The sequence below is a fragment of the Nicotiana tabacum genome, chromosome 4 (genome assembly GCF_000715075.1).
Source record: "Nicotiana tabacum cultivar K326 chromosome 4, ASM71507v2, whole genome shotgun sequence".
In the NCBI taxonomy this organism is placed as follows: Eukaryota; Viridiplantae; Streptophyta; class Magnoliopsida; order Solanales; family Solanaceae; genus Nicotiana; species Nicotiana tabacum.
Window position 1 is genome coordinate 125404767 of NC_134083.1, and position 72089 is coordinate 125476855.

General features: G+C 38.0%; 3 protein-coding genes across 5 annotated transcripts; 2 read left to right on the forward strand and 1 right to left on the reverse strand.

Moving 5' to 3' along the window:
* The first annotated feature begins 24925 nt into the window (after positions 1–24925).
* On the forward strand, positions 24926–38727 carry LOC107784435 (serine/threonine-protein kinase BSK1). The gene is made up of 9 exons (XM_016605568.2): positions 24926–25505; positions 25590–25725; positions 26159–26292; positions 26426–26531; positions 27256–27341; positions 27679–27867; positions 29467–29631; positions 29728–29841; positions 38102–38727. The coding sequence occupies exons 1-9, from the start codon at positions 25164–25166 to the stop codon at positions 38354–38356; spliced, it is 1527 nt and encodes a 508-aa protein (XP_016461054.2). The 5' UTR covers positions 24926–25163; the 3' UTR covers positions 38357–38727.
* A 1915-nt stretch (positions 38728–40642) lies between these two features.
* Positions 40643–42432, forward strand: LOC107784434 (endochitinase 3). Its single transcript, NM_001425833.1, has 3 exons — positions 40643–41144; positions 41261–41414; positions 41585–42432. Exons 1-3 carry the CDS (start codon positions 40688–40690, stop codon positions 41976–41978), a joined length of 1005 nt encoding a protein of 334 aa, NP_001412762.1. The 5' UTR covers positions 40643–40687; the 3' UTR covers positions 41979–42432.
* A 1883-nt stretch (positions 42433–44315) lies between these two features.
* On the reverse strand, positions 44316–46899 carry LOC107821371 (expansin-like A1). Of its 3 annotated transcripts, none has more exons than XM_075252398.1 (5): positions 46723–46899; positions 46389–46498; positions 46068–46246; positions 45170–45302; positions 44316–44568 (listed from the first exon to the last, which is right to left on the reverse strand). In XM_075252398.1, exons 1-5 carry the CDS (start codon positions 46838–46840, stop codon positions 44419–44421), a joined length of 690 nt encoding a protein of 229 aa, XP_075108499.1. In that variant the 5' UTR covers positions 46841–46899; the 3' UTR covers positions 44316–44418. The 3 variants fall into 3 exon arrangements, with proteins under 3 accessions (XP_075108499.1, XP_075108500.1, XP_075108501.1); XM_075252399.1 differs by having other exon boundaries at positions 44543–44649; XM_075252400.1 differs by lacking the exon at positions 44316–44568 and adding an exon at positions 44689–44891.
* Between the last annotated feature and the right edge of the window lie 25190 nt (positions 46900–72089).

Sequence of the window (72089 nt, forward strand, 5' to 3'; positions counted from 1 at the left end):
TAGATTTCAGCTCAGTCCAATTGGACAAAGATTTGACTTACGAGGAGGAGCCGGTGGCTATTCTAGCCCGGCATGTCCGACAGTTGAGGTCAAAGAGTTATCCTTCAGTTCGGGTGCAATGGAGAGGTCAGCCGGTAGAGGCATCTACCTGGGAGTCCGAGTCGGACATGCGGAGTAAATATCCACACCTTTTCTCCAACTCAGGTACTTTTTCTAACTCCGTTCGAGGACGAACGTTTGTTTTAGAGGTGGAGAATGTGATGACCCAAAATGTCATCTTTAAATTTAATAAGTAATTCTGTGTTCTAAGACCTCGAAAAGCACTATTTATCATTCTTCGACTTGCGTGCGCAGTCCGTAAAATTTTCCGAAAAGTTTTCATGTGAAAAAATGGATTAAAATGGGAAATAGAGCTTTAAAACTCAACTAAGTTGACTTTGGTCAACATTTTGAGCAAACGAATTCGGATCAGTGTTTTGAAAATTTTGGTAGCTCCGTATCGTGATTTGGGACTTGGGCGTATGCCAGAAATTTAATTTGGAGGTCCCTAGCTCAAGTTATGACCATATAACGGAACTAGCAATTTAAAGGCTAAATATTCCAAGTTTGACCACGGGGTTGACTTTTTGTTATCGGAGCCGGAATTCGATTATGGAAATTTAAACAGCTCCGTTATGTCATTTATGACTTGTGTTCCAAATTTGAAGTCATTCCGGATTCAATTGATATGTTTTGGCACGAGATTTGTAAATTGAAAGTTAAAAACTCAAAGTTCGAATCGGGGTGTGAATTGTAATTTCAGTGTGCTTGATGTGATTTTAGACCCCGAGTCAGTCCGTATTATATTACGGGACTTGTTGGTATATTCGAGCGGGGTCCCGAATACCCCGAAAGTGAAACAGATCGAAATCGGAACAAGAATTGGACTTAAGCAAAAATCTGAAATTTGGGTTCTGGTATAATCGCACTTGCGGAATTTTGACCGCAGGTGCGAGCTCGCAGAAGCGAGACTTCCATCACAAATGCGGCCTTCGCAGGTGCGGCCCTTTTGCGCAGAAGCGGATGTCGCAGGTGCGACATTTTGTCCGCAGATGCGGAACCTCGCCTGGCAGCCCCTTTTCGCAAATGCGAGATTTTTCTCGCAGATGCGAGCTCGCATGTGCGAGCCCAGGCATCGCAGATGCGAAAATGCTGGGCAGAATACATAAAATCGGGTCTTAGCCATTTTTACTCATTTTTTGAGTTTTGAGTCTCGGATTTGGGCGATTTCAAGGGAGATTTTCACGACTTTGAACTGGGTAAGTGTTCTTTTATCATATAGTGATTGTATTTCACAAATCCATGTCTATATTCATCATTTATTTCGGATTTAGATGGAAGAAATTGGAATTTTTGTAAAACTTTCCAAAAAAGAAAAATTTAGATTTGAAGGTCCATTTGATATCGAAATTGGACAAATTTGGTATGGTTGAACTCGTATCAGAATGGGTGTTCGGATTTCGCGTGTTTTTCCGGGATTTGAGACGTGGGTCCCACTGCCGAATATTTTAATGAATTTTGGATTTTTATCCGGAAAAATTATAAATTCATATAGAATTAATTCCTATGATTAGTATTGAATATATTGAATTGTTTGTGAATAGATTTGAAGCTTTTGGAGGCAAATTTAAAAGGAAAAGTTATGGTTGAATAATTGATTGGAATTTGCAAAGCGAGGTAAGTGTCGGGGTTAACCTTGACTTGAGAAAATAGAACCCTTAAATTATTTGTTATGTGAATTGCATGTGAATGACGTATAGGCGAGGTGACGAGTGTCTATACGTCGTCAAATTAATTGTTTGCCTGCTTACTTTAAAAATCATAAATTATTTTTAATCATAAATTAAATATTATAATAATTATTTCTCTCTTATTCGTTGTCAAATGTTAATTCTTGAATTCATACATTAATTGTTACATGTTATTTGAATTATGTGCCTTAATTGTTATTTGATATTTAGCATATTAAATATTAAACTGCCTATTTGCTCCCTGATTTTCATAATAAATTGCTATTTGTCATTATTTGCTTCATAATTAAATCATAATTATGGTATGCTTGTTGTCTTATGATTTTATGTTAATTGTTGCGCTTATTGGAGAATTTCTTCTATAAGAATTGATTGGTAAATAAATATGTTGCAGGAGCGGGTTGCACGCTGCAACAGGAGTGATTATAATGTATATATTGGAGGATCGGGTTGCACGCCGCAACAGACTTATTAAAAGTCAATATTGGAGGATCGGGCTGCACGCCGCAACAGACTTATTAAAAGTCAATATTGGAGGATCGGGTTGCACGCCGCAACAGACTAGATTAAAATAAATATGTTGGAGGAGCGGGTTGCACGCCGCAACAGAACTGATTGTGGATATATTGTGAGAGCGGGTTGCACGCTGCAACAGAAATAATGGAAATGATAATTGGTTATGACTGCTGAGTTGCCTTCAATTATTATAAATGAATTACTTGATTTATTCCTATTATTGTTGTTGTTACTAATATTGCGTACAGGTTAATATAAGTGAACCGCCTTAGCCTCGTCACTACTTCGTCGAGGTTAGGCTCAGCACTTACTAGTACATGGGGTCGGTTGTACTTATACTACACTCTGCACTTCTTGTGCAGATTTTGGAGTTGGTCCCAGCGGCGTACCATAGACTTGCTCGGATTTCAGCTATCAGAGGAGACTTGAGGTATAACTGCATGGCGTCCGTAGTTCTGAAGTCCCCGTCTATTGTACTTTAGCTGTGTGTTTATTTCCAGACAGCTTTATATTATTCAGACCTTTATTTGTATTTATTCTAGAAGCTTGTGCACTTGTGACACCAATTCTGGGATGGTATTTAGACACCGTTGTTTGATGGATTATTTCACTATATTTCAAACTTTGCTTTCGCATTTGTTTCCTTGTTATTAATAAATTTAAAATTATTTTAAAAATGGATAATATTATTCTAACGTTGGCTTACCTAGCAAGTAAAATATTAGGCGCCATCACGGTCCGAAGATGAGAATTTTTAGTCGTGACAGTTATTATGTTCCTAAATTTGTTTCGAACATAATTTCAGCTTCTATGTTGGACAAGCGTGGGTTTCGCATTAACATAGGCAATGGTATTTTCTCTATTTATTATGGTGATGATTTATTGTGAATGGCTATCTCCAACATGATGTTTATGTCTTACCTAATGTGAATACTAATTTGATTATGCATGTTTCTCATCTTAAAAGGAAAAGAGATGATCAAGTAAATCATACATACCTTTGGCATTGTAGGCTTGGTCATATTGGAGAGAAAATAATTAACAAGTTGTACAAGGAAGGGTACCTTGATAAGTATGACTTTGAATCATTTTCAACTTGTGAATCTTGTCTCAAAGGAAAAATTACCAAATCTCCATTTACTGGAAGTGGAGAAAGAGCATCTGAATTATTAGGACTAATTCATACAGATGTTTGTGGGCCCATGAAAATTCAAGATAGAATTGGATATTCTTACTTCATCACTTTCACTGATGATATGTCTATATATGGATTTGTGTATCTTATGAAACACAAATATGAATCTTTTGAAATGTTCAAAAGGTTCTGTAGTGAAGTTGAGAAACAGACTGGTAAAAGTATCTAAGTACTACGGTCTGATAGAGGTGGAGAATTTCTTAGTGAAGATTTTACTAGGTATCTCAAAGATAATGGGATTATCTCACAGTGGACACATCCAGGAACACCACAACACAATGGTGTGTCTAAAAGGAGAAATCGAACCTTATTAGATATGGTGAGATCTATGATGGGGTTCACTGATCTTCCAATAAATTTATGGGGATATGCTTTGGAAGCAATAACATACTTACTTAATAAAGTTCCCACTAAGTCAGTCTCTATAACGCCATATGAGATATGGAAAGGACGTAAGCCTAACCTTAAACACATTAAAGTTTGGGGTTGTCCAGCTTATGTTAAGAGACTGCAGTCTGTTAAACTTGACTCAAGATCTGATAAGTGTAGGTACATTGGGTATCCCAAAGAAACAATGTGATATTATTTCTATCACCCTTCTGACCATAAAGTGTTTGTGGCTAGAGGAGCAACCTTTTTGGAAAGGGAATTTCTTTTGGAAGGAAATTATAGTGGAGAAATAGAACTTGATGAAGTTCAAGAAACTAATGAATCAACACAAAATCAAGATCATGAGACACAAGTTGAAGAACCTTTATTGGATGTTTTGAATTTGACAAGGAAGTTGCCATCTTCAACGATTGAAGTTCAAAAACTAAATGTAGTTCAAGAACATGTTAAAGAACCAGTTCCAAACCAAATTGAACAACAACCAAATCCAGCACAAGGTGAACAAATTGTACAAGTGCCTCTTAGAAGGTCTACACGAGAACGTCATGTACCAACTAGATTAAATCTAATGGTACAAGATGATGTATCAAATGAGGTTGATCATAATGATGATGATCCTAAGACCTATGAAGAGTCTATACAAAGTTCTGATTATAAAAAATGGCAAAAGGCCATGGAATCCGAAATGGAATCCATGAAGGAAAATAAAGTATGGACTTTAGTTGAACCTTCAAAGGATATAAAACATATAGGTTGTAAATGGGTTTTTAAGAAAAAGATTGGAGCAGACGGAAAGGTAGAGACCTACAAAGCCCGTCTTGTTGCCAAGGGATATCGTCAGAAAAAAGGAGTCAACTACGACGAGACTTTCTCTTCCGTGACAATGCTCAAATCAATTCGGATTTTGCTTGCTATATCAACATACTATGATTATGAAATATGGCAAAAGGATGTGAAAACAGCTTTCCTTAACGGGGAGCTAGAAGAGGATATGTACATGACATAACCTGAAGGTTTCACATCTTCGTCTGATCATAATAAAATATGCAAGCTACAAAGATCCATTTATGGACTAAAGCAAGCTTCTCGAAGTTGAAATATTCGCGTTAACAAGACAATTGAAAAGTTCAATTTTGTTAGATGCAAAGAAGAACCTTGTGTGTACAAAAAGGTTAGTGGGAGCATGATTATATTCTTAGTACTGTATGTTGATGATATATTGCTCATAGGGAATGACATACCAGCATTGCAAAGTACCAAGATTTGGCTATCTGAACAGTTCTCCATGAAAGACTTGGGAGAAGCAGCTTATATATTAGGAATAAAGATCTATAGAGATATATCGAGGAAGTCGCTTAGACTTTCCCAATCTTTGTACATTGATACCATCTTAAAGAGGTATAACATGGATAATTCCAAAAGAGGCTATCTACTGATAGGCACTGGAATTACTCTCAGTAAAGAGGATTTTCCTAAAATACCTGAAGAGAGAGAACGCATGAGTAGGATCCCATACGCTAGTGCAGTGGGAGCTATCACGTATACCATGACATGTACACGTCCTGATGTGGCTTATGCACTAGGAGTGACTAGCCGATATTAGGCAAATCCTGGTGAGGAACATTGGAAGGTGGTGAACACCATTCTTAAGTACTTAAGAAGGACTAAAGACCAATTCCTCATTTATGGAGATTTTGAGTTGAAACTTGAAGGTTATACTGATGCAAGTTTCTCTTCAGATAAGGATGATAGCAAATCTATTTCTGGTTATGTATTCACTTTAAATGGTGGTGCAGTGAGTTGGAAAAGTTTCAAACAAGCTACAGTAGCTGATTCAGTGACTGAAGCAGAACATATAGCAGCTAGTGAAGCTGCTAAGGAAGTTGTATGGATGAAAAAGTTCTTAACTGAACTTGGTGTGGTTCCTTCAATAGAAGTTGCAGTTCCATTATTGTGTGACAACACTGGATCCATTGCTCAAGCAAAAGAACCAAGATCACACTAAAAATCCAAACACGTTCTGCAAAGGTATCATTTGATAAGAGAAATCATTAAACGTGGAGACATCTAGATTCAAAAGGTTGATGGAAAGGAAAATGCTCCAGACCCATTTACTAAAGTTCTTGGTGCAAAGGAGTTTGACAAGCACAGGTGGAAATTGGGAATGAAGTACAAGAGCGATTGCCTCTAGTGCAAGTGGGAGATTGTTAGGGATATAGTAGATATGCCCTAGATCTAGTCTCATATTTGATGATTTGAACATATTTTTGTGAACGTTATTTGATATAAAATATATATGGCATTTGATATTCTTTTATGATTGTTATTAATTGCTTGATTAATTTGATAAGGTCCTTGATTAAATTTTGAGACTTGACATTGTGGTGGAGATCATGATAATGAGAGTGAAGTTTCTTATAATTTAATCTAAATTTGTTCTTGATCGTAGGATTATTAATTTGGACATTAGTAATCCGGTTAGATCAATATTTATGTGATCGTCTTTATGGGATAAAGATTAGTTGATCTCATTAACTAAATCACATAGATAGATGATGCATATAGAGATATGATCATTGAACCGACTCATTGGATAATTCCTAATGGTTAGAATTACCATAAACTGTCAATAGGATATTCTCTTGAAGAATGTGATGTAAGAATTTTCTTTGACCTGAGATAGTCATAGTAATTGACAAGTTATTTATTGTGCTTTGATACTAGAAATCTATGGCCCTAGGGCTATAGTTGAAAGGATATTGGGTATATTAAATACTTGTAAAATTAGTGTTTGATCAAGATGGAATCTGTCAACTCTTGGTAATGAGTTTAAGCTCCATGTTGTCATGAATTATAAACGACCAAACTAAGACCTTAGCCATGGCAATTGAATGAAAAGAAGAAAAGGGTTTCTTAGGTCATTCAATGGTCGATTATATTTGACGTGCACACATAGTTGGTCGCCGATTAGGATTTGACAGTTGAACCATATCCTAGGGTGACTTAGAGCTATAAGGACAGAAGGAAATATTACTTTATTCTTCTACTGGTTCGTGAGAGTAAATTGTATACTTCATTCTATCCGACCGTTAAGGAGTGTTGTTAGACGCCACCCTTGATTAGTATATTGATATAATTAATTTACTACCGGTTTAGTATTGAACCTATAGGGTCGCACACTAACGAGTGTTCTGATCTTTGTTAAGGATTAGTTAACTTATTATTTGACAATTGAATTAAAGAATTTAATTAGTCAAATAAATAAAGTTATTAGTCTAAATAAATATTATTATATTCTTTGCTAGCACAGAGAATATAATTAATATTGTATGAACAAATTAAACTTTTCTATTTGGAATAGAAAATTAAATTATCACTAATAAAAATCCGCTAAATACCGACCAAAAAAATTGATCAAAGTTGGTCGGTTATGGCCAATTACCGACCAAAACGTGATTATTTATGTGTGGACGGTATTTTGACGGTCGGAAAGGCATACCAACCAAAGTTGGTCAGAAATTACCGACCAACGTTGGTCGGTATGCTTTAACGACCATCTGACATTGTAAATGGTTTACCGACCAAAACTGGTCGGAAACATATTTTATTAATTTAATTTTACCGACCAATGTTGGTCGGTGTATTAAATTTATTAATTTTTATTATCGACCAACTTTGGTCGGTAAATAAAAATATGTTTTTTTTATAAATTATTAAAATTAAAAAAGAACTGACCAACTTTGGTCGATATTGGAAAAATATATTTTTTTTAAATAATTAAAATTAAAAATTACCGACCAACTTTGGTCGGTAAGCTCAACAGTACAGGCAAAATACCGACCAAAGTTGGTCGGTAATGTTGAATTCTGGGAATTCATTATTCATTAACCGACCAACATTGATCGGTAATATGCAATTAAATTTTTTTTATTATTGTTTACCGACCAAAGTTGGTCGGTTTTTTAGGTTTAATTTTGGCATAAAATGCCTGTTTTGGTAGCTACACCACCTGCCAGCATACCAATACCCCCAATTCACCTCATAAAACCCCTAATTCACCCCAAATCCATCCACATATCCAACAATATCAACTACAACAACACAGCAACAACAACAACAACAACAACAACAACAACAACAACACAACAACAACCAAACATCCAATAAATACTTTAAAACTAACAAATTAAAGTTCAATTGAACATAACAATTCAAAACCAAGTTAAATCTAATTACAACAAGTTCAAATTGTTCAATCTAATTCAAAACTGGTTCTATTTGTCTAGTTCAAAGTATATAAAAGTATTGGTCAAGGAGTGTTTTCTACAACATCATCATCGCCATCTGATGAACTTTCATATACAAGACGGTATAGAGAACGGTCTTGTGGAGGATGGGAAGAACGATCACGGGGAGGACGGGAGGAACGATCATGAGCAGGACGGGAGAAACGATCATGTAGAGGTCGACCCTCTGGCGATGACTCACAAGACCGGGGCAACGGAAAAGCTCCAGTAGATAGGAGAGTTCTGATCTGAGCTTGCATGCCAAGGAATTGAGCATCTCTAATCCTTTCTCTTTCCTTGGCCGCTTCTAGCTCGGATGTGAGCTTTGTCACTGTCTCCCGCATAGCCGAGAGGCTCTCCCTATTAAGTTTCTCGCCTTACGAGGAAGTCCCTATTCCTTGCATTCCACACCTATAGCGATGTAATTTTTTAGTAGGAAGCCCGTATACCTTCCCCCATTTTGGAGCCTCAGTAACTTTACTGAAGTTCTGGATCCTCTCCCAAATTTTCTCACATGAAAGTATCGGAGGTGGCAAATCATATTCTACTTTATTATTTTTAATGCATTTTTCATCCTTCTAAACTCATGATCATCAGGCAAGATGACAATCAAACCATGATTGCTTTCGGCCATGTTTCAAAGTGAACGTTTTACTATTTTACATGCAGTAAGGACAAGCTAGCTTCCCAACAGTCATCCACCCAAACAACATTCCATACGCAGGAAAATCGTTAATAGTCCACATTAAATTAGCATGCAATTTGAAATTCTGCTTGGTCGATATGTCATATGTTTCAACACCATCATACCACAATTGTTTTAGCTCATCAATCAAAGGTTACAAATATACATCAATCAAACTTTTTGGATTAAGTGGATCGGGGATAATACAATTTAAAAATATATATGGACTAGTCATACACAACTCAGGTGGTAGATTATAAGGTATAAGAAAGACATGGCAGCATAAATATGGTGTCACAGATATAGAAAAAGGTGTGAAGCCATCCGCACACAAACCTAATTGAATGTTCCTCGGTTCCCTAGCATAATCTGGATATGTCCTATCAAAGTGCTTCCAAGCCTCTCCATCTGAAGGATGACACATAACACCAGGTGGTCTTCTATTTTCAAAGTTCCATCTCATATGAGGAGCAGAACTCATCCACATATATAACCTCTTTAACCTAGGTATAAGAGGTAAATAATGCATCGCCTTGACAACGACCATATTCCCGATAGAAAGCCTCTTGAAACGAGGCTTTTCGCAAAATTTACAACTGTCTAAAGTTGCATCATCTTTATAATATAACATGCAACCATCTTCACAACAATCAATTCTCAATGACGAAAGTCCTAACTTAGAAACCAATCTCTTTGCCTTATAGAAATCACCAGGTAAGTTGATATTAGGGTCAACTAGTTCACTCATAAGGTTAATGAAAGAGTCTATGGCTGCTTGAGAAATATTCCAATCAGATCCGATACTTAGTAATCTAACTACAACAGACAAATTAAAGTGAGGACTTCCTTCATGTAGTGGACGACTAACTTCCTCTAACTGTTCATAAAAATGTTTTGCATCATCATTAGGAGTTTGTTCAATATTTTCATTGGGCTCACCCCCGAAGTGCATTCCAAAAGCATCTGCAACCATATCCTGAATTCTAGAATCATGATTTGTATTGTCCACCTACCTACTACTTTCACCAACAATCATGTTATGAAATATTCTACGGCTACCATCGATCTCTCCATGATTAGTCCACACAAAGTAATTCTCTATAAACCCCTTCCTATAAAGATGAAGCTTAACTTTCTCCGGCTTTTTAAACTTCATACAATCGCATATGACACAAGGGCACCTAATTACTCCTTCACTTTGGTATGGTGAAAGTGACATATAAAGTCATCAACCCCTTCTACAAAATCCTCTCGCAATTCCCGCCGATTAGGATAGTTCATATTGTACATCCAAGTATGATGTTCCATCTATACAAATAAAACAAGAACAAATTAATTTATTCTATAATTATAAATTAATTAAATCTTTTTTAGTTAATTCAAGATAATTATTTTTTCCTAATTACACCAAAAATTAAATTATAGTAAATATAATTAATTATAAACTATAAGTTCAATTCATATCCTACAAGTTTAAACATAAACTAAAAGTTTAATTCATATTCTACGGGTTTAAACATAAACTAAAAGTTCAATTTATATCCTAAAAGTTGAATTCATATCCAAAAGGTTCAATTTATATCCTAAAAGTTCAATTCATATCCAAAAGATTCAATTTATATCCTACAAGTTTAATTCATATCCTAAAAGTTCAATTCATATCCTAAAAGTTCAACCCATATCTTAAAAGTTCAATTCACAAGAACAAATCCTAAAAACTCAATTCAATTCATATCCTAAGAGTTTAAACATAAACTAAAAGTTTAATTTATATCCTAAAAGTTCAATTCATATCCTAAAAGTTCAACCCATACCCTAAAAGTTCGATTCACAAGAACAAATCCTAAAAACTAAATTCAATTCAAAGTTAATAATTCAATCCTAACTAAACTATTCAAAATAATACAAACTTAAACATTCAATTTATACCATATGTAATCAATTCAATTAAAACAAAACCTAAACCCTAGATTTCAATAAAATGCAAAGTTACATAATCAATTGAAACACTAATTAACTAATTTATAACTAATTAACAAAACATTAAATTTATACACAAAAGAAATAAGTTGTAATTCAAACCTAGAATTTTTAGGAGGTGGAGAAGGAGAGGCGGAAGGTGGGCAGTGGCTAGCTGCGGCAACTGTGACGGCGACGGCGGCAGCTGAGCGGTGGCGACGCGGGGTGGGGAATGGGATTTGTGTAAGAGAAATAGAGAAGGAGAGGGGAAGGTATTGAGTGAGGAGTTAAGAAAATTTGGAGAAGAGAGGTAAGAAAAAATAGGGGGAATCCCGTATATTTCAGATCTATTTTCAGAATTACCGACCAAAGTTGGTTGGCAATTTTGGTCGGTACATTAAGTGTTGACCGTTTGACCAAAAACCGACCAACTTTGATCGGTTATTTTTTAAAAAAAACTAAATTATTTTTTTTTGTGTTTTTATTTCTTAAAATATTATAAACTATAAAAAAATTATTATAAACTATAAGCATTTATTTTATTTAACTATACAATTATTATAAATAATTATAAACTATAAGCATAATTTTTATAAATAATTATATTAACTATTTACTTTTAATAAATTATAATAGCATTTATCTAAGTAAATTTTCTAACACACATACACTATATTATAATTGATGATCAATCTTATAAATTACTACGTACAAAATATTTATCAATTGATAAACCAATATTATTCTATTTTAAATATGTTTAATCGTTAATTTGACCTGTTAACTCATTTACTTAATGCTAATATATATATATATATATATATGTCAAAGATGTTTAGTATTAATTCTTCTATTTTTCATTCGTTCATCACTAATAATGCATGACATAGATTAATCGATATAGGTCGAGACATTTTATTTTTTATATTAATCGATATAGGTCAAAACGTTTTGTTTTTAATATTCATCGATGCATCTAAGTAAGTTATAAGTCGATGAATCAATTTACAAATAGATATATTTGATGATAAATTATATATACTAATTAGATTATTGCTTCTTCACAAGTCTATCCCTAAAAGAACCCGACCCTGTGGTCTTAACGCTTCGTGTTCTTATATATATATATATATATATATATACACACTTCATCGTATATATATACATACACACACACATACTTCGTTGTACTACTTTAACTACATATATAGCATGTTATAGTATATGTTAGTGTATTCATTATTTGTATTACAAAAGTGTTAACGGATTACATTTATATTATTTAGATAGTAAATATCAATGTGATTCAAATTAAAAGTTTGACCATGTTTGACCTATTAACTCGTTTACTTAATGCTAATAACTTCTTTCGTTTCTTTAATTTGTGAGTTGAACAAAGCCTCTCCAAACCAACTGGCCATCCCCAAAGGGACCAGATGTTCTAACTTATTGAAGAAAATCATGAAGCTTTATTCTTTACCTCAGGTGTTACCAAATTTAATGTGACATTTAGTGAAATAATAAAATAAATATGGAGATATGCGGATAAATCTACTGCTTACTGTATATTGCATACAGTTAAATTACATTGTCATGAAAGCGATAGAAATCTCCTCAATCTCCAACTACAGGAGAGTAAAATAAAATTTGGATACTGTCACGACCCGAAATTTCTCACCGACGAGATCGTGATGGTACCTAATATTTCACTTGCTAGGCAAGTCAACGTTAGAGAATCATTAAATCAATTCCTTATTTCCATTCAATAATTAACTAAGATGAAATATAATAAGTGCCGAATATCATAAAACTGTATTAATTACTACCACCCGGATCTGGAGTCATAATTCACGAGCATTCTAGAATTTACGACAAGTAATAGTCCGAAAGAAATACAACTGTCTGAATGAAAGAAACAGTAGAAAAAAAATATAGAGGGGGACTTCAAGGTTTGTGAACGCCGACAGATCTACCTTGAGTCTCCGGACAGTGGACCAATAGCAAAAATCTCGATCAACCCGAGCAGGTATCAAAATCTGCACAGAAAGTGTAGAATGCAGTATCAGTACAATCGACCTCATATACTGATAAATATCGAGCCTAACCTCGACGAAGTAGTGACGAGGCTAAGGCAAGGCACCTACAAATCAACCTGTATAATTTAACAGTATATATACAAATACAGAAATAAAGAACTAAACAGAAAATATCGGGAGGGGAACATACTGAGGGGAATGCAAGATAAAGAACTACTACAGAATGATCACCGGAGTAGTCAATATACCAGGAATCAATAGGAATAGTGAATACAGTAAGGAAAAATGCACGACATCACCCTTCGTGCTTTTTCTCTCAATCTCACCATAAAATAAATAGAAACGGCACGGCATCACCCTTCGTGCATTAACTCTCATATCATGGCACGGCATCACCCTTCGTGCATTAACACTCACAATATGGCACGGCATCACCCTTCGTGCATTAATACTCACAATATGGCACGACATCACCCTTCGTGCATTAACACTCTCCCTTACCATAATGCAATGCATAAATAACTACAAGGAGATCGAATAACAAGTACAAACTTTACTTCAACATTTGGTGCATAACATCAATCTCAACTTTGAAATAAAAACTCAATTATTACCAGAAAATCCGTAAACACAATAAGAACGATAAATTGAACAACACTAGTATACACACATATCAATTAGGCATAGGAATGAGACAATATAAGAAAAACTGAGAAACATGAAAAACAGGTAAATTGGCGGCGCATAAGTACTCGTCACCTCACATATACGCCGCTCACATAAAATTCACTTAGCAAGTAATCTAAGGTTCCTAATTCCCTCAAGTCAGGGTTAGACACAACACTTACCTTACTCTGAATGCCACTTAATTCTCAATCACAATTTTTTCTTTGGAATTCACCTCCAAATCACTCGTATCTATTCAAAATGACTCAATAATATCAAACATTGCTAAAGTAATCGACTTTAATGAATAATTACATATTTTCCAAATTTTTCTTCCAAAAAGTCAAAAATCGACCCCGGCCCCGCTTGGTCAAAACCCGAGGTTCGGACCAAAATCCATTTACCCATTCACCCTCGAGCCCGAATATATAATTAGTTTTGGAATCCGACCTCAAATTGGGGTCTAAATCCTCAAATTTCCAAAATTCCTAAGTTCTACCCAAAAAACCTAATTTCACCATAAAAATTCTAGATTCTAAGTTGAAATCTTGTTATAAGATATAAATGATTGAAAGAAAAGAGTTAGGAATCACTTACCTGTGATTTGGGGAAGATTTGGTCTTTGGAAAATCGTCTCTTAAGGTTTAGGGTTCGAAAAATTGAAGAATGAAATGAAAAATCCTATCTAAGTCCAAAGTTATCAGCTGCGGACGTCGCATTTGCGACCTGAGCTTCGCAATTGCGAAGCGCTCATCGCAAATGCGAGATCCTTCACATTTCCCCTGTCTTCGCATTTGCGAAGAATATATCGCAATTGCGACAATTGGCCCATCGCATTTGCGGGTAGAAATTCGCATTTGCGAACATACCCTTCCCCAGACTCCCATCGCAATTGCGAGAACATGTTGGCCCAGGCCTTCTTCGCAATTGCGATAGATACCTCGCAATTGCCAGGCCTGCTTATTTTGCATTTGCGAAGCCTGATCTCGCAATTGCGAGATCAGAGGCCTGCAACAGGTTCAGTTATACCAGCAAAATTTTCTAAGTTCAAACCATCCCGTGGCCTATCCGAAACTCACCCGAGCCCTCGGGGCTCCAAACTAAACATGCACACAAGTCTAAAAACATCATACAAACTTGCTCGCGCGATCAAATCGCCAAAATAACACTTAGAACTATAAATTTAGCACCAAATCAAATGAAATTCTCAAGAACACTTTAAAATTCATATCTTCTCAACTGGACATTTGAATCACGTCAAATCAACTCCGTTTCTCACCAAATTTCACAGACAAGTCTTAAATATCATAATAAACTTGTACCGGGCTCCGAAACCAGAATACAGACCCGATACTAACAATGCCAAATATCAATCAATTCTTAAAAATAAATAATTTCCAAACTTTTAATTTTCATCAAAAATTCATAACTCAAGCTAGGGACCTCCGAATTCGATTCCGGGCATACGCCCAGGTCCCATAATTTGATACGGACCTACCGGGACCGTCAAAATATGAATCCGGGCCCGTTTACCAAAAATGTTGAACGAAGTCAACTAAAATCAACTTTTAAGGTATAAATTCTTATTTTCATCAATTTTTAACATAAAAGCTTTCCATAAACCTGCCTGGACTGCGCACGCAAATTGAGGACGGTAAAAATGGGATTTTTAAGGTTTAAGAGCACAGATTCGAGTTCTAAAACATAAGATGACCTTTTGGGTCATCACATTCTCCACCTCTAAAACAATCGTTCTTCCTCGAACGGACATAGAAAAGTACCTGGGCTGGTGAAAAAGTGGGGATATCTACTCCGCATATTGGACTCAGACTCCCAAGTAGCTGCCTCAATAGGCTGACCTCTCCACTGCACTCGAACTGAAGGGTAACTCTTTGATCTTAACTGGCGAACTTGCCGGGCTAGAATTGCCACCGACTCCTCCTTATAAGTCAAATCCTTGTCCAACTGGACAAAGCTGAAATCTAACACATGGGACGGATCGTCGTGATACTTTCGAAGCATGGACACATGGAATACCGGATGAACAACTGCTAAATTAGGCGGCAATGCAAACCTGTAAGCTATCTCCCCCACTCTCTCGAGGATCTCAAATGGCCCGATATACCTAGGGATCAACTTGCCCTTCTTCCCAAATCTCATAACACCCTTCATGGGCGATACCTGAAGTAATATCCTCTCTCCCGCCATGAATGCCACATCATGAACTCTACGGTCGGCATAACTCTTTTGCCTGGACTGAGCTGTACGAAGTCGATCCCGTATAATCTTGACCTTGTCCAAGGCCTCCTAAACTAAATCTGTACCCAATAACCGAGCCTCTCCCGGTTCAAACCACCCAACTGGTGACCTATACCGTCTACCATATAATGCCTTATAGGGAGCCATCTGAGTGCTCAACTGGTAGCTATTATTGTACGCAAACTCCGCTAACAGCAAGAACTGATCCCAAGAACCTCCAAAGTCAATAACAGAGGCGCGGACAATATCCTCCAAGATCTGAATAGTATACTCGGACTGCCCGTCCGTCTGAGGATGGAATGCTGTGCTCAACTCAACCTGCGTACCCAACTCACGCTGTACTGCCCTCCAAAAGTGCGAGGTAAACTGCGTACCTCGATCAGAAATGATAGACACGGGCACACCGTGAAGACGGACAATCTCACGAATGTAAATCTCTGCCAACCGCTCCGAGGAATAGGTAACTGCCACAGGAATGAAATGCGCTGACTTAGTCAGCCTGTCCACAATAACCCAAACTGCATCGAACTTCCTCTGAGTCCGTGGGAGTCCAACAACAAAATCCATAGTGATACACTCCCATTTCCATTCAAGAATTTCTAACTTCTGAAGCAAACCACCAGGTCTCTGATGCTCGTACTTAACTTGCTAACAATTCAGACACCGAGCTACATATGCAACTATATCCTTTTTCATTCTCCTCCACCAATAATGTTGCCACAAATCTTGATACATTTTGGCGGTACCTGGATGAATAGAATACCTGGAACTGTGTGCCTCTTAAAGAATTAATTCACGAAGCCCATCCACATTAGGCACACAAATACGACCCTGCATTCGCAGAACTCCATCTTCCCCCACAACAACCTATTTGGCATCACCGCGCCGCACTGTGTCCTTAAGGACAAGTAAATGAGGATCATCATACTGCCTCCCTCTGATGCGCTCATATAAAGAAGACCGAGCGACTGTGCAAGCTAGAACCCGACTGGGTTCTAAAACATCTAACCTCACGAACCGATTAGCCAAAGTCTGAACATCTACAGCTAATGGCCTCTCACCAACCGGAATATATGCAAGACTGCCCATACTCACAGCCTCTCTACTCAAAGCATCGGCCACCACATTGGCCTTTCCGGGGTGATACAAAATGGTGATATCATAGTCTTTCAACAACTCCAACCATCTTCTCTGCCTCAAATTAAGATCCTTTTGTTTGAACAAACACTGAAGGCTACGATGATCAGTAAATACCTCACACGAGACACCGTAGAGGTAATACCTCTAAATCTTCAGCGCATGAATAATGGCTGCCAATTCTAAGTCATGAACAGGATAATTCTTCTCATGAACTTTCAATTGCCATGACGCATATGCAATTATCTTGCCATCTTGCATTAATACTGCACCAAGCCCAATGTGAGATGCATCACAATATACCGTATACGATCCTGAACCTGTGGGTAATACCAATACTAGCGTTGTAGTCAAAGCGGTCTTGAGCTTCTGAAAGCTCAACTTACACTCGTCTGACCATCTAAATGGGGCACCCTTCTGGGTCAATCTGGTCTTAATAGTTGTTCATAATCAATTACAGAATCGTCAATTAACTTCATGTTAACAAAATATCGTTTCAAACCTTCACAATACTAATAATGAGATACGAGGCATGAAGACCTCATAATTATTTACCCGAATTAACGAGTCACATTTAATGCCACCTGGACGGGCACCTACATCGTAGGTTACAACTCAATATTACAACACGAATTTGGCAAGCATGCACAGAGAATTTCATACAAAAAAAATTCAAATAAGCCTAGCAGGCATGAATCCCTATTAGTACTATAGTACAAATTTAATTTTCACAAGGGAGAATTTAAACACAAGAATTTTTATCACAAGGATCTAGTCCTTATATAACTTTCACCGTAGCTCATAGCCCGGTTTAAACATATCAATTTATTTTAAAATACGAGGACCTCGGTCTCAGTTCTGAATCACAAGTAATATGAACACCTTGCCAATCGAAACACTCCATTTTCTCCTTTTAAATAACTTTCGTTAAACAAAATCACAACACATAATGAACCCCACACCGGTAGGGCATATAATTCACAATTTGTAATTAATTATCCGAAAATACATCAAAACATACCGAAATAAGTACCAGAAAGGCACCTTTAGCCTCACATATCTTATTAGAGTCCATCATGGAATGATAGGTGTAGTTATCTCCATAAAACCTCCCAACAGAAGTAAACACATAAGTAGATTATAGAATTACGAAGCTCACCTCTAGGACGCCTTCTACCCGCCTGTCCTCCACCCTTAACTGATCGTGTGGGGGGTGTAGTAACTGCAATGGGGCACGTAGCCTGAGTGCTTTGATAAAATATGCCTCTCCCAAGTTTGGGACAATTTTCTCATGATGTGCCTAGTATCGTTGTATTCATAACAACCCCTTTGCGGGTTTGGCTGCTCATATTGAGTCTGTGCCAGATAACTGAAATAACCATGGTAGGAAACTCGTGTCAGTGGTGCATTAAAAGAACTTACTGGAGCACCTCGATTAATCTGATGTGCGAACTGGGCTGGCCGACTACCCGAGCCCCCGCCATAATGATTTATACTCGCAGAGTAGAATCCACTGAATCCCCCAGAACCTCGAGACGTCTTGGTCTCCTTAGTTTTTTTTTCTTCACCCCGAACACGTTCTAATATCTTGGCAATTTCTACCACTAGTGGAAATGAAGTATCAATCTGTAGCTCCCGAGTCATACAAATTTTACGATCATAATTAAGTCCTTTAATGAGTCTGTGGACTCGCTCTCTGGGTGTAGGAAGCAAAGTAGGAATATGACGGGCTAACTTATTAAACCTGATGGCATATTATGACACTGTCATGGTGACCTGACGCAATCGTTCAAACCCTATGCGTCATGCATTACAGAGAGTCCGGTAAACAAACTCTTTCAAAAGTATTTTTGAGAACCGAGCCAAGTGGACGGTGTTGTATTGGCTGGTCTGCCCTATTCATAGGCTTGCCACAAGCACCTGTGGAGAATTATCTTTCCCAGGGCCAATTTCTTCTTTTGTTATGTTGACTCAACACTGTTGAGCTGACTCATTTCTTAACATACTCTTCGATTCTTCTTTGGGGTAAACTTTACCCATATTTATATACAATGATCACAAAAGTAGAGCATCATACAGACAATTCTTAGTCCAGAATCTCTTCAACCACTGTACTTCCTCCGAAGCACCCCAAAATCCGCAACCGTGACGTCCACGCTGAGTAGACCTTTTGTAAATTTAATGTTGTTTCTCTAACTCCTTTGGTACTGAAGTATAAGATTATTATGGAGGAGGACATACCGCAAGTCCCAACCTTATCCTCTACAAAATCTCAGGTCCTAAACACATGTAAATTTTGGGAGAACCTTTCAATACCACATATATACATTTCAGGCCAAAACTGATATAACACATGACTCGCAATCCATTCATTGATAGTGGACTCCCCCACTCGGCGCGAAGTCATAGTTCACCACGTCCGATGGTCCACAATATTAACCTTCACAACTCGTATAAATCAACCAGATGCCAAGGTACGTTGCACCCCCCACATTATTCACTGGGTGATCTCTTTATACGTCCGCATCTTCAGTCAAAAACCACACGTTGAGGAAATGTTTGAGCATCTCTGGCTCCATCGTAGTTCATCTGCGGCATCACGAACCGTCGATGCACAACTGATACCAAGTGCGCAATGTCATACACGAGTAGATACAAAGGAATGTGAGATATAGGTTTCAAGCAAAATCATTGTCGCGCGATAAGGAATGAAAGAGGTGATATTGTTCCTAAACTTCATAGCCTCAGAGAGATAAGTACAAACGTCTCCATACCAATCCTTCAGACTCTACTAAGCTTGCTCGTGACTCGTGAGACCTATGTAACCTAGGGCTTTGATACCAATTGTCACGACCCAAAATTTCCTACCGACGGGACCGTGATGGCGCCTAATATTTTACTTGCTAGGCAAGCCAACGTTAGAGAATCATTAAGTCAATTCCTTATTTTCATTCAGTAATTAATAATAATTAACTAAGATGAAATATAATAAGTGCGAAATATCATAAAACTGTATTAATTACTACCACCCGGATTTGGAGTCACAATTCACGAGCATTCTAGAATTTACGACAAGTAATAGTCTGAAAGAAATAAAACTGTCTGAATGAAAGAAACAGTAGAACAGAAAAGATAGACTGGGACTTCAAGGTCTGTGAACGCCGACAGATCTACCTTGAGTCTCCGGACAGTGGACCAATAGCAAAAATCTCGATCAACCCGAGCCGATATCAAAATCTGCACAGAAAGTATAGAGTGCAGTATCAGTACAACCGACCCCATATACTGGTAAGTGTCGAGCCTAACCTCGACGAAGTAGTGACGAGGCTAAGGCAAGGCACCTACAAATCAACCTGTACAATTTAACAGTGTATATACAAATACATAAATGAAGAACTAAACAGAAAATATCGGAAGGAGAACATACTGAGGGGAATGCAAGATAAAGAACTACTACAGAATGATCATCAGAGCAGTCAATATACCAGGAATCAACATGAATAGTGAATACAGTAAGGAAAAATACACGGCATCACCCTTCGTGCTTTTTCTCTCAATCTCACCATAAAATAAATAGAAACGGCACGGCATCACCCTTCGTGCATTAACTCTCATATCATGGCACAACATCACCCTTCGTGCATTATCACTCACAATATGGCACGGCATCACCCTTCGTGCATTAACACTCACAATATGGTACGACATCACCGTTCGTGCATTAACACTCACAATATGGCACGACATCACCCTTCGTGCATTAACACTCACAATATGGCACGACATCACCCTTCGTGTATTAATACTCTCCCTTACCATAATGCAATGCATAAATAACTACAGGGAGATCGAATAACAAGTACAAACCTTACTTCAACATTTGGTTCCATAACATCAATCTCAACTTTGAAATAAAAACTCAATTATCACCAGAAAATCCGTAAACATGATAAGAACGATAAATTGAACAACACTAGTAAAACACATAGCAATTAGGCATAGGAATGAGATAATATAAGAAAAATTGAGAAACATGGAAAACAGGTAAATTGGCGGCGCGTAAGTACTCGTCACCTCACATATACGCCGCTCACATGAATTTCACTTAGCAAGTAATCTAAGGTTCCTAATTCCCTCAAGTCAGGGTTAGACACAACACTTACCTTGCTCCGAAGGCCACTTAATTCTCAATCACATCTTTTCCTTTGGAATTCACCTCCAAATCACTCGTATCTATTCAAAATGATTCAATAATATCAAACATTGCTAAAGGAATCGAGTTTAATGAATAATTACATATTTCCCAAATTTTTCCTCCAAAAAGTCGAAAATTGACCCCGGGCCCGCTTGGTCAAAACCCGAGGTTCGGACCAAAATCCATTTACCCATTCACCCCCGAGCCCGAATATGTAATTAGTTTTGGAATCCGACCTCAAATTGGGGTCTAAATCCTCAAATTTCCGAAATTTCTAAGTTCTACCCAAAAATCCTAATTTCACCATAAAAATTCTAGATTCTAGGTTGAAATCTTGTTATAAGATGTAAAAGATTAAAAAAAAAGAGTTAGGAATCACTTACCTATGATTTGGGAAAGATTTGGTCTTTGGAAAATCGCCTCTTAAGGTTTAGGGTTCGAAAAATTGAAGAATGAAATGAAAAATCCCGTCTAAGTCCAAAGTTATCAGCTGCGGACGTCGCATTTGCGAAGCTCGCAAATGCGAAGCGCTCATCGCAAATGCAAGATCCTTCACATTTCCACTGCCTTCGCGTTTGCGAAGAATATATATCGCAATTGTGATAATTGGCCCATCGCATTTGCGGGCAGAAATTCGCATTTGCGAACATACCCTTCCCCAGACTCCCATCGCAATTGCGAGAACATGCTGGCCCAGGCCTTCTTCGCAATTGCGATAGATACCTCGCAATTGCCAGGCCTGCTTATTTCGCATTTGCGAAGCTTGATCTCGCAATCAGAGGCCTGCAACAGGTTCAGTTATACCAGCAAAATTTTCTAAGTTCAAACCATCCCGTGGCCTATCCGAAACTCACCCGAGCCCTCGGGGCTCCAAACCAAACATGCACACAAGTCTAAAAACATCATACGAACTTGCTCGCGCGATCAAATCGCCAAAATAACACTTAGAACTACGAATTTAGCACCAAATCAAATGAAATTCTCAAGAACACTTTTAAAATTCATATCTTCTCAACTGGACGTCTGAATCACGTCAAATCAACTCCGTTTCTTACCAAATTTCACAGACAAGTCTTAAATGTCATAATGAACCTGTATCGGGCTCCGGAACTAGAATACGGACCCGATACTAACAATGCTAAATATCAATCAATTCTTAAAAATAAATAATTTCCAAACTTTTAATTTTCATCAAAAAATCATAACTCAAGCTAGGATGCTAAGTCGATACGATTAGCATCCTAACCAATCAGTAAGTTAAGAAAATTAAAAAATAACAAGTATTGAACCTAAATATATATACCATAACATAATAAACTTCATAGCTTGTATTTTCAACGCAAATAGTTTAAATGTTAAACAAGTTACCAAACTAATACAAATCTTAGAAGTGTAACCGAATAGTATAAACGCTAACAAAAATAATGTCTTATCTGATTTTTATTCATTAACTTCAACGTACGAAAAAGTTGAGAAAGCTACTGTCGTTACCATAAAGTTATTATGCATCTTAAATTATACTACAAATTGAATAATCTCTTATGAAATTAACCCATTAAATAGGAGAGAGAATAAGACAATCAAAGCGGATCCTTCAGTATTAGTAGTACTCATATCATATACCAACGGAGAACTTATGCGAATTTTATGGAAATTGAAAATCGACATACAGCCAAGCACTGCACTGAAGGAGGCGATTATCAATTTTGAAAGAAAAGAAGTGTTGAAGCAAATAGAAGCTGGTTACGTCAACTGAAGCATGTTGTCTTAATGGTTTTTCACGTTCCTCGACTAAAACCTCAATGATATGGACATGTGAAGAGTTCTATTATGATATGCATAAACTTATGTGTTTTCCAACACCAATTAGAAACTATATAAATTTATTTCCTTGAACAAGTAAGTTTGCACCCTTCAAATACCTTATGTAATAGTACAAAGATGGCTTATAGAAAGATTTGAGAACAATATCATACATGGAGCAATTACAAAGGTCAATATACTATCCCTAATATATGTTTATCTTAAGGATTTACTGTTCTCTCCCAAAAACTGAAGAATATCTTTTTAAAATTGTTTGATAATAAGTTTTTGTACGTTTATATTTTGCAATGACTCTAAATAAAGCACAAGGTCAAACAATCTCAATGTTAGATTTTATCCAGCATAACATGTTTTTTATATAACAAACTTTACGTCGTACATTCAAAAGGGATATCAATATCGACAATAAGAGTCCTCATCATGACAGAGTAACAAAAACGAATGACAGGAACATACTCCAATAATATTGTTATTATGTGAGAATATGCTTCATTACAAGTGTGCACCTCATGAAAATGAATTGTAAGTAAAAATATCACATATATCCGGTTAAAGTGTTATTTGTACAAGTTTTAATAATATCCGATCATCGTGACCTAGACAAACAAGTCAGCACACTACGATCCACATCAATCATTCAGATAAACTTGTGCTTCAGTCTTTTATATATAATTATTTACTCAAATATTTCTTTTAATATAAAATCATGTATTATATAATTCGACCTATACGTGCAACGCATATGCAGAGAATCTAGTTATATTAAAAACACGAAGGCCCTTAATAAAATATCGTTCGTCTTTTTTACCCCTTTAAAATATAGTTCACACTGGACAAAATAATCATTTGATTATTTTTATAATATTTAATAATTAATCATTTAATTAATTTCCTCCTATTTAGGAGTAGTCATTGATGTCCCCTTGCATACAAGGAAATATAATATTTTAATTAATTAAAATTTTCAAATATTTTAGGAAAGTTAAAGTGATACAAATGTGATTGAATTGATTCTAACGAAATAAAAAGATAGGAAGAAACTTAGAAATATATGCTTTTGTTAAGTATCCTAACTATTTAAAAGGTCATACGTCCTAGGAAATTTATAGTAGAAAAGAAGGTCTCTTGCTCTACGAGTAGGAACAGGAGTTTCAAGTCCATAACTACATACAAAGACTCTAAAACTAATTCATTTTTTTTTCTTCGTATGTAGTATATTTCATGTATCTACTATGAATTTATCTAATTGTGTATAGCAATTATTAGATTAATTGATTCGATAAACACATGAAGCCCCTATGTATAATATTGGTCAATATTTTACTCTTTAAAAATAAATTTTATATTGAAAAAATTATCATTTAATTATTTTTATTGTTCAGTATATTAAAGTTATTTTTTATACTTTTCTATTCATCGGGTTTTCGTATAATATTTAAAAACTAATATCAATAATTAAAATAAATAACTAAGAAATTTTTTAAGCATATGAAAGAAAGAAAGACGGAGAGACAGATGGGTGGCGTAATAGGCCAAGAGACTAAAAAGAAGCATGATGACTCGTGAACTTGAAATAATAAAATTATAAAACTGGAGTAAATTTTAAGTTAATATAACAACTGAGATGATTAAGGACTTCTATGAGCAGAGTTTTTCTTTTGTTGAGTTGGCTAAATATGATCATCAATAATCATTTTCAGGAAGCTATACCTTTTCCTTTAACTTTTATTTTTTAACTCAAATTTAATTTTAATATAATATTTCTGTAATTTTTGAATTGACATGATTAAGGATTTCTATGAGCAGAGTTTTTCTTTTGTTGAGCTAAATATGATTTAATCATTTTCGGGAAGTTATACCTTTTTCTTTAACTTTTATTTATTTTTAACTAAAATATAATTTTAATATAATATTTATGTAATTTTTGTATTTTTAATAATTATTAAGATAGAATATAAGCGCGTTTCTAGTCCACTAAAATATCTTTACCTATTCGATTTCAGACAGGACAGGACAGGAACAGAACAGGAGAGGGGTCGCACGACGGAAAAGTCTGTTTGTAGTTTTAACTGTTAAACGACAGCAATCAAACTACCAAGAAGCTTATCACTCTCTTTCTCATTTCTAACCAGAAGAGAAGGAGAAAGCAGAAAAAGTCCCATTTTTTCTTTATCCAACATGTTTCTCTCTGTTATCTGAACATTTGTGTGAGAGTGGATAGAGTCATGGGCTGTTGTGAATCCAAGTTTTTTCCCAGTAATGAAACACACCCAGAAAACGACAAGCCTCAATATCACGGCCCTATCCAATTCCAAACCGAGCCATTCATTAATCGCCCACCCACCGTCGCTGCTGCCGCGCCTGACTCCACAACCATCCCCTCCTTTTCCGAGTTCTCATTAACTGACCTCAAAACCGCCACCAATAATTTCAGCTCTGAATTAATTGTGTCCGAAAGTGGGGAGAAGGCCCCCAATGTAGTGTACAAAGGCCGACTCCAGAACTGCCACTGCATCGCTGTCAAGAAGTTCTCTAGACTCGCCTGGCCTGACCCTAAGCTGTTTGCCGTAATTCTGCTTAACTAACTTAATTTTAAAATTTCAATAATAATCTGCTTCTCAATCAGCTTGAATGTATTTTTTTTTTTGAAGGAGGAAGCATGGGGAGTTGGGAGGTTGAGGCATAAAAGGCTGGCTAATTTAATTGGGTATTGCTGCGATGGTGATGAGAGGTTGCTTGTGGCTGAATACATGCCTAATGATACTCTTGCTAAGCATTTATTTCATTGTACGTTTTCTTGATCAAACTCTGTAGAAGCTTAGATTCTTTAAGTAAAATGAATTCTAACTGAATCTACTATTCCTAATTAATCAATGTCAGATAGGCTGTTGATGGGCAATGTTGGAGACTACAACTCTTATTAGATCTATTTTAGTTACTCCCTCCATTTCAATTTATATGGCATGGAGTTTAAGAAAGAAATGTGGAATTTAGAAACATGTGGTTTTAAATACTATGACATAACATTTGTGTGGCTATACAAGCTTGTCATGGATAAAACGGGAAGTTCAAGTTTACTAGTTTCCAAATTTGAAAATGTGTCATTCTCTCCGAAATGAACTAATAAGGAAATAAAGTCATTCTTTTGGAACGAAGGAGTATTTGATTATCGCCTCCTCACATGTCTCCTGTAATTCCCTGCTCCCCAAATTGTGTTCAGGGGAAAGTCAGATGATCGAGTGGGCTATGCGCCTTCGGGTGGCACTTTCCATAGCTGAAGCCTTGGACTATTGTACAAATGAAGGCCGTCCATTATACCATGACCTAAATGCTTATAGAGTTCTCTTTGAAGAGGTATTATCAGGAACTATTTTCCCCTTAATTGGAGAAACTTTTGCGCTAGTTCCTTCGTTTAGTTAAAATGTTGTATTTGTACCTTCAACTTCTGCTGACAGGATGAGATTTCATACTTAACTGGACTTTGTAGGGTGGTGATCCACGACTTTCATGTTTTGGCCTGATGAAAAATAGTTGCGATGGGAAAAGTTATAGCACAAATCTTGCCTATACTCCTCCCGAATATTTAAGAAATGGTAAACATTTCTCAGCTCAGCAAAGTTATCATTTTTCTTATCCTCTTACTTTATGACTGCAGTCACCTTATTGGCTATTGCACCTCAAATTCATATCATACATTGTTTTGAACCTTTTTGAACGAACCAGGATTCTACTTATGCATCATACTGCTATTTTCTTATGCTCCCATTCCGTCTCGCGGATGGTGAAACTGAATATGAAATATATTCTTCTGAACTAGAAATGTCTAATGTACTCTATGCTGGGAGTACTAATAGGTCATTAAGTGGATTCAAAATCAATGTACTTTCAGTTTTACTTGTATTTTATTGGAGGTACCGTAGGATTTCTTTGAAGATTGTTCTCTTATTATTTTGTTTCAATTGTGTTTCCAATGGGCTTGTCATTAAACTACGTGAGAGACATGTGAAATCTGGAAATTTTTCAACTGGTCCCAGGCAAAAGGAGTTATATGTATTTTTTTGTTTCTAAGTAATGGTGCCTGTAATATACCGTAGAACTATTTTGTTATGTAGCCATAGATGAACTACGTTCAACAATGAAGGTGAAGAAGAATCTTATCAATTGCAAACTTTCTTGAGACTGTTTGTTCGCCTTCATTATAAATGGTCTAGCAGTTGATGGTAAGTAATTAGTCTATCTGCAGTATAGGTTAATGTCTCCCTTAACGTGCATGAATGGTCCTTATATCTGAAACATGATCTTAATTGTGTTCTCCAGGAAGGGTCACCCCTGAAAGTGTCATGTATAGTTTTGGCACGGTCCTTTTGGACCTTCTAAGTGGAAAGCATATTCCTCCAAGTCATGTGAGTTGCTCTCTCTCCCTATCACTCCCAGCAAATTAAAGTAAGATGTTGCATTTTCCTCTTTGTCGGTCTATCTTATCAATAATTTACTTATCTGTGATGGTGAAATTGCCAACAAGATTGTGAAATGGCATATTTTGATTTGATCTTTCATCCCTCAGTTGTGGGTGGCTCTGTTGCTAATGCCTGCTAACATGCCACTAAAAATTAACATGAAACTAAAAGGAGGAACCTTGTTGCAAAATTAGATGTTTCTTGGACAATCTTAATGTGGAGCTACGATTGCACTACCTTTAAAGAATTATCTGTAATGGTGAGATTTTGTGTTGGGATGTAGGCACTTGACATGATACGGGGGAACAACATCATCCTTTTAATGGATTCACATCTGGAGGGTAATTTCTCCACAGAAGAAGCAACAGTTGTTGTTGGTCTTGCCTCACAATGTTTGCAATATGAACCTCGGGAGAGGCCGAGTACAAAGGATCTTGTTGCTACACTTGCTCCATTACAAACCAAAACTGAGGTAATGATCTAATTGGACTTTGATCAATTAACCCTAGAACAAAGATCCTTACTCCTAATCCGTATTTGAGGGGATTAAGACTCAAGAGACTGGTTCCTAATCCTAACCCAGATTGACCAAGGCTAGTAACTCATTCATCTGAGTTTATGCGGAGTCTCTCTCTATCTCTTGGAACATGTGCCATCCAAATATGTATTGTTAAGACTTTAAATTGTCAGGAGGTTGTCCTGATAATTTCCTTGTTATAAAATTAGATAACTGATAACCAAGCATCGAGAATTAAGTTGTTACTTATGGAAGATCGAATAACTTTATTTCCTGGAAGATTGGTGTTTTAGAAGCTATAATTTCTAATTTTCAGAATTGACTTTCACTATTTATCGGGCCGCCTTTGTTTGCTTCAATTTGCAACATATTTATTATTTTGTACTCAACTTTTCTTTTACCTTTTCAATTTCTTGATTATCCATAAGCAATCTAACGACATCTTATTGATTTTGGTGAAGAATTTCGGGACATCGAATAGATAGAACTTGCAAGTTGATAATCATTTAGATCTTAAATGAAGATTGTGGGCCAATCCGACTCAATAAACTGTTTTTGAGCATGATTTCTTCATCCCCTTCTACTATTTGGAATATCTTTGTGATGTCAAATATCATGTTTGTCACTCCCACTTATTTACTCTGTTGACATCCCAAAGATAATTGAAATAGCAGAGGGTGACGGTGAATTCGTGCTCAAAACCAGTTTACTTCGGTGTATTAGCCCATAATCTTTATTTATGATCTTGATAATGATAGCACTTTCTCTTAATGCGTTGCAAGATCAAGTACTATTAATGTTGAAACATGAGCAATGAAAGCCTACGCCTGGAGTGTGGGAATGTGAAACACTGAATGTTGGACATAGTATATCACCATCCATGACATGTGAGAGGATAATGGCTACAGGAAGTCAGGAACATGTATTGGATTCTATCATGTCAGAAAGTAAATCATAGCCAAAACCAATTGCCAGTGGCTGTGTTAAATTATTTTTTATTATATATTGTGACCTTTTACTTCATTAATTTGAGTTTTTCTCCTTACAATTTTGATGTCATGCACTTAAATACTATAAGTGGGCTGTTTAAAACTTAATTCTTAAGTTTCAACGAGTTCACACCCCTTGCATGTAAGTGACATAACTTCGTCACAACAAACAAAGTGCTTGCAACAAGCAGTTTGCTGGTTATTTTCTTACTCTAATCCTGTAAAGTTGGCAAAGAAGATGGATGATAATCTGCCCGCTCATGGTTTAAATTTGTCTTTGCTTTCTCAACTGCTTGAAAATGTAATGCTGCATCACAGATACAATCGTCAGGTGCAATATGAGTGATATTGTGTTTCCAGCCTTTGTTGACTAGCTTTCCGTGAGACAGCCTATAAAATAATCTGTTTTGTATGGTTTAAATACAATTAAAGAATTCAAGTACTCGAACACTTTGCTTCAAGTACTCAGAACTCAAGAATCTATAGCTAGGGGGAGAGCTCAACTAATATTGGTGAGAGCGAATGTTTCAGGCAGTAATATTATGCTGCTGTTATCCTATTTCAGATTCCATCTTATGTCATGCTTGGAATTTCTAAACAAGAGGAAGCCCCACCAGCCCCCCTGCGCCCTCTTTCACCAATGGGGGAAGCATGTTCTCGAATGGATCTCACAGCAATCCATCAGATATTGGTTATGACACACTACCGAGATGACGAAGGAACCAATGAGGTAAAATTGACTGGCTCGATTGATTGCTTGGTTCGCTAATGTTAATCTCTCTTACTACTCTTACTAAAGGTCGGATCTGAACATTACTTGTACCAGTTATCTTTCCAAGAGTGGACTCAACAAATGAGAGATATGCTAGATGCAAGGAAGCGCGGGGACTATGCTTTTCGTGATAAAGAGTTCAAGACGGCAATAGATTGTTATTCTCAGGTATGGTTTTCTACTGTAATTACTATGATTAAACATGTAAGTCACCTAGCAAATGGTGCAATATAAATGATACAATATCTAGAAGACGGATATTAACGGCAATTTAAAATGCATCTGTGTGGTTGGAATCCATGCAAAATCCCAAGCAAAAAATAGAATTCAATGGAAGTAAAAAATCTATATAATGTGATACCAATTAGTCGGATTAAGTTTTAGTCATGTTAGTGTGTTTTCTTTAGGTTCAGTGTTTTCTAGAAGTCTTTTAGTCCCGTAAGAGATATATATTCCAATAGAATCTAGAGAACTTCTAGTAACTAGCGCTTTTTCATTTTAGTTTTTATATGGTTTTATAGTTTATTGAACTGAGATGAGCTTAAATGGAGTGACATGGCAGTGAGGAATCATGTATCCTACCCCAAGTTGCTTGGAATTGAGGCGTAATTTTTGTTGTTATTTGTTTGATTCATCACTATTAGCTTGAGGAATTATATTGATATACAGTGTTGGAAATTCTTAAGAGAATTTTTATATTATATGCAAAGTGCCAATCCTATGGAATGTATTACCTTTAATTTGGTGTAAAACATATGTTTATACCCTTATAATATTCTTGAATAATAATGAGGAAAAACACAGACGGGCCTAAAGAACAACCTCAAGTGGGCTAGGATCCAGATAGCAGGAGATGGTCGGTGCTGCCCTAGCTAGGTTGTTATTGAGAGAGATGGCATCAAGTTTTTTATTCCAATTTGGGTGGAGAGGAAAACCCGATTTGAACTGAGATCGTCGGAGCTGAAGGAGATTGCTGAAGAATCCAGAGGTCCGAAGATGTAAAAGGACCGATGGACAAAAACAACCTACGTGAAAGAGATGGGTCAACTCAGCCCTGCAGTTTCACGTGATAAAGGCAAAGAGCACATGGGATTCTCAAGTGAAGAGCTAGCTGTCACAATTTTACAAAATAAGGGGGAGGCTACTGAAAAGGAGATTAGGGTTTCAGAAGATTTAAACACAAGTTTGGGCCACTCTATTGGGCCCAATGCTTCAGATTCTGTAAACACAACTTATGGGCCAGATTTTGCAGCCCAAGTCATTTTTAATGACTTATACAATAAGCCAAATAAAGAAGGAATACTCGATCCTTTCTTTATAGACTTAAAAGTCACATCTGAACCGAAACAATAAAGATACACAATGAATCACTCTGATTCATTAACATCAGAGTCAGAAAAGGAAGAAACAGAAAATATAGCTACTTCAGATACTGATGGTGAAAAGGAAGACATGTAAGCAGAGAAAAACCTAAACTCCATGGCAATAATCAAGATCGGGGAATATTCTGGTAGCGATTACAGTGCAATTGAGAAGAACCAGGCCATGACCACTCACCAAGAAGGTCCAGATATTGATGAATGGGTAGTGGAGGATGCTGAACCCTTACAACAATAGAATCTTCTTCCTGATAATGAGATGGATGCAACACTTTGGGTTCATCAAAATTTGATAAAATTGGGGAAAATGTTTGGGGTTGATTTCCAGGGCCATGAAGAAGAAGCTCTTGAACTTCTCATGCAGATTGATAGTAGCAGAAAGGCAAAGAAGATGGAAGCAGAAGTTAATATCAAGAAGAGCAGTTTCAAGGGGTCACAAGAACTATAAGGGTTGGCCTCTTTTGATCTTAAATTCAAAAGCAACGGAAATAGGAGCGGGGGAAGGGCTTTAATCTTAATTGATCAATGAAGCTCAAATTAGTCACATGGAATGTGAGGGGATTAAATAAAATAGATAAGAGGAGGTTGGTGAAGAATTCTTTCATCGATTGGGGAGCAGACATTATATGTTTGCAAGAAACAAAGCTTGAAGGGGATGTAGAAGATATTGTTAATTATATTTGGGGAGGAAGATGGGAAAGCTATGCTTGTCTAGAAGCCAGTGGTACTAGAGGTGGAATCATGATGATATGGGATAGAAGGGTATGGAAAGGGGAGATTCTTCAAATTGGGTTATACACTTTGACTTGCAGATTTGAAGGCATGTTACAGAACTTTAAATGTCATATTACAGGGGTGTATGCCTCTAATTGTGACATCGAAAGATAAGAGGTTTGGGGAGAAATTAGTGTTGTGAGGGGTCTGATGGAGGGTCCATGGGCAATTTGTGGGGATTTCAACATTGTTAGATTCCCTACTGAGAAAAGAAACTGCAGGAGAAGGTCCACAGCTATGGTGGAATTCTCAATCTTCATAGAGTGATCTTCAGCTAGAAGGAGACACTTATACTTGGTTCAAAGGGGACACTCACACCAATACATCAAGAATTGACAGAATCTTGATCTCTGAAGAGTGGGATGACTGTTTTAGCAACATCAAACAATTCGCTCTTCAGAGAGTGACATCTGATCATGTTCCTATTGTTTTACAATGTGGAAATTGGGACTAACCAAAGTCATATTTCAAATTTGACAATTGGTGGTTGAACTCAGATGGCTTTGTTGACAGAATCAGGAGTTGGTGGACATCATTTGATTTCGCAGGAAAACCTGATTATCTTCTAGCTTGTAAATTAAAGGCCTTGAAAGGTAAACTAAGGGAATGGAGCAAAAGCTGCCAAGGCAACTTGAAGGCCCAAAAATCAAACCTTCTTAAGCAACTGGCTGTACTGGACAGAGTACTAGAAGTCAGAAGCCTAACTGAGGGGGAAATGGTGGATAAGACATCACTACTGTTGAAGTATGAAGAACTTCTGAAGAATGAAGAAGTGGCATGGAGGCAAAGGTCCAGGGCCATTTGGCTCAAAGAAGGAGATAGAAATACAAAGTTCTTCCATAAGACTGCCAATGCTCACAAAAGATGCAACAACATTGACCACTTAATGGTCCAAGATGAATCAATCACAGATCCACAAAGAATCAAAAATGAGATAGTAAGTTTCTACAAATAACTCTACACTGAGACTGAAGAATGGAGACCTGCAACCAATTTTAGGAGTTGTCCAACAATAACTGAGCAAGATAAAAATTTACTACAAAGCAGATTCGATGAATAAGAAATTTTTAGGTGTTTGAAATTGTGTACTATGGACAAGGCACCAAGACCTGATGGCTTTACATTGGGATTCTTTATTAAATGTTGGGAGGTGCTTAAACAGGACATCATGGGGGTGTTTCACAATTTTCACTCCCATGGTTTATTTGAAAAGAGTTTCAATGCAACCTACATTGCCTTGATCCCCAAGAAGAATGGTGCAAAGGAATTGATGGACTTCAGGCCTATAAGCCTAATAGGGAGCATTTACAAGATTATTGCAAAAGTCCTGACTGAGAGGCTGAAAAAGGTGATGGGAAAATCGATAGATTCTCAACAAATGGCATTCATAAAAGAAAGGCAAATAATGGATGCCATACTAATAGCCAATGAAGCAATAAACTCAAGACAAAAACAGAAGAAGCCTGGTATCCTTTGCAAGCTAGATATTGAGAAAGCATTTGACCATGTGAATTGGAATTTCTTACTAAACATGCTACAACAAATGGGATTTGGAGTACAGGATTAAATGGATGAAATTCTGTATATCTACTGTCAAATTCTCAGTCATTATTAATGGTTCTCGAGAAGGATTCTTTCCTACTGAGAGAGGTCTCAGGCAGGGTGATCCCTTGTCACCTTTTCTTTTCATAATAGCCATGGAAGGTTTGAGCAACATGATCAAAAAAGCCAAACTCAATGGGTGGATTAAAGGCTTTGAGGTAGCCATGAATGGACATAACAACCAGGAGATTACACATCTTCAATATGCTGATGACACATTAATCTTCTGTGATGCAGAAGTGGAACAACTAAGAGTTTTGAGGATTATACTGGTTCTTCTTGAAGTAATTTCTGGGCTACACATTAATTGGAGAAAGAGTCATCTCTTCCCGATCAATGAAGTAACGAACATGGAGGATTTAGCACTGATCCCGGGGGAGAAGTGGGGACTATCCCTACCACTTATCTGGGTATGCCACTGGGGGCCAAGTCAAAATCTACTGCAATATGGAACAATGTACTGGAGAAATGTGAGAAAAAGTTGTCAAGATGAAAATGTCAATATTTGTCAATGGGAGGAAGGCTCACTCTGATTAACTCGGTATTAGATTCACTGCCAACCTATATGATGTCCCTTTTTCCCATTCCTGCGGGAGTCATTCAAAGGCTGGATAACATAAGAAGGAATTTTTTGTGGCAAGGCAAAAAGGAAAAAAAGGCCTATTACCTGGTCAAGTGGAAAGAGGTAACTCTCAGCAAAGCGCAATGTAGATTGGGAATTAGAAACTTGAAGAATCACAGCAAAGCCCTTAAACTAAAATGGCTATGGAGATACTCTCAAGACCCTAAAAGTTTATGGAGCAAGGTAATCAAAGCTAAATATGAAGTAGAAGACAATTGGATGACTAAACCAGTTAGCACAGCCTGTGGAGTTGGTCTTTGGAGATCCATAAGGGTATTATGGTCAGCTCTAAAAAAACAAGTCTCTATTAAAGTGCTAAATAGTAGCAGGAATCATTCTGGAATGACAATTGGCTGGGAAATGGAGCTCTGAAGGATTTATGCTCTGACATATATGCTCTAGCTCATCACCAACAGAGATCTATAGCTGAAATGTGGTCACCTCAAGGTTAGGAACTAATACTCAGAAGAGACTTGAATGATTGGGAGATAAATAGAATGATTGAGTTCTACAAACAACTAGACAACTTCACAGGAATTCAGAATGGAGATGACACATTGAGATGGCAGGGACATAGCAGTGGAAAATTCAGTGTCAATGCAGCCTACAAAACGATAAACCAACCAATATTTCAAGTCACCAACTGGCCCTGGAAACATATTTGGAAGACCAAGATACCATATAAGGTTGCATGTTTCTCATGGCTACTGGCAAAGGAAGTTGTGCTCACACATGAAAACTTAAACTAGAGTAAGTGGACTCTATGCTCAAGATGTTTTCTTTGTGAAAATGAAGTGGAAACAGTTGGTCACCTATTTTTGCACTGTCGGATAACTGATTAGTTATGGAAGATCTTCATTAATCTCAGAGGCATATCTTGGACAATGCCTAGAAAGATTACTGAAGCTCTCTTTAGTTGGGAAGCAGCTGGAGCTGGGGCATACAACAAAAACAGATGGAGAATGGTCCCTGCTAGTATTTGGTGGACAATTTGGAAAGAAAGGAACTCTAGATGTTTCGAGAACAACAACACATTGCAAGAGATCAAACTTAGCTGTATTAAGATTTTTTGTTTTTGGTGCAACAAGATCTACCTAGAGGATACTATTTCTATCTTAGACACATTAGGTTCATGTTAGACATGTAGACTGGTTTACTCTTTTTGCTCACTTGTATATATGGTTTCAGTACAACCCATGTATTGTTTTGTGTTTAATACATACAACCTAAGTTGCTTGGACTCGGGTGCGGGTGTCCGATACGGGTGCAGATCTAGAGGTCAGATCCTTCATGATCTAAATTTAAAGATTCGGGGGTACGGATCCAGGTACGGATACGGGTGCGGGGATTCGGCTAAAAATAATTCAATTATTTAAAAATAGAGTTATAAAAATATGTCTAAATTATGAGACATTATGTGAAAAACTTATAAGGTATTCCGAGAAGGAGAAAATATTGAACAAGAGTAGAATTATAGAAGGAGATAAAAGGAAAAGGACTGACATAGAAATTTATATATACAAGGTATTCCATTTTCTTCCATATCACCCTAACTTTTGATTTGTTTTCAAAAATCATTGTATCTATCTCAAATTTTTCCGTTGATTTTGGTCAAAGTACCCAAAATCGGTTGACCAGATCCGACACGGATCTCACACCCATACCCACACCCACGTCGTGTCGACACGGGTGCGGCACTGAAAGTGAAGAGTCCGAGCAACTTAGCTTTTTAGCATTTTCAAGGTAAAAATTCACACGTGTGTGTCAAGATTGCTCCTTTTTAGCATTTTCAGGTTTAATTTTGTGATGTCATATTTACCTCAATGTTAGCTTGAGTAAATTATATTTATATACAGTGTTGGACGATTGTAAGAGAATCTCTATATTATATACAAAATGCCAATCCTATGAATGTATTACCTTTAATTTGGTGTCCAACATATGTTTATAATTCCTGAATTCTAATGAGGAAAAGCACAAAAAGTAAACACTATATTTACAAGTTTTACAAGGTGAACTTGCACATCTCTCTGCGGTGGCTAAGTTAATCATGTTTTACTTGTAAGTTCAGCTCAAAGTTGTGTTCCTTTAATAGCCAACTGGAATTTAGCTAGAGAAAAATCACAGGAACACACTATGAATTTGAAATATGCACTCTCATCAAGTGTGACATAAGATTTGGTTAATGATAAAATATTACCACCTTGGAATATTTTGATCCCTGGTTTTTAAAACAACTACTTGTGTTGTTAATTTCATTTTTTGCCAAAACAAAGTAAATCTCTTTGAGGTTAAACTATACAAATACCTAGGTTTCATAGTTTTGACTCTGCGATAAATTACTTGTATGAGATTTTCTCTTTTGTTGGTCTAAGTATACAAACTGCTTCTTTCTAAAAACGTGTTGGGTGTGCGAACAAAGTCCCGCATTAGTAGCTGAAAAGAAAAGGAAACATATAAGGTGTATATGTGAAGCCTTTTGGGGAAAACCGTGCAAGCTTGACTCTAAGCGGACAATATCACCGAATATTAAGAGTGTCTGTGGGCTGGCTTAGCCCAACAAACGTTTATGTGAAATTTCGGTATATGCTTTTTTATTTCAAATTAAAACATTTGACAGTTGATACATCTGTTGAGTTTAGGATTTTGATAAACAAGGTTCAGTATCTTTTTTTTTGTTCACGTGAATTTTCTTCAATGGTTTAAGCGGAGGCATCCCTTTTTTTTGGTTTAAGCGACCCTTGTGGTCCAGCCCTTCCCCGGACCCCGCGCATAGCGGGAGCTTAGTGCACCGGGCTGCCCTTTTTTTCTGGTTTAAGCGGAGGCATCCCGAAGCAAGATACTCTTGGAATTGATTGGAAATTAAAATATGAAATATACGTCCAAAAGTTACAAATTGTACATTGTTTAGTAGAGTGACATATACTGGACAAGGATTTGCTTATGAATCAACCTATACTATGATCTCTAGCTTCTGCCAATAGCTTTTATGTCATGGATAAGTTAAGGTGGATTTAGGATTTGAAGTTAGTGGGTGTAGAGTTCTACTACTGTAGCAGTCAGCTGGAATCTTTATCTAAGTTCAACTACTATAGCAGTCAGCTTGTATAGAGTTCTACTACTGTAGCAGTCAGCTTGTATAGAGTTCTACTACGGTAGCAGTCAGCTTGTATAGAGTTCTACTACTGTAGCAGTCAGCTGGAAACCCAAACTATTGAAGAACTGGAGCCTGTTGCAAGAGCACAGTGATATTGGGGTGATTATTAATGGGATCTTTATCTATGTTCAATATGTTATTGCTCTGTTGGAACCTAAGCAACTTATTATGCTGGGCTTAACTATTTTTTGACTAGATAAAAGTTGGCGTGAATGTGGATTTTCTTTCCTACCTTAAGTTATCATTAATTTCTCAGTTGATCTACCGAAAAAAAATGAAAAAATCGTTGATTTCTGAAAAAAAAAAAAATGAAAAAATCGTTGATTTCTGAAAAAAGCATCATATCAAACTCTGTACAGAATTCGGTTTCCGAGAGATATAGGGGAACTTACTGATTTTTCAATTGAACAACTGAGGTTTTGGTCGTTTGGAGCAAGTTGTAGCCGGGAGAGTAAAAAATATTAATATCAGTATTTAGTGTGAGATTATAAGAGGAAAGGACAACACAAGCTTACTGGTGCAAACTGATAGGAATGGCCAAATGGGGTGGGTTAGCTGGTCAGGGCTTGGGTTTGGCTGAAGCGACAGATTGTTGGCCAAACTACGAACAACATTTAAGGTAAGGCCGTGGGACCATGGGCCGCTGAATGGAAAAACGGAAAGTCAAACGATGCAAATGAGGAATTTCTATCGTGCTACTTTACTTTTCTTTCCTGGTTATTTCTTGCATGATCATCATTACTCACATTTTTTGTGTTTACAACATTCTAGATTCACATATTTTTGGTACCGTCGTGTATCTTTCTGTAGTAGTGGCTCACTTGAAGAAGCTGAGTGAAGGAAGTTAGAGAACTTGACTTTCTTAGCAAGATACCTTTTGCTTTGTTGTCACAGTTTGTAGATGTAGGGACCATGGTCTCCCCAACTGTCTATGCACGACGCAGTATCTGTTATCTCATGTGTGATCAACCTGATGCGGCCCTTCGTGATGCTATGCAAGCACAATGCGTTTATCCAGATTGGCCAATGGCTTTCTACATGCAGTCAGTTGCGCTTGCCAAACTGGACATGCACCAAGATGCTGCAGACATGTTAAATGAGGCTGCTGGACTTGAAGAGAAGAAGCAGAAAAGTTGGAAAGGATCGTAAAGGTATCCTGTTTCAGATAATAAAGTGATTGTCCAGAATTCATCTCCCCTGATTTGTAAAAATGTTGATAGAGATATAGCCATCTTCTTGTTTGCAAATGTATCCAGTTATTGGTAAGTTAATGATAGGTTCTTCTCCTTTTGGTCAAATATGATCAGCTTTAACCCGTAGATGATGTAAGAGAGGAAAAGTGCTCATTAGGCTGCACAGGTTTAGCTCTCCACCCCCCACATCTCCACTCTAAGATAAATAGATTTTGCCATACATATGTAATGTTGAAAACGTTTAATGGCTAATTGTTGCTTACTAACATTCAGAATAATTGTGAATTCCAGTGAGATTGAGGACAACGGGACACCTGATAGTTCTGGTAATTGAGGCCTTCAGCTTCTTATAAACTCCTTTCTCTAATGGTAACTGTTTATCCTACTATATGTGGAAGTAGGAACTGAAATCACGGCCTTCTGGGTCTCAAGTTAATATTGTTATGTATGTTCATGGAATACAGTAACATGTGGATTCTTTAAGAGAAAATTTGAAAGAAGTGTAACAGAGGACATATTATGGACCTGTAGTAGTTTGTAGATTCAGAAGGATGCACAACTGGTGGGCATCCACCAATCACATTTGTTCTGAATTTTCTATTGGATATGAGGGAGTTAATGGCTATTAATTCCTTTTTGGTGGTCTAAACAGAATTCACAATAGCCAAGATGATAAGGTGAAGGAAGTGAAAAAAGAAATTTAGCAGGAATGGTTGTGCCTGCACTGCATGATGTCATTAAAGTAGAGAAGTCACCATTTTTAAGATTCTTCCCTTACATTAAACTTCCAACTGCCTCGGAGCAATTTTATTACAATAACAAATAAAGACTAGCTAAAATTTACAAAGTTTTTAAAGTTTAACTGTCTTAGAATTAATTTCAGACAAGCACGTATGAAGTGGAAATCGCGTGTCTGAAGTGAAATTATTCCAGAAGTGTATGCTAATACAAGTGAGCATATACAACAATAACTATGCCTTAGTCCCAAACAAATTTTGGGTCGGCGATACAAGTTAAGCATATGATATCTATTGTAGGGCAAACAGTGAGATGCAAGGCTAGCAAGGTACCTCCATCAGTGAATTCGACATCAACCGAGATCTGAAGCTAAATGTGCAAGCAGAAGAAGACGTACGATAGTGGTCCAATAACAATACCTAATACTGACTCGAATTTAGCTTAAAGGATATATCCTCTTTCTTTCTACGATTGGTTTGTTTTGATATAAAAGACAGACAAAGACAAAGAAGTGATTGACTTTTTCGGGCTGCTACAAAGTTGATGAAGGTAACCTTACAGATACAAAGACGTGAATGACTTTTTAAAGGGCTTATCTAGATTTGACCAACGTAACCATATACTCCTTCGGTTCCATTTTGCGTAGTGACTTTAAGAGTATGAGAGTCAAACTATTTAACTTTTGTGGTAATTCGGCAAAGAATTTCCAAATTTTGAAATAATATTGACATAACACAAACGCAAAGTACTATGAGCCACAATTGTTAATAATCCAAAATATTTCAAAAATATCATGGTTAAAGAAGAATTTCTTTCTAAATTGTAAATGATGTTACATAAAGTAAAACAGTACTCCTATACCATATATTTACCAACCTATAAACCTCAGCTCTTCATCCACACTCTACCAGGAACATTTCAATAATCCCAGAATGTTACGTGGTCATAGATGATCGGCCAGAGGTTCAGCGAATTAGAGTCCACTTTTTTGTTTAATACTCCTATACAAAATGGATGTCAGGGACACTATATATTACTCCCTACATTCACTTTTACTTTGGCATGTATACTAAAAATAAATTTTCATTTTTATTTGTCATTTTACGCATATCAAGAGAAGATAAAAAAATTTCCTATTATACCCACAGTATTTATTACTCATTTCAAATTATTTTCTCAAATCCAATAAAATATGCATCAATTAATATGGGTATCATGGTAAATTATGCACTTCATTTATTATTTCTTAAGGGGCGTGAAAAATCGTGCAATGTAAAAGTGAACTGGGAGAGTTCAAAAACTTAAGAGCCGCCTATTAATATTTGTAACTTGTCAACTTAAGCTGGTGAATAAAAAATTGGATAAGGCAGGCTATGAGATTATCCTTCTTTATTGAACAATATCTGGTCACAAGTCACAACTACTATACTAGACTTTATACGATGTCTCCATCAACCTACAGGGTAGATGTATATATATATCCCCCCACTCCTTTACTTGCTTGCCATCTCTTCTTCACCAATTTATTACGCTAGTTAAAAAGGTCAAAATGAGACTTTTGGAGTTCACAGCTCTTTCATCTCTACTAGTCTTGTTTCTGCTCCTGGCTGTCTCGGCAGAACAATGCGGTAAACAGGCGGGAGGTGCACGTTGTCCCTCGGGAATGTGCTGCAGCAACTTTGGATGGTGCGGAAACACTCAAGACTATTGTGGTCCGGGAAAGTGTCAAAGCCAGTGTCCTTCTGGCCCTGGACCTACCCCAAGACCACCCACCCCTACTCCTGGTCCTAGTACCGGGGACATCAGCAACATCATCAGCAGTTCCATGTTTGATCAGATGCTCAAGCATCGCAATGATAATACATGCCAAGGGAAGAGCTTTTATACGTATAATGCCTTTATCACTGCTGCAAGATCATTTCGTGGCTTTGGCACCACCGGTGACACCACCAGGCGAAAAAGGGAGGTTGCTGCTTTCTTTGCCCAAACCTCTCATGAAACTACTGGTAAGCCTGCCTGCTATGCTACCTTCATATTATAACCTTTAATTTCTCAAATGCCAAATATATATAGCAAACAAATCAGTTGAGATTGATTAATTGACAATGGACCCTTTTGGCAGGAGGATGGGATACAGCACCGGATGGGAGATACGCATGGGGTTACTGCTACCTTAGGGAACAAGGCAACCCTCCAAGCTACTGTGTTCAAAGTTCTCAGTGGCCATGTGCTCCTGGCCAGAAATATTACGGAAGAGGCCCCATCCAAATTTCATAGTGAGTTTTTATATTTCTGTTTATATTGACACATATCTTCTTGGCTCTTGCAATAGGGCTGTGCTCCTCCAAATTTTGACCGAAGCTCTCTTTCGAAAAAAACGCAAAAATAACTTTTGGTCACATGCATCATGAAACATTAAGTCTCATTTTTTTGATGTTTAATTCAGCAACTACAACTACGGGCCTTGTGGAAGAGCCATAGGGCAGAACCTCCTAAACAATCCTGATCTGGTGGCCACCAATGCTGTCGTCTCATTTAAGTCAGCAATTTGGTTTTGGATGACGGCTCAGTCACCGAAGCCATCTTGCCACGATGTGATCACGGGGCGATGGACACCATCGGCGGCTGACAGAGCAGCGAACCGCCTCCCAGGATATGGTGTCATAACAAACATCATCAATGGGGGATTGGAATGTGGGCATGGCTCTGACGCTAGGGTCCAAGATCGTATTGGTTTCTATAGGAGGTACTGTTCCATTCTTGGAGTAAGTCCTGGAGACAACATTGACTGCGGCAACCAGAAGTCTTTTAACTCTGGCCTCTTGCTTGAGACTATGTAATCGCCTCAGTTGTATTTACTTTCACCCACACCCACCCTGGTGTAATAATCTACTTATTAATTTGTGATATATAGGACCACGACTGTACCGTATACAATAAGCAAAGAGTTCGTCCACAATGTACAGTGGATTTTTTTTCTTTCTTTTTTTATATACTGGTTTGGGTACTAATTAATGAACATCATGTAAATGTTCGGCCTTGTGTGGGACATATGTGTGCCTTATGCTCTAGCCTCTAAGTCGCCCATGAGGCAGAAATTTTTTATGTGCAGAATGGTTAAAATTCATTTGAAATCGTTCATCTTAATTCCGCGTTCACATTATTCTTTTTAGCCTTCACATTATAGGTTTGAAAAAGATAGGTAACATTACCTTACTTGGCAGTCATTGAATTCGTGTAGAGTCAAGTCAGCAATGCAGTTTCTGAATGAATTGAGCATGGAGATAACTCTGTAATTCCGCTCCATATATATCTTTTGATTCCTTGCCAGCTGCCGCGTACAAAAAGAAATTTAGCTTATTGGATTAGCCACGTATTTTACGCTCTAGGGGTTATATAATTAGCAGGCCCTCATGGAGTGCTCTGTTTCAACCTAGAGGAAGAGGCCCTTGGCTTGTTCTCCAAACAAGGAACCAAATTTGACTGTAAAATGATCTTCTAGCTTTATATATAGAGCTCGAGACTAATTAATGGCACTTTCTTTTTGAAACTAATCTCACTTTTTTAGTCCAATTGTGGACCATTAATATTACAAGTATAAAACATCAATGCCAATTTGTCACTCTAACAAAATGAAATCAAACTACTACTCTTGCATGCAACTGGGATATATAGACACTTAAAAGATAGTTTAAATAGAAGTTGAGATATCTTTAATATGATTCAGTATTGTGCATGGTGAAGTCTTTGCAAATATGAAGATCTCTACATAAGCATAGGGACAACTGGGACAAGGAGAAATATCTGTGTTTTAAGATATCTGAACATTAGTTTATGTCTCGGAAAGCTATAATACATGGAGTATTAATTACGAGCAACTTATTAAAAAAAAAAAAACTGAAACTCCTATTATATCAATCTACATATATATATCTTCTTTGCACCTATGGACGCGAGAATTAATTTCTACTCACAGAGATTGTGAAAAAAAAAAACCTAAGGGAGTTTCCAGGTTCCATCATCACAGGGAGAACAACCCTCTTGAGCAATGTCAGTGATCTGAAGTCGTGTGTCATAGATCACCCCATTCCTCCAATTAGCCGGTAGTACTGCCTTAGCCCAATACCACTTGCCGTCAAACCCGGCTGTCACCACCAACCTAAATTGCAATGCTCCCTTGGGTACTCTGCTTTTTCTCAATTCCTTCCTCCCTATTTTTTCCTTTCTCTCTCTCTCTCTCTCTTTTTCATCACATTTATCTTCTACTAGTTAAATTGTTCGCGCTTCGCGCAATCGTAAAAAACAGTAGTGAACTTACAAAATGACTCTTTTTATTACAAATTTAGTCATGATAAAAGGAAATATATGAGTAACACTCAAATATTTTTTCCACTATTTTTCTTTGTACAGATAGAATCCCATAGTCCAATCATCTCTACTGCTATCCAACTCCAAAAGAAAAAAGATATTTATTCTTACAAAGAATAGAAACATGTTAAAATGCAAAAAAGTTTATTTTGACAAATGTAATTACATACGTATATTCTCGTTCTACAGATAAATACTTATAAACAAAGATAGAAATAAAGTTAAATGTATTTTTCGTAATTGCCGTTATATTCTTTCTTCAAAAAACTGGTTAAAATCAAAGCTATTCCTGCCAAACTTCTAATAAAAATAAAATATGAACAACATTAGCCATAGTTGATTCTTGACGTCATTATTTTCTTTAAATGAACATTCATTGCGTCTTAAAGCAGAAGAGTCGCAAGCATCCACACCACATACAAAGTTGCATCGATCTTGCTTCGCTAAACAAAAGGAGTAATATAGTAGATATATAGTCATTCCCATTTAGATATTATGAACTTTTATAAATTACTTAAAGCATATTGATAATATCACAAGGACAAATCAATGGATGAGTTTGTCCAAGCTCACTGAAAAGCAATTTAACAGCATGAGAAAGGATACCAGGAACTGTAGTGGTATTATAATTATTTCTCTGCTGTATATATGAAGACACTTAAGAATTGATTTCAATCTTTCTTTAACCCGCTCAAAGTAAGCAAAGCCATGATACTGCTTGCCTGCTCTAGCATAGGTATTGTTTATGAACTAAAATATATTATGAAGCTAATAATCTACAAATAATGAACCATACCAGCAATTCCATCTTACCAAATTGGGAATGTTGTTTATATATCCACAAAACAAAGTGCAAAGTCTCATAATCATATCATTATGCAGACTTATTTAAACCGATCAATGGCAGAATCTCTATAAGCAGATTTGTTGTCCTCTCTCTATCCTTGTATTGTCTCCGCCTTCATTTTCTTTCTTTGTCAATACACCCCCGCAACTTTCATTGTCAATATATCCGCGCTGGTCGTCAGTTCTCAGCATTATTTTATCATATTCTGGATCAGGCTGATCAATAGCAATTGTTTGAAAAATATGTGAAATAACCTTCTAAACCAGCCGAGAAGTTCACCGCAGATTTAGCACCGACTTATGTATTATCGGAAAACATCAAGTTGACAAAAAAGGTAAAAATAAATTATAAAAGAAACTCAAACAAAATGGATATAATATGCAGTCAAAAGAGATCACATGAAGTTTCTTTAGGGAAGCGACGAATATGAGAAAAAGCCGAAGAATAATCCTCTCCATTGCCACCGAATTCATGGGTACATTATGGACATTGACTTCAGATGTACAAGAACCTATCCGTTTTGTTCAATTTATTCATTCTGAAATTAATCGTTGCCTCATTATGTTAGTAACTCTTAAGTCTTAACTGTCATAGCATAAGAGACGTGACTTTTGCGTCTCTTTAATATGGGAACAAAAGAATTTAAAGAGGAAAAAAAATTTAAAAAGGAGAAAAACAATAAATAGTTTTCTTGAACAGAGAAAGGTGCCACATCACCATGAGGATGACCCTCTTTTATATAAATATATAGATTGGTAAAATAACCAATTGTTCTACTGAACTCGAAAAGAATTTAAGTCTATACTACTAGTTTACCTGAGCTACATCAACACCAACGATTTCAGTTTGACCCCCTTGATACAACAAGGTGATTGCTAAATAATTTGGCCTTTTGCTTGATTGTTCCACCCGAATAGCCAAATTCTTGTTTTTGAAATCACAAGGCACCCTGTCCCCACCAAAAATATTGTTCCCGCAATATTAGCTTTAGCATATAAGCATCAATCTGGAAATCTTATCCTATCATTTTTTCTCAAATGCAATCGTGAATATGTACCCCATGGCAGAGGTAAGATCTGCGTACATACTACCCTCCCAAACCTAGCGGGATTATACTTAGTTGTATGTGTAAGCATTGCATAATGCTCTGGACAGTGATGTTCACTTGTCTATCTAATCTAGTGGGGCATGCTAACATAGTTTTCTTTCTTAAAAGGTACGTACCTTTTTTATAATAAAAAACAAAGAATATTTGGCAGTTGTAACAAAACCACCAAAGCCAGCATCACTATCGTGTGTTAAGGATTTGGAACGCATTATTTGTGATCCCTCCATTTCTCTTGAATAGTTTGGCTTAAACTCAAACGATTACGCTAAGTGTTCAATTTTACACTCATGAGAAATTTGTACTCTCTGTCTTAATTAATGCCACATGCTTCACTTCCCGAGACCATATGAAATTTGACTAATATTTTGAAATGTACTATTTTTTATAATACTGACATGACAAATTATTTATAATACTTTTTATAGAATTTTTAATTATTTATATTTACATATTAAAATATTAAATCGATCTAATCCAATTTAACCCGGAAGATTAGTGGAATTAATTTTCAAAAAGCAAAAAATGTTAGCATAAATTGAGATGGAAAGAGTACATGGTAAGTAGTAGGCTAGTAGTGCACAGAGTAAGTGAAGGTAACCTATGGACCTTTTGTACTCGACATGGACGATACCGAGTTCGAGAAGGTCTTGAGCTTTGCCTTGATTAGCCATGGCGCTGAAAGTTCTGCTGCTGACTACAAAATCTGTCTGGTTGTTGGTATTCTGATCAGTTACAGTCACCGTTGTGCCTTCTTTTGAACAAAGATTTGAATTCTTGCATCTTATCTGCAATTCAATTAGGTTCCATAAATCATCTGGAAGAATATTGAATATATTTACAGTAACTAAAATTTCCAAATTTTTTTTTCTTTTGGTGTAATAAATTGAATTGCATATGCGCTATGGGACGAAAATGGTAAATTAAAACCTGATAACAAGCACCACAACGAGCTCCCTCTTTGTAGATACTAGGAACTGCTGCTGCAAGGCGACCCCCATTAAAGCCTATAGCTGAGGAGCCATAACCACAAGCACCAGCTGTAGAATTGGATATTCACAAGCAAACAGAAACTCAGATTAACAAGTGAAAAGAAAGAGTAAAATAGAAGGAGTATCATTTTGCTCAACAAGTTTTTTAAAAAGCTTTTTTTTTTCTAGCTAGTTCCAAAAAGAAAACAAAGGAATATATAGTTTCATCAAGATTATAAAAATAAAGAAACGAGAGGGAATTGAGTAGGGGTAGAAAATATAAAAAAGCTTACACTGAAGGGCAGAAGCCTTGGAAAAGTAAGCAACCTTTGATTGGTGGACACAGCGATCGCACGCTGTTGCAGAGGAGATAAGAACAAAGAATAAGCAGGAAACGAAAGGAAGAGCCATATTTCTTTGGTCAAGAAAAATGTATAATGACTGACTGATTGACTAAATGGGGAGTGGCGAGGTCTATATAAATATTCTGAGAGAACTGATTGAAATAGTAATAGTAGCCTCTTAACGCGTGCACTCAACGATATGTCGCGTTTGTTTTTTTAATTTGTTGCCATGTATAGAGCAAACAAAAAGGAGGAACAGTAAAAAAAATCCAACACAGGAGATAAGTAAGGAAAAAGGAAACACGGATACCTACACCAAACGCCAATACGCGGCGGGGAGTAATTCCAGGAAGGAAGTGAAGCCAGATAAAATGAATAACGATAGTGGCGGATATGCTGGCAAGTAGCACACTGAAGTTAGTGCGGTGTCCACACGCCTACTAACTGCCTACGCTCTTTTGCAACAAAAGTCATACTATATAGGTCAAAATCTGTCTTAGTAGTTGGGACTAAGTAACATCAAAAAAAGAGTCAGTCAAGATTGACTAGGAAATGGCAAAGCACGTGGTCGAGATGTAAAAGTTGGTCGATGTCGAGCGCTGAAAAAAAAGTTGTAACAGCTAATTTATTAGGGCAGGATATTAAAGAAAATATTTCATTGGATATTCTTTTTACTTGTACCATTAGGATTTATTGGAGGATATGTCCCAAATAAATAGAAAAAAAGATAAGGAATAGGGCATGTGATATTCATTGTGATAAGAGCAGACTTTGTTAAATGATTCTCTCTCTCTCTCGTAAAGATACAAAGACTATATTTTTATCAAGATTCTTGCTCATATTATTCCACACTTTTCCATCAGATCCGAGAATATTTCGAACGTTCTAAGATCTGTCTGTCACTCATCATTGTCAGGAGGAATAATCACCTAGCTTAGTATTTATTGGGTGAACCACTTCTCCTATTTACTTAAATGTCATTTATTGTTATTTATTGCTAGTCGCTTTTTCATTAATACTGATATCTTTCGAAACACACATTAAATGCTACTGTCGATTCTCTATTAGATCTGTCTAAACGTTAATCATTTTATTAGAATCCACATCTAGAGATATTATCCTTAACCAGGTTTAACCCGCTATTGTATAAATATAATCGTTTTAACGAGGAGTTAATTTTCTTGGTCAAACAATTTGGCGTCGTCTGTGGGGATCCATTTAAAATGCCACCCTATCTGAAAATATATGATGGCACGACCGACCTCGAAGACCATGTGACTCACTACGTCACCGCCGTGAAAGGCAATGACCTCGCCAAAGAACAAGTATCCTCTAGTTTGTTAAAAATATTCGGCGAGACCCTCACGGGAGGAGCATTAACTTGGTATTCACAACTACCTGCGCGTTTTATCGAAACCTTCAAAGAAATGGCCGATATGTTCGTAATGGCCCATGCTGGGGCCAAAAGGGCAGAGGCGAGAGTAAACGACATATTTGCTATTAAACAGTCTTCGAGAGAGGGATTGAGGGATTTCTTCGCCCGGTTCAACCGAGTAAGAATGACCTTGCCGAATGTATCAGAAGGGATGGCGGTCGCAGCTTTTCAAAATGGGCTGAGCAGAAATGGTTCGAGGGCAACAAGAAAGTTACTAAGTCGGCTTATGAAGTACCCCCCCCCCAACTACTTGGGATGAAATACACAATGCATATTGCGCCGAAATCCGAGCAGACGAGGACAGCCTCAATGGGCTGACCCATCGACTGACCTCGGTGCAAGCCGAATCCAGAAAAGATCGAAGAAATGATATTAGAAGAGATCTCGCAACCTTGCGACCCAACCGGGAACGACATCTACCATATGTCAGAGCCACCATTGCGTCCTCCTCCCGCCATGAAGAGGGCCCGCCCCGATCAAGAATAGGGACTAACCGGAACGAAAGAGGTATGCCCCATTTACTATCCGCTCACAATTTTTGTGTGTCACCTACAGAAATAGTCTACGCCTTGGAGAAGCTCGGACCGAATGTGAAGTGGCTACAAAAGATGAGGTCAGACCCGAATACCAGAAAATCAGACACCCTTTGCGAGTTCCATCAAGAGCGAGGACACAAAATCGAGGATTGCATCGCCCTAAGACAGGAGGTCGTAAACATGCTACGACAGGGACACCTCAAAGAGTTGTTGAGCGACCAAGGAAGGGTCAAACTTTGCCATAGGACGTGAACAACATCAAGGACCGCCGAAACTGCCCTCGCCAACCCGCACCATCCACATGATCATTGATGGCGGCGACGATGCTTCTATCAATAGTGTGAAGTTCACCACAACCCACAAGCTCAAATGGTCGATCACCCACGAACGGTATGATGAACTTGAAGAAAGTATCATCTTCGATAAGTCAGATACTAACGGTTTGGATTTCCCTCACTATGATGCCCTTGTTATTACTTTACGAATTTTAGATACCGATGTGAGACGCATTATGGTAGACGAAGGGAGTGGCGCTTGTATTATCCATCCTCGAGTACTTTCACAAATGAAACTTGAAGATAAGATAATACCATGTTGCAAAAACGCTAACTAGTTTTAACAATGCAATTGAGTGGACTTAAGGCGAAATCACGCTCCCCGTCCTAGCCGGTGGCGTCACTCTGGACACCACATTCCAAATCATGGACCAAGACACAACATACAACACCATAATAGGGTGACTATGGATACACACCATGAGAGTTATCCCCTCCAGCTTGTACAAGTCCTCAAATTCCCAACTCCATGTGGAATATTCAGTATACGAGGGGAACAATGCACATCCCAGGAATGCTACACATCGCTCTAGACTGTACAACCACTTAACAAGCAAAGGACAAACAAATAGAGGTATAACAATAAACAGGGTTGAGGTCGATATGTGATGACCGCGAGGACGTCATTAGAGACGCCGATACGATCGAAGATGCAGGATTGACCATAGAGGACCTCGACCCCGTTCAATTAGACAACAACGACCACAGCAAGAAAGCTTGCACCGGCTGCAAAATTCAGGAATCAGGTAAGTTTTGTTAATTCTTAACTGCTAACGCGGACTTGTTTGCTTTTAGCCATGCAAATATGCCAGGTATCCCAAAAGAAATCGCCACGCACAAATTGAACACCGATCCATTCCACCCCCCAGTGAGGTAGTTTAGGCGTAAGTTCAACTCCGCAATTAATGATGCAGTACGCGAAGAGGCAAAAATATTGCTGGAAAATGGCTCCGTCAGGGAGTCGAAATACCCCCAATGGGTCGCCAACGTGGTCATGGTAAAAAAGAAGAATGGAAAATGGCGGATGTGCATAGATTTCATGGATCTGAACAAAGCATGCCCCAAGGACTCATTTCCATTACCCCATATCGACCAACTAATCGACGCAACGACCGGGCATGAACTACTGAGCTTCTTGGACACCTACTCGGGGCATGAACTACAAGACGAGTAAATAAGATACACAATAATGAAGTAAGGAGAAGAAGACACGGGGATTCGATATAAAGAACATGCAAAACACGAATTGTGCCTTGGGCAAATCCACCCATCCTTCTGGAGGATTGTGATCCTCTTGCGCCATTTCCTGAACAACACCGAGTCTCGTCGGTTCACCCTCGATCACCTACTCTGCCTGTACAGTCCCTGAATCTTCCGAGGGGGACTGATCAAGCTTGTCCGTCGAGCAAGCAAGGCTCCTTTATCGAGCATTTACGAGGACCGAGACCGAGGCTAGTATGTAGGGTAGGTTCGTTTGGATGAAAATCGAAGACCTTATCCCCCTCGAGTTTCTGACGTTCCCCAAGGAGTGGAACGCATCCCGTAAGTATTGTCTTTCCGGGGTGTTTCTTCCCTTTTGTTCTTTTTCTCATCGCCTGTGTTTGTGGTCGTGCAACTGTTGCCCAAGTTCCCGATGCAATCCCCCGATTCAAGTAGTGGATCGAAGGAATTTATATGCAAATGTTGTACTCTTAGCACGCGTGGCGCAAACTCTCGAAGGGCAAATGGGAGGCCCGTTCTCATGGTGAGGTTCTTCCTTGAAATAGTTACTATCATGCTCTTTAACTTCTATAATGCTAACTTTTTCTTTTTTCTTATAGGTCTGCCTAATACCACCGAACTTAGGCCGCTTGATGAGGACGAGGATCAGTTTTTGCCTGCCGAGCCCTCCGTCTTGGGATAACCCGGGGCTGCCGTAGAGGAGGAGAAGAAGAAGAAAAAGAGAAATTTCTCGGGTTCCCTGGACCTCCAGGGGAATAGGAAGAAGAGGGCGGCCACCCGGTCCCGGAAGCCCAAGAAGAATACCGAGTCCAGGGCACCAGACCCTGGCTATCTCTACTGGTTAAGGGATGAGCCCGAAGAATATGGCATCTTTGTCGCCCATGGATCGACCCCTACTAGGAAGCAGGCAACTACCGAAAAAGGGGATCACAAGGTCGACTCCCTCCTGGCTCAAGAACCTGAAGGGGGGATAGAGGTTGTGACCTCCCGGAAGCAGCTCTTATTCCGAAGGAGGCGACCGGTTTCATTGACATCATGGAGATACCCTCCTATACCGAGTCCATGCTCGAAGAGGCCCAAGCGGGCAAAGAAATGTCAAGTGAAGAAGCATAGGGTTCAGACGATCCCCTCAACTCCTTTTTCGATGGCATGGACATGTCCATATTGGAGGATTTTTCCAGGCTGGGTCACCTGGAGATCCCGAAGAATAATGTTCCCTTGGGAGCTGGTGGGCTGAGTTTGAGTCCAAAATTAGTGAAGCAATTTGTCGCGCCTAGTGTGGACCCCGAGCGCAAGAGAATGGTCATTATTACAGTCCTGGAGGATGCTCGGGTCCTATCTTCTCTGGTGGGCGTAGCCAGCTACCTCTGATGCCTATTGACCGAGAAGGACCAGGCAAAGATGAACGAGGTGGGTACGTCAAGTCTTTTCAATGAGGCACAGCAGGCGCTGAACCGGGTAAGGCGTCAACACTTTTGTACCCCTTTATGAATCCCACTTAGGTTTTCTCACTACTTCTATTGTTTTATAGGTATTAGTTCTCCACCATGAAAGCTTCCTTCGGTACCACTTGGAAATTAATCAGCTCGAGTTCGATCTCAAAGAGCAGGTCCGGAAGAAGGACATGTTTAGGCTTCTAAGTGAGCAACAGGACGAGGCTCTTAAAGACCTCCCGATTCTCCAGGCCGAGCTGGAAAAGGCTCAGAGGGAGGCTTCGACCCTAAAGCGGTAACATGCCGACCTGGTTGATAAGGTAAAGGTCTTTTAAGCTAAAAACGGGGAGCTAGTCGTGGTGACAAACAACACAACTTTGTAGGTCCAACAGAAGATTGACCCGATCGACCAGCCACGGGCTGAGATAGACGAGGTCAAGGCCACGACCAAAGTGTGGAAGGGCAAGATAGGCCTGCTAGCCTCATAGAAGGAAGCTGCGAAGGCGGAGCTAACGTTGGTCGAGAACCAACTTTGGGTGGTGAAGGACAAAGCCGACAAATAGTCTCGGTTAAACGATGATCTGTGGGCAAAACTGAGCTCGGCTGTCACGGAACAGGATGCTCTCGGAAGGGAATATGCAGCATTAAGGTCCACACTAGACACAATCTCTGTCGATGCCAAGGAAATGGTGGCCCAGTATAAGGCCGATGTGGAGGCAGCCGAGACCCTCCTAAAGACAAAGATTGAATACATGAAGCGGCTGTCCCGAAGAGAGACCCTCGAAGAGATCTACGCCCGAGGTTTCGACCTATCGGCTGAGATAGAAGAAGCTAAGAGGTTCGAGTCCAAGGAAAATGAGGTCTAATAGCCTGAGGGTGCTGAAGGCTCCAATGGTTCCCAGGGATCTGAGGGCTCTGAAGGTTCTGGCGACGAGTCGGGCCCCGGTGAAGACCAGGCGTAGATGCCTTAGTACTTTTTCAGTTTTTTGTTTTCTTTATGTATATTTTATTTTCATTTTGAGTCCGTTCTATCAGGCCTTTGTAAATATATCTTTGGAATATATATAAGATTTTTCCCTTTCCGACAATATTGTGCCTTTACTTTTCCAGCATATTCTTGCAATTTCTATTAGTGTATTATTTTTGATGCCTTACCATAGAATCAGATGTAGTACTGGGGAGTTCGTTTTTTGGAGGTTCGAATGAAGCCCGACTTCGATGCAACTTTGTTTGCTCGTGGCTTCGAACCCTCGGTGAGACCGGAGGTTTCCAAGATGCTTAAGTGTTTTTAGACAATGTTTTTACTGAGGGTAACCTTTTAGTAGGTTTCGAATTTTCGTAAAGGCCTTACTTTTTGGTTACGGGCTTCGGACGTCTTCGAGCCATTTTTAGGGTGGCCGTAGCCTTTTATATTTTGTCACCGCCCAATAGGTTTGGTACCTCCGGAATTCGGTAGCCCGGGTCGTCCGAGTTTTCTTCGGGCGACAGTCCCTGAGTAGGGGTAGCTCGTGGGCTCGATAGTCCCCAAGTAGGGGTAGCCCTTGGGCTCAATATTCCCCGAGTAGGGGTATCCCTTGGGCTCGATAGTCCCCGAGTAGGGGTGGCCCTTGGGCTCCAGGATCCGGGATCGAAGAAGCAAAAATACGTAATAGCAAAGCGAAATTTCTTTCATTTCTTAGTATGCATTGTACACGATCGATAGCGCATAAAACCTTGTGCCGTGGCTAGAGTAGACTATGTGGGCACTGTTCATTCTACCGTTTGGCCCTTACTATGAATCCTAACCACCAAGCCTTAGCTTTTAGCATACAAAGATTTCTTTTTTCCTTGCTAAAGATATTAATCCGAGGGTAATGGCCCCCAGTATTCGAGGTCGAACTCGTGAGGGCTCGAATACTTTTGACCTGAAGCGGATGATTAATGACTCCGGTTTGAAATCGGTATGCGAATCTAAGTTAGCATGTTTTACTATTGCCTCGCTAAAAGCCTTACCCATTTTGGGACAAAACCGGTTCAAGAAAAAAAGAGTACAACGCGTGCTTTCAGACCTAATAGCCACATCTGTCCTTGGCCATTTACCTGTATATGTTAGTACAGTTTGTAAACTGATTAAAGAGTAATTGAGTTCGTACCTTAACAGTAGTATCGCTTTAAGTGTGTCATGTTCTAGTTGTTCGGTAGTTTTACGTCTGTCACGGCCCAAATCGAAGGGCCGCGATGAGCACCTTGTGCCTTACTTAATCGAGTACCAACGCAATGTATCTTTCTTATTACACCATCATGGGTAAATAGGCTAGAAGGGTCATCAGAAGATAACCAAAATAAAACATAAGGGAATACTAGACATAGGACGACCCAACATGATATAGAAACTTATACATGTGACATACATGCCTATAAGGCCGACATGATTATTTATACACTCAAAACATCGGCTAACAAGGCTATACAAGTATCTATATACATGACATCTATCTACAAGCCTCTAAGAGTATATAAACGTCGTAAAGGTTAGGACAGGGCCCCGCCATACTAATCAATACATGTCCAAATTATACTAACCAAATAGGCAATTCCGGAGCAAGTGGAGTGCACCAATACCTTTCGCTGAGCTGATAGCCTACTATGAGAATTGTCAACCTGTCTATCGGGACATGCGGGCATGAAACGCAGTGTCCCCAGGCAAAAGGGATGTCAGAACAAATAAAGTACCGAGTATGTAAGGCTTAAAAATAAGTATGTAAAAGACATGAACGAAACATGGAGTAAAGCACTCAACCTGTAAGTCTGAATAGCTCTGTGAACAATGAAACAATTAAAATGTCATGCATATGCGTATAAATATCATATCATGCATGGGTATATGCGTACATAACATCATCAAGCCTCTGAGGGCATCCCATCATATCATCTCGGCCTCTATGGGCTAAATCATCAACGTATACCAACCGATCGGGTGGTGGTGTGTATATAACGTCATAACTTTTTACCATAACCCATATACATACAATATACGTGTATATAACGCCATTTGGTCATGGGTCAATATACATGTATAAATGAATGCAATGCATAAGAAGTAAGTCGATAAGATATCTCGGATCATATGATCAATATGCCTTTATAAACTTTATCAACTTACGTATTTTCTGAGATCCATTAACAGACGATACAATAACATGATACATGGGGAATCAAGAACATAGACATCTCTAGTACCTCTATGAATAGAGTCATTTGTAAAAGTTGCGTGTTTGCTCATTTTATTTGTATCACATGGATCATGCCAAAAGGAAAGAAGGGATAGCCTTAACATACCTCGTGTCGTCAACACAATCTAACAACGAACTCGTCAGAACTAGTACGCCAATCCTATAATAAAGGAATGCATATGCGAGCTTAGATGACGCTAGTATATCACTTACATCAAACGATAATTCGGTTCTAAATTGGAATGGACAACATTTCCCTTATTCTTTAACAACCACAACTACAACCTCATTTAATCCCTTTAAATTGACATCATCAACACCTAATAATACAGACCAAGACAGTCCAATAAATTCTTCTTATACGGTACCTTATACACTTCCTTCTTCCAACTTCAAGAAGCATATCAATAGTAATACAACAACAACCTCAAGAACATGTAGGAGAGATGAAATATTACCTTAATAAACTACGACATGCCCATTATGCTCCAAACAGTCGTTCCATAAGCAGCTATGACAAGCTAATTTATGAGAGATGGAGGGATAAATTTTGTATTATGATTTTGCTGCCCACTTTTTGCTCCATCAAAAGATAGAAAATTTTTGAAAATAAAATCCCAAAGTTGCCTCTCAATCTCTCACGTTTTGTGCTTTTTAAGGCTAGGTGGTGATGCTGGTTAATAATATACATCTAGTGAAAATGAAACTTTGAAGTTTTCTAATACTTAGTGGGTTATGGGGCCCACATAATAATCATTTAATAAGAAAAAGAAGCTTGGCCATGGAGCAGCCACCGAGATATACCTATCCATGGAATATGAGTCATAAGGTGGAGATTTGAGTAGTCCCATGTGGACTCCATAATTGTCCCCTATTTTGGACATTTGTCTTCCACTAATCCCTAATTATATCCTTGCATTTAACTAATTACCCACATAATTAATTTCTAAATCTTATTTCACTTAAATACTAATATACTTCATATATCTTACTACCAAGGCCATGTGGTATAGCACTAGTCCATAAATACGGGGTATTATAGCTTGGACCGTATTTTATCCCAAAATATCAAACTTCGACCAATCTCATTTTATTTAACTCGTTTACCCTTTGATCTTCACGACTCTTACTTAGCACTTGTTTGAGATAGCATAATACTTATAACCTCCAAAAATAATCTTGTCCATGAACTTATGTAATTTATCTTACAACAAATCCAATGTAACATCGACGTAATACTATAGGGTGTAACATCGACGTAATACTACGAAGTGTAACATCGATGTAATACTAAAGGGTGTAACATTGAAGTAATAATGCATGGTGTAAGATTATTCCCCCCTTTGGAACATTCGTCCTTGAATGTTGACTGATGCGCTTATCGCTCTCATACCCGAATAGCTCTTACGAACATTTTTTAATACTGTCTTTGCTAGCTAGGTAATTGTTATGTGAATAAATCAAAAGGCTAGGGCATTCCCCCTTTAGGCCTTTTTCTCACACCCCGACATGCGGTTGGAATTCTTCCAATCTCGTAACTGTTGCTACCTTCTGTCATACAGCCTGTACGACTCTCTCCTTGTATCTGCGCCTACGCTATCTTCTTTCATTTTTCCTCCAGGTTTTAGCCAATCTCTAGGCCTCACTTTGTGAACATATGCAGTCTGTCCCTCTGGGCATCTGTAAGTGTACTAAAGTTATTCGCTCAGTACTTGTCAAACTTACAACTATTGCTATATTTTGTTTCGTAGACTCGATTATCTATTCTTATGGCTTTACTGCATCTAGGTAGGTCATACTATACCATAACTCTTACTTTGGTTTTATTATTACTTAGGTCTACTTCACAACTCCAGGTTACTCTCGTTGCTAAACCTATATGTATAAATCTAAGTCCATTAGTGCTTCCTCGTTACCGTTCATCTTAAGAATGACAGCCTAATTTGATCTCATACTTTGTAACTTTTATCCATATATTGTTGACTTACCTTAATGTTGGTTTATAATATACCATTGATAACTTGAAACCTCTTACGTAACATATTGTTACTGGGGCTCACGTCTCATCGGGGAACTTCTGAAGTAAATTTGCCTAATCCAGCTAGGGACGATACTATACTTCAATAACCGTATTTCATAACATCCCAATGTGATTCATTTTATGAGGGTATTCTAATCTCGTGCAATTCATGAAATCCTTTTTCTTAAAATCATCACTCAATCAAAGGCCTAAACGTCACTCTCTTATAATTTATCACAGTTACACTTTCATTCTTCTACCAAGGCCGCATTCCATCTCTTCTAAATGCTCCTAGTCTTAGACTCCTCTTATTCTCGTCACCTTCTCACTCACCTTTTCTAATCCTTACTCCTGTCTTCCTAAAACCTTGTCTCTCTACCATACTTTAGCTTGTGACCTACACATATCTATTTATACTACTCACAATCTTCCTTTAACTTGCTTGCACCATAGATTTCCTTATGTTATTATGGAACATCAAGGGAGACATCACATCATCTTTAACTCTTCTTTACTCTCTCAACTAGACCTCTCGGTACCTAGAAATCATAGGCTGGAAGATATGCCAATGACGAAACCGCTATCATTCCTGGATACTGATTCCCAGCGCTTCTAGCCCTCCATCTGAAGTATGGATAATTCACAACCTTCTGCACTTAAGTATCTCGTACGCTGTTTACCTTTACCTTACTTACCTTAAAATCTCGCATTGTATCTTCTATCTCTTTCATAATTCACATAGGTATAATTGACATCCAGAACTTGAAGCTCTACTATAAAACTTGCACCTCTCGTGCATACACAATCTGGTGGGAGCTTCATACTGACTTCTTATGAGGCTGGTACTCTTCTAACTGGCCTTATCGTAGATCCGTTATAGAGTATGTTTGTTGTACTATATCTCTTGTACCTCTGATATTAAGAGTGATTCTGCAATGTTCTCAATCACGATTTCTATAATTATTTAGGTCCAATAATCAGACTCCTGATTTACTTAGCTGATTCAACTCTTTGGTTTCCTCTTCTCCCTCAGCCTTTATATAGGCTTAAGTATCTTCCGATCTGTGGCTTAGGGTATTTGTTATTACTTTAGACTTTCATGGACGCTATGGAATATTCATGATATAATCTTCTAACAATTCAATCTTTTTTCTGTGATCTGGACTCAATTCTTTCTTTTAACTTATACCGGAGTCTTCTACGGCTGTATGAATGTCAACATATGTGTTGCATGGATAATACTCTGAAATCATGAGTGCATTCATAACGTAACTAAATCTGGTTCATTGATCGAATAATTCCTTTCGTTCCTTCTCAAGTTTCTTTAAATGTGAGCAATTTCTTTTCTTGGTCTTTCTACCACTTGTTGCGTGAATACTTGGCTTATCTTAGTTCCCATGCATGCCAGAATTTTTGTGCAACTCATATGATCTCGATATTACTTTTGATTTTACTTCCCAGTCACTATCCACGATAGGTGCCACTTTCTTATGAAGTGCATACAATGTTCTAATGAGACTACTATTACAAGACCATTTCTTCTTCAAGTTACTAGGCTTAGGTTGAAGCCTTCTTCTTTATTTCCTTCGCTAGTCTTTTGTTGTAGTACCTGGGGACACCCTATGACTCTTGTAAAGCTGCGAGCTTATTAAATCGTTTACTCTATGGAATTTTTTTTTAAAATTCTTCCTCGCCTATAATTATCCTTAGTTACTTACCTCCATGCTCATGTGCTCGTAGGTTGCTTATGAACTAAAATTTTGACTGTCTTCCCAGTGGAACTCTCTTTTATTTTAGTAATACTCATACGGTACCTTTAACTACCCCAACCCCTATCTGAATATTTTTCAAGGGTCACGATGTCATATCTGCAAGACTGAATTCCCTATGTTGGGGTTCACTACGTTTATCTTGCATGATCTGTTGATTTATCTGTATCCTCTTGTATAGCCATAACTAGATTCTTCCTGAATAAACTACTGACTACTCGTTGGTCCATTCTCATGTCTATATTCCGCATAATCTCTCTTGGGTCCTTTGTCTTAACTTACCTCTCGCACTAGATATTTATGTATCAAGTGTTCATTCACACTAATTTATCAATAACATCTGGAGGGAACCCTTACTGCCTCTCCCCGGCGTCGTGCTTGCATAATGTTCTGGAGTCGTAACATATCTGTAGGATTTGAATAAGTGCAATCTCATCCCTTCCTCATTTTTGTAGCATGCTTACTTTACCATTCCATAGTTACCTGAATCACTTAACTCCAACTTAATACCACATCACACCATATTCCCTCATTTAGGGGAGTACTAAGATTTAGTGCTACGACGATCTACCTATAGATGTTTTACCTATTTATCTTTGGCATCTTTTCACATCATCAATGACCCTTACTCGCCTTACGTAACCATTCTATACCAGGGATAACTGAATTCCAGACACGTGAGGGTGACACTTAGTCCCTTAAGCTTAACTCTGCTCACAGTGTTTGCTTTAGGGTAGCGTCTTCCTGAATGACCTTTAAAGGTTGTTCTTCATTTGTCCATTCTATTTTGGCAGAACGCGGTCTCTGAAATTATCTCAATGTCGACTATTATCAAATCATTTTGTCCCCAATTCATGTTCAATTTATCCTGTTCACTAGTCCATACTGATTTCTATTACTCTGGGGTCTAACTTTTCCTTCTGGTAATCACGTTGGAGTCACCAACTTAGTTTTTGAATGAGGATATGACTTTCTGGCCTGTACTCTTTTATTGACTCAAGGACTTTCGCCTCATGTCTTTTCCTTCACTTGACTATAGACTGTGTAATCCTGTCATATTTTGATTTACCATTGTCATCTATTTATCAAAGCTTACTCATAATGCTTCATTTACTCTCTTCTCATTCTGCTGCTAATATTTCTGTCTATCACTTTATTCTAAAAACTTCAACAAACCTTCACTTTTACCTCCCCTTGCTTCATCTCACTGGCTCTTCGGATCGCCTAACATTCTCTTTTTTTTCTAGGGGCGAGAGTCATATTAAGGTAAATATTTATCCCTTCTAGGATTCCACTGCCTATCTTTTGAAACTTCTGAACATTGTAGTATTCATATCTGACTGTACTATTCTAGTGTGCACCATCTGGGTGTCTCACAAGGAGAACTATTACCACATTTTGCACTATCCTTCAGAAATGTTAGCTAATGATAACAATCCATCCACAATTTTGGGTTACTCTAACCCCAGCTGGATCCTGATATCCCATCCTTCTCTTAAACTGTATCTGCCCGCCCCCAAAGGGAATAATTGAGATGGGTGTGGTCAATTGTATATATCTCTGTTACTGTTGAAAGTAACTCAGAATGCTTATATTTCTCTGCTTGAATTGTAAATACTGATAATCCTCATTAACTGGGTACCTCGTACCCTTCTTCACCTTGCTTCACTTATTTCTTTTTACCATGTGGGTGGACAGATATTCTTGCTTTAGGACTCCTTATCAAGAAGCTTACATGTCCTAGTACACACATCATATGCCGAAGACCTCACATTTACTCATCATAAACATGATGCAAAATTGAGTTCCTCTGACTCAACTCTTCCACAACCACATGCAATCTCCTACCAACTGTCTTTCTGGATGTAGGTATCGTTGTATTACGAATAAAATAGAATTTAGGAGTTTGAATTCTTACAATTGAGCTCTATCACATGATCTAGAGTAAGAAGAAAGAGTGTCAGTCCTAAATGCCCTGTAGCCTCCTGCTTATAAGTGTGGTGCACAATACACCCATAAACAAAACTCTACTAGAGACGACTTGTAGACTCCCTAGGACAGAACTGTTTTGATACCACTTTTATCACGACCCAAATCGGAGGGCCGCGACGGGCACCTTGTGCCTTACTTAATCGAGTACCAACATAATGTATCTTTCTTATTACACCATCATAGGTAAATGGGCTCGAAAGGCCGTCAGAAGATAGCCAGAATAAAATATAAGGGAATACTAGACATATGACAACCCAACATGATATAGAAACTTATACATGTGACATACGGGCCTATAAGGCCGACATGATCATTTGTACACTCAAAACATAGGCTGACAAGGCCATACAAGTATCTATATACATGACATCTGTCTACAAGCCTCTAAGAGTATATAAATGTCATAAAGGTTGGGACAGGACCCCGCCATACTAATCAATACATGTCCAAATCATACTAACCAAATAGGCAATTACGGAGTAAGTGGAGTGCACCAACACCTTTTGCTGAGCTGATAGCCTACTACGAGAATTGTCAACCTGTCTATCGGGACATGCGGGCATGAAACGCAGCGTCCCCAGGCAAAAAGGACGTCAGAACAAATAAAGTACCGAGTATGTAAGGCATAAAAATAAGTATGTAAAAGACATGAATGAAACATGGAGTAAAGCACTCAACCTGTAAGTCTGAATAGCTCTGTGAACCATGAAACAATTATAATGTCATGCATATGCGTATAAATATCATATCATGCATGGGTATATGCGTACATAACATCATCAAGCCTCTGAGGGCATCCCATCATATCATCTCGGCCTCTGTGGGCTAAATCATCAACGTATACCAACTGATCAACTAGTGGTGCATATATAATGCCATAACCATTCCCCATATCCCCATATACATATAATATACGTGTATATAACGCCTTCTGGTCATGGGTCAATGTACATGTATAAATGAATGCAATGCATAAGAAGTAAGTTGATAAGATATCTCGGATCATACGATCAATATGCCTTTATAAACTTTATCAACTTACGTATTTTCTGAGATCCATTAACAGACGATACAATAACATGATACATGGGGAATCAAGAACATAGACATCTCTAGTACCTCTATGAATAGAGTCATTTGTAAAAGTTGCGTGTTTGCTCATTTTGTTTGTATCACATGGATCATGCCAAAAGGAAAGAAGGGATAGCCTTAACATACCTCGCGTCGTCAACACAATCTAACAACGAACTCTTCAGAACTAGTACGCCAATCCTATAACAAAGGAATGCATATGCGAGCTTAGATGACGCTATTATATCACTTACATCAAACGATAATTCGGTTCTAAATTGTAATGGACAACATTTCCCTTATTCTTTAACAACCACAACTACAACCTCATTTAATCCCTTTAAATTCACATCATCAACACCTAATAATACACACCAAGACATCCCAATAAATTCTTCTTATACGGTACCTTATACACTTCCTTCTTCCAACTTCAAGAAGCATATCAATAATAACACAACAACAACAACTTCAAGAACATGTAGGAGAGATGGAATCTTACCTTAATAAACTAGGACCTGCCAATTATGCTCCAAACAGTCATGCCATAAGCAGCTACGACAAGCTAATCTATGAGAGATGGAGGGATAAATTCTGTATTATGATTTTGCTGCCCATGTTTTGCCCCATCAAAAGATTGAAAACTTTTGAAAATAAAAATCCCAAAGTTGCCTCTCAATCTCTCACGTTTTTGTGCTTTTTAAGGCTAGATGGTGATACTTGTTAATAATATACATCTTACCGAAAATAAAACTTTGAAGTTTGCTAATGCTTAGTGGGTTGTGGGGACCACATAATAATCATTTAATAAGAAAAAGAAGCTTGGCCATGTAGCAACCACCGAGATATACCTATCCATGGAACATGAGTCGTAAGGTGGAGATTTGAGTAGTCCCATGTTGACTCCATAATTGTCCCCTATTTTGTGCACTTGTCTTCCACTAATCCCTAATTATATCCTTGCATTTAACTAATTACCCATATAATTAATTTCTAAATCTTATTTTACTTAAATACTAATATACTTCATATATCTTACTACCAAGCGGTATAGCACTAGTCCATAAATATGGGGTATTATAGCTTGGACTGTAATTTATCCCAAAATGTCAAACTTCGACCAATCTCATTTTATTCAACTCGTTTACCCTCTGACCTTCACGACTCTTACTTATCACTTGTTTGAGATAGCATAATACTTATAATCTCCAAAAATAATCTTGTCCTTAAACTTATGTAATTTATCTTATAACAAATCCAACGTACAAAAGTACGAGATGTAACATCGACGTAATACTGCAGGGTGTAACATCGATGTAATACTGTGAAGTGTAACATCGACGTAATACTACAGGGTGTAACAACGTCGTTTCCTGCTTCCAGCTTGTACGAGCCTTTACCGGTTATTCCGACAACTCGATATGGTCCTTCCCAGCTTCCCCTCGTACGGGTTCCTGGTGTATGTTGTTACTTTCCTCAACACCAAGTCCCCGACTTGAAAGTGTCAGAGACTGGCTCTTCGGTTGTAATACCTTTCTATTCGCTATTTCTGGGTGGCCAACCGGACAAGGGTGGCCTCCCGCCTTTCATCCAATAGTTCCAAACCCATGATCATGGCCTCGCCATTTGGCTCCTCTTTCGCATATTAGAACCTGAGGCTTGGTTCTCCCACCTCGACCGATATTAAGGCTTCGGCTCTGTAGACCAATGAAAATGGGGTGGCCCCGGTTCTAGATTTTGAAGTCATACGGTATGCCCAAAGGACTTCGGGCAGGATCTCCTTCCATTTCCCTTTCGCACCTACCAACCTCTTTTTCAGGTTTTAAAGTATGGCCTTATTTGTTGATTCTGCCTGCCCATTCCTACTAGGGTGATAAGGTATTGATAGTATCTTCTTGATCTTGTGATCTTCAATAAATTTATTTACCTTGCTGCCGACGAATTGTTTCCCATTATCGCAAACGACCTCGACTAGTATCCCAAATCGACATATTATATGGTCCCAGATAAAGTCAGTGACTTCTTTCTCCCGGACCTTTTCGAATGTTTGAGCCTCGACCCATTTGAAAAAATAATCGGTCATGAATAGTATGAATTGAGCTTTGCCAGATGCCCACGATAGGCGACCGACGATGTCCATTCCCCACTTCATAAATGGCCACAGGGACAAAATCGAGTGGAGAATTTCTCCCGGTTGATGGATCATCGGGGAGTGCCTCTGGCAGGCGTCGCACTTCCGTACGAAGTCATTCGCATCTCTCTCCATTTCGGTCCAGTAATAGTCGGCCCTGATTAGTTTTCGAACCAAAGATTCTGCCCATGAATGGTTCCTGCAAGTGCCTTCGTGAACTTCTCTCAAGGTGTATTCGGTCTCTCCTGGTCCTAAGTAGGGCTGTGCATTTGGATCGGATATCCAAAATCCAAACCGATCCGCTCAATTATGAATTTTGGATTTGAGAATATGTTTATTAAAATTTCGGATATCCGGATCGGATTCGGATTGGTATAATTTTAACCCGATCCGAAATCCGAAATTATTAGGGGATGTATAAATACTAAACTTTAATTTCGGATAGCCAGTACTTCCTTTACATCTTCCTCCAAGTTATTACCTTTACAATTGTTGGATTTAGCTACATTAGCACCATAGTGCCCTCATAATTGCAAAAACATGAATTTTTCTTGTTGTATTGCCTTGATGACGTCCAAATCCTACTAAAAAGTAAATGGACACGGTCGCATGCAATATAATTTACCCAACTATGAGTCGGGGTCGAATCCCACAGAGAACAATATATAGGCGATTAGGAATGTAAGAGAATTATCACTTATTATGCAATGCCAAACACTTAGAATGGTGGTTGAGAAAATATTATAGCTAAATGCGAAAACGTAAACTAACCTAGAAAGCAAGTAAAATGATCAATGGCTACAAGCATGGGTGCATCGGGATTTACACTCAAGTAACGATCCAATATATTTCACAATTTTATAAATATGAACGAGTTTATTATTTATTAGCCTCGGATAATAATTCTATATTAGCTTCTCTCAAAGACTAACAAGACTTCCTAATTGAATTATCCCTAAAAAAATTAGGAGATTAAGCACACCCGAATATGGCTACAAGTAGTTCATTCCCATCCCTAGGTAGAATCTATAAAGTGAGGGTTAACGCCTCAAGTTCTTATTTATTAATCTTTCCCAACCCCGAATTAATTTTTTTTCAAAATTAATTCAAAGTGAATGGGCGAGTCCAAGGGTTAGCTAATCCCTTTGGAAACATTTAAGAACAAGAATAATTAAAGAAACAACAACTCGCTTCGTAATAAATAAAAATCGTTCAATACATAAGCACAACAAGGTATTTAATCCACACTTTAAATCTGAATATTTCCATAAACAAGATTCAAGTGTTGGAAATAAATACTACATACTTAGATATACAATACAAAGCAAGGAAATGAAGAAATGAGCATAAAGGAGTAAGAAATTTCAACCAAAAGCTTCAAATCTTCAAGACCCAAGTGTGTGTGTAAGAACCCTAGCTTCCAAAACTTGTTCTCTATAGTATATGGACTGAAAATAAGCCAAAGATGTTCCAAGATATGATTGTCTCCTTTTTACAAATGAGCTAGGTCGTGTATTAAATGGTTTGGGGTCAAAATCATGAAATTCCAGAACTGTCCAGTTTTTTTGCCTAGTTTCTTCTTCGCATTCGCGAAGGTTTGATTTCTGCTTCTTTTGCGTTCGCGATATCTCCTTCGCGTTCGCGAAGGATTGTCTCATGCTTCATCGCGTTCGCGATTGTACCTTCGCGTTCATGAAGGTTGGCTTTCTCCTTCTTCGCGTTCGCGTAGAGCATCTCGCGTTCGCGAAGGCTTGTTGTCCTAATGTTTCGCGTTCGCATCTAACCCTTCGCGTTAAGGGTAATTCACTAGGCAGATTTCCTTTGTCCATTTTAGCTTCTTTTTGACTCATTTTTACTTGGTTTCTTCACCATCACTTCTAAACCACTTGATACCTGAAATATGCCAATAAACCTCAAATAATGCCTTAGTTTCTCAACAAAATCATACAAAAGCTAAAGTACCAAGAAGAGATAAGTGGGTAAAATACCAACTTATCATGCCTCTTCTACAAAGAAAATATACATATGAGTTTTGCAACTTAGAGGCATAACAACTCGAACCACCAGAGAAATATTTTCTTAGAGATGCAATGTTGATAAAAGGGATGAAAAGAAAAGAGATGTTTGTATTAGCACAGAACACAAAAGAAGTAGATAAGGCAGATGCATTAGCCGATTAGATTAGCAATAGCCTTAATAATATGTATAATCCGATCCGAAAATTCGAAATATTTATCCGATCCAAATATTAAAATTCAATCCGATCCGATATTAATTTGGATCGGATTTGGATTGCATTTTGTAGAATCCAAAATCCAAAATTTCAATCTGAAATGTGCCAAATCCGATCCGATCTGATCCATGCATCTGGCTAGCGGGTCGTCGAAGGTTCTCCTGAACAATGCCCCTTCGACCTAGCAAAATCTGGCAGCCTTGGTACGTTGAGCTCTCAATTCTTTGGGATCCAAGGGCAATTTTCCGGTCTTCTAGTAGTCTATGTGCTTGTTCCTCCAGTCCCAAGTTAAAATCGTTGAGTTTACTTCGGTGCGGCCTTCTTCTATCACCGACTTCATGAGCTTCACTAAAGTTCCCGAACTGAATTCGTCGGCTTCGACCGATAACCCTAAATTAGCCAGAGAATCGGCCTCGCTATTCTGATCTCGGGGTGTCACGACCCAAAATCCCACCACAGGCGTCGTGATGGCACCTTAAGCCGATTTCTATTACATTTTTAAGCCATTTTTTTTAAATCTAACAGCGGAAATAATTACAATACACAACCTCCCAAGACTGGTAGTACTGAGTCACGAACTCTAACTGAATACATGGAATGATCACGAGGACCGAATATACAATACTATTTGATTACAAATTAATAGTACAATAAAATGAAAAAACTTCAAGGGACTGCGACGGCCAAACAGCTCTACCTTGAATCCTTATGATCGCGCTTTAACTCTGCTCAAGTTCGATATCTTCAATACCTGGCTCTGCACAAATATGTGTAGAAGTGTAGAGTAAGCACACCACAGCGGTGCCCAGTAAGTATCAAGACTAACCTCAATGGAGTAGAGACGAGGTACAGTCAAGACACTCACTAGTCTAATAACTTGTGCAATATAATATACAAAATAATAGGAAACAAATAATAATAAAGGCAGGATAAAACAACCAGTGATATGCACAACGAACAACAAGAACACCATTAATATCACTCAACAATTAATAAACACAATTACACCCAATTAAATCAAGCCCTTCAAATAAATGTCTTTCACATAGTTCTTCCAAATAACTCTCTTTCAAATATAATTCTCTCAAATAATTATTTTTCAAATATAATTCTTTTATATGATACTTTCTAAGTAAAAATCCTTTCAAATAAATATTTTGAATATAATTCTTTCAATTAAAAAGTCACCATTTGACACCTCATTTCAAAATCATCGAAATACGGGTCTCATCCCATTTTTATATTTTTCATAAATATGGGTCTCAGGCCATTTTCATATTTCCACGGCACCTCGTGCCCATAATTAAATCATCATATTTGCCCGGCACCTCGTGCTCTCATTTCATATCACAACTACATGGATAATTCACGTGCCAAATATCATTATCATTTCATCACAGCACCTCGTGCCCACATTTTATATCACAACTGCACAGACAATTCACGTGCCAATATTCCCATTTCATATCATAATTCACGGTACCTCGTGCCCACATTTCATTTTATAAACCGCCTGGCAATAGCCACAGGCTCCCAATTTCAACAAAATCAGATTATTATCAATTTACTAACAACAAGACAAGTTGCACAAGGTATAAAAATAAACACAAGAAAATCACAACATCACATGAAAATTGTCAACACCACAACCTCACATCATCACATATCGTCCCTGACAATAGCCACCTTTATCGCTCATATTGCCACCCGTATCGCTCCTATAGCCACCCTTATCGCTCCGTCCAGACAATATCAATAGCCACCCTTATCGCTCCTATAGCCACCCTTATCGCTCCTATAGCCACCCTTATCGCTCCGCCCAGACAATATCAATATCCAACAAACACAACAGTGAAATGCCACCCTTATAACCACATAATATCAACGGTGAAATGCCACCCTTATATCCCCAAAATAACAACTCACACAACACAAAAATTTACACGGAAAATTATCACAACAACATAACAAAAATCAATTCATATCACAATTTTTACAATGGCCACAACCAAATTTCAAAGCTACAACCAAGTTAATTAATTTCACAGCAAATAGCCAAATTCTCCACACAATGTATACAACACCCAAAAACAATCAATAAAGATAGAAATTACTCAACATAAAGCAAAGTCTTCATAAAAGATCAAATTTTCAATAATTATATAAACACCTCTTCTTAAGCTCATTTAATTAATTATTTGCAGAGGCGAAAATCCAAAATGAAATTAAATTCCAATAATTATCAAGCCAGCAAATTCACGAAATTTCATAAATAATCAAATAACAATCACATCACATTGTCATATAACAACAGAGTCAACAACAAGGGTTTAGGCACGACAAGTAGATGATAAAATATATGCCAACAATTATCCAATTTACTACACAATATGCTCAAGACTTCAACTCAATAAAATTTGCACATATAAACCAAGTACGTACTCGTCACCTCGCGTACATGATTTTCAATTACCCAAGTTGCACATAAGACTCAATGCCTAAGGGGAATTTCCCCCATTCGAGGTTAAGCAAGACACTTACCTCTTTGAAGTTAGGCCGATATTCCAAAATAGCCTTCTCGCTTGAATTGACCTCCGGACAGCTCAAATCTATCCAAATTAATTGTATAACTTCATTAAAATTCATCAGAAATAATTTCGAATAATAATACGTCGACTTAAAATTTTATTCCAAAAAGTCAACAAAAGTCAACACGGGACCCGCCTCTCGGAACCCGACATAATTTTCATAAAATTCGAACACCCATTCCGATACGAGTTCAACCATACCAATTTTATCGAATTCCAATAACAAATCGACCTCCAAATCTTAAATTTAAACCAAGAGGGTTTTCTAAATTTTTCAACTCAATTCACTAATTTAGTGATAAAAACAACAATAGATTCATGTAATTTAACCAAAATCAAGTTAGGAATTCTTACCCCAATGTTTTCCTTGAAAACCTCTCGAAAAATCGCCTCACCCGAGCTTCCTTGGTCCAAAAATGGAAGAATGACACGAATTTGGACTTTATTCTGCTATCCAGGGGTTTGTTCTTCGCGTTCGCGAGACTCCCCTCGCGTTCGCGAAGAACAAATTCTTCAAAAGTCATTTTCAAATTCTTCTCAAACAGCCTTTAGTATAATGGTCATAACTTTTTGTACAAAACTCCAAATGATGAATGGTTTGACTTCAAATTTTGCACACAAGTCATAATTGATATAACGAAGCTATTCCAATTTTCAGAATCGGATTTCGACCCCGATATCAAAAAGTCAATCCCTAGTCAATCTTCCCAAAAATTCATTTTTCGCCATTTCAAGCCAAATTCCTCTACGAACCACCAAATAATTTTCCGGACACACTCCTAAGTCCATAATCACCATACGGAGCTATTGACATCATCAAAATTCCATTCCGGAGTCATCTTCACACAGTTCCGACTACGGTAAAAATCCTAAGACTTAAGCTTCCATCTCAGGGACTAAGTGTCTCAAATCTCTCTGAATCATCCGTAAATCAAACTCGACCACACACGCGGGTCATAATACATATTGCGAGGCTGCTCAAGACCTTAAGTCATTGAACGGGGTGTAAATTCTTAAAACGACAAGTCGGGTCGTTACACGGGGTATGTGCTACAGGGTCCATTCCCTGAACTGATGCAGCGTTACCTGTAATTTGTCTAAGTATCTTCGCATCCGTTCTTCCTCTACTTCGAACGTCCCGTTAACTTGATTTACCACGAGGAGGGAGTCGCACTTAGCTTCGATCACCTCGTCCCCAAGGATTTTAGCCAATTCTAGACCTATAATCATGGCCTCATACTTGGCCTCATTGTTAGTTAATTTCATAGTTATGATAGATTGCCTAATTATATTTCCAGTAGGCGGTTTCAATAATATGCCGAGCCCGGACCCCTTCGCATTCGAGGCACCGTCCGTGAAAAAGATCCAGATTCCCGAAGTGGTCCATGAGGTTAATAGTAATTCCCTTTCGACTTCAGGTATTAAGGCCGGCATAAAGTTGGCCATGAAGTTTGCCAAAATCAAAGATTTTATGGCGATTCGGGGTCGATACTCGATATCGTACCCGCTGATTTCGACGACCCATTTGGAAAACCGGCCTGAGAGCTTGAGTTTGTGCATGATGTTCCTCAATGGGTAAGAGGTCACGACGCATAAGCAAGCACCAATTTTTCCAGGTGAGGATACTTTGTTTCGGCCTCGCCTAGAGTTCTACTAACATAATATATGGAAATTGCGCACCTTCTTCATCCCGGACTAAGACTCCACTTACCGCCACCTCAGAAACTGTCTAGTAAAGGTACAATTATTCGTCTGCCTTCAGGATGTTGAGCAGGGAAGGACTCGATAGGTACCTTTTGAGTTCTTCCAAAGATTGCTGGCATTCTAGGTGTACAGGAAAAGTTCTTCTTCTTCTTTAACAGTGAGAAGAACTGATGGCTTTTGTCTGAGGACCTCGATATGAACCGGCCCATGGTGACTATACGCCCGGTTAGCCTTTGAACGACCTTGACGTTATCCACCACGGTGATATCCTCTATGGCTATGATTTTGTCGAGATTGATCTCGATCCCTTGATTGGACACCATGAACTCGAGGAATTTTTCCAATCCGACCCTGAATGAGCATTTCTCTATGTTCAGCTTCATATCGTATGTCTTCAATATCTCGAAGGTTTTCTGCAAATATTTCAAATGGTCCTCTGCTCGCAGGGACTTGACTAACATGTCGTCAATATAAACTTCCATTGATTTCCCTATCTGTTCTTCGAACATCCGGTTTACTAGGCGTTGATAGGTGGCACCGGCGTTCTTTAATCCGAACTACATTACATTATAATAGTAGGTGCCGAATTTAGTGAAAAAAGAAGTCTTTTCTTGATCGCCTGAGTCCATCCGTATTTGGTTGTACCCGGAATAGGCATCGAGAAAACTTAGTATCTCATGTCCGGCCATTGCGTCGATCATCCAATCAATGTTAGGCAAAAGGAAAGAATCCTTGGGGCATGCCTTGTTTAGATCTTTGTAATCTACACATATTCTTAGCTTATTCACCCTTTTAGGCACTACTACTACGTTAGCTAACCAGACTGGGTACTTAACCTCCCGAATGGATCCTATTTTAAGGAGTTTGGATACCTCGTCCTTGATGAATGCATGCTTGACCTCAAACTGTGGTCTCCTCTTCTTCTTAACCGGATGGAACTTTGGGTACAAACTCAGCTTATGAGTGGTTACCTCCGGTGGGATCCTTATCATGTCAAAATGGGACCAAGCGAAATAATTTATGTTAGCTTTAAGAAAATCAATGAGTTTTTTCCTGAGCTCAGGGGTGATCTCGTCCAATTTCACACCTTAATTTAAGGTTATGAAACGGTCGAAAGCAATGATAGTACCCAATGAGAGTCGAGTCGATTTCCATATGGAGCTATATATTGGGAGTTAGAAATATATATTGTAGTATGTGAATTTGACTATCTCAATTTACGCTTCCACAAATTGGAGTTGTTTTTAAGTCTAATTTTAAAACTAAGAGTGCAAGTTGAGAAATAAAACTAAGTAATTATTTTTGTTGTTTTTCAAGTTTTGTAAAAAGCCTAGGGCTATGACCATTGTCTAGGTGTTTGCCTAATGAAATATAAATCTTAATGCTTATTTTATTGATCGTGGTATATTATAGCTATCAATACTCAATACCTCTCGGTCAGAGAGTAATTTTGCCCAATTTGGCTTTTTCAAGTCCAAATGGTATTGCACAAAACGGTTGATAAAAGCTCAAGTCGGGTTATTACTATCTCTAGGTTGAACCCTTTAATTGGGATTATCAATCTCTCGATTGACCCAATTTTTTGTTAGTCAAGTTTTCCTAGACTAAGTCTCTCTTTCTCAAGTAGAGACCAAGT

Coding starts and splice junctions, on each gene's coding strand:
- LOC107784435 (XM_016605568.2), top strand. CDS start 25,164: ATGGGCTGTTGTGAATCCAAGTTTTTTCCCAGTAATGAAACACACCCA. Junction 25,726..26,158: donor TGCTAAGCATTTATTTCATT/GTACGTTTTCTT, acceptor AATTGTGTTCAG/GGGAAAGTCAGATGATCGAG. Junction 27,868..29,466: donor CATTACAAACCAAAACTGAG/GTAATGATCTAA, acceptor ATCCTATTTCAG/ATTCCATCTTATGTCATGCT.
- LOC107784434 (NM_001425833.1), top strand. CDS start 40,688: ATGAGACTTTTGGAGTTCACAGCTCTTTCATCTCTACTAGTCTTGTTT. Junction 41,145..41,260: donor AACCTCTCATGAAACTACTG/GTAAGCCTGCCT, acceptor CCCTTTTGGCAG/GAGGATGGGATACAGCACCG. Junction 41,415..41,584: donor GGCCCCATCCAAATTTCATA/GTGAGTTTTTAT, acceptor TGTTTAATTCAG/CAACTACAACTACGGGCCTT.
- LOC107821371 (XM_075252398.1), bottom strand. CDS start 46,840: ATGGCTCTTCCTTTCGTTTCCTGCTTATTCTTTGTTCTTATCTCCTCT. Junction 46,499..46,722: donor CAAGGCTTCTGCCCTTCAGT/GTAAGCTTTTTT, acceptor CCAATTCTACAG/CTGGTGCTTGTGGTTATGGC. Junction 45,303..46,067: donor GTCCATGTCGAGTACAAAAG/GTCCATAGGTTA, acceptor TGGTGGGGACAG/GGTGCCTTGTGATTTCAAAA.